Here is a 72,089-nt window from a genome sequence, read left to right on the forward strand (position 1 = left end):
CAGCAATATCTGCTGGGGACATTCCTTCTTGCATGTCCACGTGCTGTGACCCCAGGAGTGTGAAGGGCAGTTCAGATACAGCTGCACATTTTCCTCTCAGCATTCACATTTTCCCAGTATGATTGTTTGTACTATAGAGAATATACGCCGTAGTGATAGCTTAAAAGTGTTAATTAGCTAGGTTCTCTGAAAGTTCTTTAATCAGATTTAGTTTGCAGTCAGAAAGCAAATGGGCTTCCTTCTTTGTGATAAATTGTTCCACACTAATATTGCTGGAATGAAACACTGCCTGTCTTTTAAGACAGAATTGTTTCTTACTTTAAGAAAGTACTTCTTAAGAAAAAAGGATCTCAGAAGCTGCAAGAAGTATCTAAAGCATTGCTTGCCTTTTTATTTTTCTGAATTTATTCCCTGCTCAGTACAAGCAACCACATCTGAAAACCCACAGTTTAAACCAGAAGTTCCTCCAGAGTTCTTTTGCAGTATTTATCCTAACTCCTGGTTCAGCAAGCTCTGCTCACTCTCATCTTTTTTATCCTGAAGACAATATCAGTCTCAAAAGGTGTCTTTATAGGATAGCAGCAACAAAGCATGCAACCTAGATGAAACAAATCTCTTTAATCAACATTCATTAAAGAAATCTAATTGGTTTATTCAGTCTTGTACCAAAGGGACACTGCAAACAGAAGCATGGACTTTGGGAAAATGAAAGAGGCTTAGCCAGCATCTGCAGCCATGTCCTTACCTAATTATTCCTGTGGAGACTGGAATAACTTTTAACGTTGCTTACAGAGCCCAGGGGCTTTGTTAAGTTCAGTAATAGAAAGGGCATGAACATTATATACATTCTCAATTAAACTACATCCATGCTTGTCCAGAATGAAATTCATGGCACTGAGCACATCACAGCGACAAAGGTTTTGAAAAAGCCAGGCACTCTTGCTCTCAAATGGACTAATAGTTTTTCTAAGTACACCTACAGCAGGGGAAAATCTTTCACAGACAATTGTACACGCAACCAACTGCCCAAACAGAAAGAAAGATGCAAAAAAATTGGGCAGCACTGTACAGAAAAGCCTCTGTACAACAAAGGTGATGAAGAACACGTTTATATTTTCTGAGGAAATATAAACTTCATATTGGATGTTTATAAACTGGAGCAATGTCTTGTAAGACACAGTATGCAATCTTTCTATCCTGCTCATGATCAGATTTGGGTCCTATGCATGTAAAAATCTCAGGACACTTCAAAAAAGTCCAGTGGGAAACAAGAAGAGTATTTTGGGCCCTATATAGTATCACTTATGAGAAAAGATTGTTATTAGCTTGTCTGCAAGGAAGGGATTTAGACAAATTTTACATCTTCAAATACATAAAATGTTGCCACAGATTCTGTGTTCTCTGTGGATAGGACAAGTAATAGACTCAAAGAACTCAGGATCTCAAGATCTACATAATTTGATGTTCTCCTGCATGTGGCAATAAACACATGTCAAAGATAACTGTACAGACTTATGTACATCACTGCTCCTGTTTACAAAGTCAGATTTAAATTCACTGAAAAACTCATCTACTTACAGATTTTCTTTCTCAGTCTAATTGGCTGTTAAAGTTCTGCCACTAATGATAAAGCATACAAATCTGGTGCTACTACCAGGAGATGTAAGAGTTCCTTTAATTTTCTGTCATCTTTTATCGAGTCACAGTGTGACTGAGGTAGGAAGGGATCTCTGCAAATTGTCTAGCCCAAATACTCTGCTCTGAGCAAAGCCAGATGGAGCAGCTGCTCAGAAATGATTTTTGGTTTAGTGATGAGGTTTCTTGTATCCCAAAAATAGCCTATATATCACAGCAGTGTTCCTACATTCTTAAAAGATTATTTACGTATATAGTCCAATGTTGTTATTATCTGTAGAATTAGCAATGTCAAGTGAATGCAGCTGTTAGAATTCAGAACCATGGCCATTTGTGTCCTTCTATCTGGTCAGAGTCTTTTCTTAACTTAGAAACAAGTCATTAATAAGTCATTCTATTCAAATGCCTCAATGTAAGGGTGTGAGTAAAGCAAAGGTCAGTGTGGATGAAGTTGGTTCAGTGGTAATGAATGAATCCTGCTGAGTCTGCATAGACAGAAAAAAACCTTGCCACAATTGACTGGATAAAATTAAGCACAGCTTCAAAAACCTTTATGGAGATATTTTCTTTTTATACTCCACTGAGACTGCATAAGAGAAGTGTTCTTACTACAAGATTGTATCAGAAAAATATAGAATATCTGTAGTATTGTAGTCACTTATGAGGGGAGCAGAACAGGACAGATACTTTCCTCTGGATAATTTTGTAAGTGAATACCTCTTTTGGCTTGTATTTGAGCTTTTCAGATTGTTCTTGTCCTATTTTATACACCTAAATTAATATAAAACTTTTGTTCTAGAAAAGCCTGGTTTTCTTCACTAACTGAAAAGGAAGGTGTGGTGGGTTGAAATTACCCTCCAGCTAATTTGGAGAACTACCACCCAAAATAAATTGCCAAACTAGCTCAGTTTGGGATGGAAGCAAATGAAGCTATATTTACAAGCAAACTAAAATCTAGAAATATGGAATGCAATGAATATGTACAAAATGCACAATATATATGTAATATATATATATGTATATATATATATGTATATGTGTGTGTGTGTATATATATATATATATATATATATACACAATTTATAAACAACACAGAAACTCCTCAGATCCCCCTGGATGGATCCAGGGGGTTCATTCCCCTCTTCCCCCACTCCGTTCCCTCCTTCCTGCTGCCTCACACAGTAGTCAAAATAGAGATACCCTGGCAAGGCCACGAGGAGAGAGAGAGAGGAGTTGCAAGCAGAAGTGACCAAAGAAAAGAGAGCAAGAACTGTTTATGCCACTACTCTATATCCCCATTAGCAAGCCAATTAATTATATAGACCTTATCATTATTCTTCTTTTGTATCGAATGGTAATTTTTTTTTTTTTTTTTTACTTTCAGTCTTTGCAGTAAAGAACTAGGCTAGAGTTCCCCCTTCAAACTGTAAAAGAAGCATAAAAAGTTAGGCCAGGTACAGTTATCTACTTCAAAGATAGTTAAATCCCTTTCCCCTCCCCCTTTTTTACTTATTTACTAGAATATCATCCATCTCACACATCTGGAAATAGAGCATTTCTTACAGCTGTGGCTGCTATTTTTGATACATAGGGAATGTTGATACATAGACCAAATGGCCAATCACTTATGACCAGTATTGCTTTAGGAAATATGATTTAACAGTTGCCTTCACCTCACTATTAACAATCTCATTTAATTTCTATCTTTAAAAAGCCTCATTATTTGTTAGGTATGAACACGGATCACTGGCCTTCGTTCTGGTCTGAAAGGACTAAGAAAAAAAGAAGAAAAATCTCCCAAACAAAAAGCATGCAAGTAGAAAATGCCACCTCTGTAAGTTCATTCTGAGGAACCTAACTTCTGTATTTTATGCATACATCTAAATCTTCAGCCTGCCTTTGCACAAGTGTAGCAAGAATTTGGGTCTCTGGTTTTATAATCTGTTTAATAAAAAAAAGAAGAAAGTCTAGCAGGTGGCTTCTGATGCACACAGCCCTGTAGCTCCCCAGAGGATCCTGCCAGGCATCTTAAGTGAATCAGATACTAACTGATTATTTCTGCAGACTAGATCCTACATTTCTGCAAGTACTGATTATGAGTTTGAGCAGAGTATCTCTTCTGCCCCCCTCTCCTGCCCATGTCTTTTGTGTGGTTTGTCAGTCCCTATAAAAGTTTGTGCAATATTATTGCTGTTACTTTGCCTGCACTCGTTCCTCTAAGTCAAATCTGGTATGTTACACATCTCCATTTAAGAAATTTTGCTGGCTTTCCATTAGCTTCAGCAAAGTAGTATCAGCATGGGTACTTAAAACCAGCAGAGACAGCATTTGCAGTACCAATCATCACAATGTGTCTCCATCTGCCAGAGTCAATAAGTTTAGTGGTGATATTTTGGCCTATGACTATTTCAAATCAGTGACAATGTTTTTGTTAACAGGAATGATAGGTTGGACTTGATGATCTCAAAGGTCTTTTCCAACCGGGATTCTGTAATTGTTCATGTGATTTTCGTGTAAACCCCTATGCATACAAGCCCTTACTTAACCTGAGGAAAATTTAGAAACCCATAAAAGCCCCCATTAGGAGGGCTTTTACACCATTGCTATTTGGTGGTGTGAGACCTGGCAAATACCTGTATAGATTCCTCCTATCAGTCTTTTTGTCTTCATCCTTCTCGAGTTTCCATTTCAGCAGCTGCTGGTCTGTGACGTCTGGAGCCTACCTCCCACCAGCTTGGTATTACCGTGCACTTCTGAGAGCTGTGCCAAGAGAAATGGAACGACTTCTTCACAATGCAGAGCATAAACATGTGTCAATGCCCCACATGATGGATATACCAGGAAATGGATACACCAGGAAATGAAAATGCTCTGACATTGTTTCCTTTTGAAATAATAGCTCTTTTCACAGCTTCAGCTTGATTTTCCATTTCTTACGCAAAACACTAGCAGTGTAAGAAATTCCATGCTTTTTACTAAAAAAATCATGTATGTCCCTTGAAAATATAAACATGTATTTGAAAAGTGGTAGTCCCAATAAGGCAAATTGACGACACACACGGAGACAGCTACTACGCAGAGAAATGACTGAGCAATACAAGAGGTAAAGACGTCTCACACACTTTCCATTTCTTGCCTATTAATCACTTCACATTGTTTACAGCTTCTTGTAAAAATTCTTCTTGAGAAATACCAGTTCTCCATCTTGAACTATGTAGATATTGCATCTTAAAGGCTTTCCAAGCCACTTTTCCATGTTAAAACTTTTCTAGAATATTGCAGGAAAGGGCACAAAAATCTCCATGGTAAAATCTTTTCCACGCAGATCTCAAAGTTGATTTAAAATTTGTATTTAATCAAAACTGGACAGAAAACTAAACTTCCTGTTTATAAAAAGGTCATATGCACAAAAAGGTCATTAATTTCTTTTTTAAGCTATAGAAATTAATGCAGTAGTTTTCCACAGATTTTTTTATTATTTAAAGTACTGCTAAAACTACAGTGGCTCCATTCTGCTTTGGGAATTTGGTGGCTCCTAAATAGGTGATATGAAGTAACTGCTGATATGAAATAGGTTGTGATTACCAACTGCATTGTTAAATCACATTATTTTATGATCTGTTGAAAGAAACAATACAGAGAAGACAGTAGGTACATAGTTATGGAGCTAAAAAAACCACAGTTTTGAGAAATAGCAGCCACCACATTATGAGCTTGTCCTGGACAGTAATAAAGAGGCACAAACAGCAATCCCTCGCACTCCTACAACTGTCCCACAATGCTGCACACTGGAGTTTTTTAAAGAACTCTTTTAAAACATTATTTCATTCTCTGGGACATACAGGAGCATTGCAAATCACCAATTCATAGAAGAAAGAAGAAAACATAAAAAACCCAAACCAAAACAAAACACCACCATTGTGAATATTCCAGAAATAAGCAAATAATACTGTTTAGTCTGTAGGCATCATTTAAAAAAATTCTTAAGCACATCATTCAGGTGTTAAACCTGCAGCTAGGCTGCAGACAGGTGCATTGACATGAGAAAAAGGTTTTTTCATGTACAGGCAACACTCAGACTATGATGGTGATCTGCAGCTCTCAGTGTTTGGAATAACCCTCTATGGGCTTAGCACATTTTTCTCCTCTCCTCTGCAGGGACCTGTGCATGGGATGGCTGCATGTAGGATTTCTCACCTTGGTTATTTTTTTGGCTGTCATAATGGGTCAAGTAGAATCATGCCACAGGTGCTGACTCCTGCATTTAGTAACTCAATTGTACTACTTCTCTCATCAGAAGGCCATCAATACATACTAGGGGAGAACAGTTCTTCCTGTCTTTAGAAGAGAGAAATTATTCCGGCTAGAACTTTCCCTTCCAGGACTTAAGTAAAAACTTAGTCAAGTCTACTACATAGGTAAGAATGATTGCTAATAACAAAAAATCAACTTCTTATTTTTATTCACAAAAAAAAATATGATAGATGGGCATGGAACAGAAAAATGACACAAAACCCACAAAAACACCTCATAGAGTTGAAAAGATTTTACGCAGAAGACTCTTCAAACACCGCAGAAAATACTTTCCATCCTTTTACAAATATTCCAGAAACATTATTTGTTCTACTATTAAACTCAGATAATATGTTGCATACCTGGTCATTTGCTAAAGTAACTGTTCATACTGAAACATTTTTCTGTACTCAAAACTGGAAATATATTGGAAAGTCTGGGCCTTCCAGTGTACAGGTTTCAACCTGGCAAATCTAACATACTAGCAGGAAAGCATTCTTTTGACCACCTCTCCAGCACAGTGCCCCATGGTTGGAGGAATAATCAGAATTTTCAGGTGTAAATAAGGGAATATAGAAACATTCAAATAAGATCATTCTTGTGACTGTATGTCATAGTTTCTCTTAAGAGAAGGTTAATTGATTGTTAGAGGAAAGTCCAAACATGAAATATCAGGAACTGATGTTTTCATATTGCTTTCATGACTTGTGCCTGTTTGTTTTGAAATGGATGATCTTATGATAAAGACATTGCTGTAGTGCTCAGAAGACCTGTGTTTCATTTCCGTTCAGCCACAGCTTCCCTCTCTCTCATGTTTAAGAGGATGAGGCTATTATCTTCTCACACCACAGGGACAGCTGATGTTAGTCATGAAGAACAATAGGTTTCTTGATTGTCCAGTGATGGAAGATACAGTTCCTACCCAGGTCTGGTCATTGTTCCTATCTATAACCACAAATGGTTACATTTCTTTCCATTTAATAAATAATACTGATTTATGGTCTATTTCAGTCATCAGTCTTCAATGGAGATATAAGTAAGATAATATGACCAAGCAATTTATTGACTATTTTAATATTGTTGAATAAACCAAGAAAACTATAAAGTCTTCAACTGAAAGTAAGGAATTAAATCCTATGGAAGAATTTGGTGCTATATAAGTAATACTACTCTCAGTTCCTTCCTTCTCAAACTAGCTTTTCATTGATATATTAATGGGAAAAAATAAAAAAGAATGCAGAGTGACACTTTATTTATGTCTTTCTGCATGCAGTTGAAAAGAGTTTCCAAGAAGATAAAACCAAGTGGTCTAGCCATTTTACTGTTTATGAATGCTTCACTCTCTGAAAATTGAGTAAACCTTAACCTGAGTGTTTAATAATGATCTATTTTTCTCCCTGCTCCCGATTTCTTTTACAAGCATTGGAATTTCTTTAAATGAAGGGCTATTCTCAAGAGCAGTGATTGTCAATATCTTTGTAACTGAGTCTCACTAGAGAAAACTAGTGATCTTCCATGTCACTGGTTTCAGCTCTAGACATTGTCCTCACTTCTTCAGCATCAAGGCTGAGCTATTGTGTATCATCAAACCCAGTGAAATACATCCATGGCATTTTGTCCTTTACTTCTGACTGCAAAATCATATGGCAGAGATGCTGCAGCTGAATTGTCAGTAATCAGGACAGATTATTTTGCTTGGGTTCCATGCTTCAGGTCTAAAATTCTTGAGTTTCTCCAGGAAGGAATGTCTTAACATTTGTAGCCTCTTCTCCTAAGTATCTGTCAAAGCAAGCCGAGATTTTTTTTTTTTAAATATATTTTGGATCAGTGTCTCTTTAGGATATGAAGACTCATCGCTACAATTTCTATTTGATGTTGTTGCTACATTCAAGAAGGCATCAGCAGCAACTCCAGGAAGAGAACTGGATTGAATGGTCAATCAGAAGACTATCTGAGAGAAATCTGCCTTGCATGAGACTGAAAACTTTGAGTTTAATTTTCTTCACATATATAAAACGGTATTGATCAAATATTATCTGTTGCAGCAGCTGACAGTGCCTGTGGCTTTCCATCCTTTCCCTTGTTTTCTTTTGCTTCAGTGTAATTTAAAGAGAGGAAATCAACTCAAAAAGGGAATTTCAAGATTGTAACTCCTAAAATTTACTGAATGGGTACATAATCTCAATGATTAAAAACCAATTTCTAAGTTACAAGTTACCTTACTAGAGCTGTGGCTAAGATTTGTTGTGCAGTGTGATCTGCAATGCATGCTTCCAACATGATGTATACAGCAGTGATCAAAAGAGTCCAGAAATATCAGCAGGTGCCTTAAATTCACTTGCTTCTACTGGGACAGCACCAAACATGTTCACATCTATCTCTACAAGTATCGAGATAAACAGGTAATGATCAATGATTGTTGACAAGATAAAAAGTTGTAAAAAAACTGTCCAACTCATTTGCATGATTCCAACTGTGGCCCATAGCAAATGTCCAGGGAGAGCATTAAGAAAAAAATGAGCAAAGAATAACACTTACTATTTGAGAAATATGTAGATTTTTAGTGCCTGTCTATGTGCACATGCATATATAACCTGTCTACACATGAGCTGGACAGAGAGACTTAGAGAAGGCCATAACCATGGGTACTATCCAGAACTGCAACATGACAGTTGGTATTCTCAGTAGAGGAAATTTCACCTTTGCCGTACTGCATGAATTCATTACAGGCACATGCAGATGAACAGTAAGAGTAAAGCAGAGTATCTTGGTTTCTAAAATGTGGGTTTATGATAAAATATATACAATTCACTCCTTTCCAAAGTCTGTGAAAAATAAAGCCTGTCAATGAAATTAAACAGAAACATACTTAAAACTGGTAAAAGGAAATTCTTACTGTATATCAGCCTCCAGAACTCTCAATAGGTTGAGAAGTGAGATTAAAGAAAGCCTGTGGCATTTATATAAATAACATTTGTGCAAAATAAGTCATGCAGACATGACTACCCATTAACTACCCAGAGCTATGAATGACATTCCCCTTCTAGGCATACTAATAGCTAAGTTTTAATCATAAAGATTTTACACCTTCCTCTGGTGCATTTGATACTGGCAGCTTTCCAGAAGCAATATATTTGATTAGAAAGATCTTTGGTTTAGTAAGTCTCAGGTTTCTTTTGCTTCAGTGTCCCCCTTTGTCTTCTACAAGGGTGGTCTCCTCCACATTGGGAACGACACTGGGCCAAGTTATTACAGTTACTTATTTTTCAAACAGCTTTAAGAGAGCAGATGTTCCCATGTGAGCATTAGATCTCTTCCTCTACGGACGTTTGCAGCACAAGCTGAACCCTGAATCTCATCCAGATATCACAGCAAAACTCCCACTGAGCTGACCAAGATGAGGATTTGACCTATTGACTGTGATAGTCTGCTCAGCATCTGTCACCATTGTGTAGACAGCAAGCAATAGACAGATGTTAGCATTTATGTTGTCATAGGACAAAGGATAACAGTTTTAAACTAAGAGGGTAGATTCAGACTAGATACAAAGAAGAAACTTTTTACAATCAGGGTGGTGAAACAGCCTGGGAACAGGCTGCCCAGAGAGGTGATAGAAGCCCTATCTCTGGAAACGCTCAAGGTCAGGATGATCATGGCTCTGAGCAACGTGATCTAGTTGAACGTGTCCCATCTCACTGTGAGGGGGTTAGACTAGATGACCTTTAGAGGTCATTTCAACTCAAAAAATCATATGATTCTATGATACTAATATTTGGACTGCCTGATGTGCAAAATCACAAGTGTAATCCTTGGGTGGATTTTTTTTTCCTTTCTGGGAGAAAACATGGTAAATGTGTTGTAGAGGAGAAATCCTTTAATACTTTAGTTCAGTTTAACTTTTAAGAATTCCAGAATTTATCTGAAAATCTATGTTTTAAAATCGATCAAGAACTTGCATCAGAATTTAATCTCAGGGGCAGTTCAAGATTTCCTGTTCTTTTGGCTGGTCTGGAAACAGTAAAATACATAGAGCTTATCAAAAGGATTTGAAAGTGGAGGAAGTTAACCATTGAATTCGAGTAGATGGAATCCTGATGCTCAAGGAAATAAAAAAAAAATTCTGCCTAGTATCATGCAGGAGTCAGTGGCAGAACGAGCACCTACTCTACTCTGCCTTCCTTTGTGAGAAAACAGCCTCTCTGCAGGGATTTCAGGCTTTCTTCCTCCATACTCCTATACCTGGAGTGCAAAAGCTGCAAAAATTTTTAAACATGTATCTTTCCCAAATTACTCAAATATTTCTGATTATCTTCAAAAGCCCATAGTTAGAACAATGGTCAGAGTACATAACTGCTTTATGTGAACCTGCTCATTCACAGCATAGTATTTGTGGGTTTAGTCTTTCCCTCTCTGTTTTTCTTACAGACCCTATACTAGTACAGAAGTGCTGCTATTATGGTTTCACATTGTTTCCGTTTATTACGTGTCCCTATGCCTGTTATGTGGGGTTTTGTTTAGTTCCCATTAAGAGATTTACTTTTTTTTTTTCCCCTTCAAATCATCACTAAGTGTTCATGCTCGAAACTCTCTTGCAGATCCAAATGGAACTCTTGAGAATGTGGGTAACAGGATTTTGATCACTTCATTCCCTGAAATATGTCAATCATTGATGTCCTTGCAGCATAAATAGAAGAAATCCACCTCTCTAACAAATACAAATATTCAGTCTTGTAAGGGACTCATCAAAAGATTGTGCTGAAGACCATATGACTTCCCTGTGTAATGTCCTGAGTACTCACACTGGAACCAAAAGACAAGGAAACCTGGTAGGTGGATGTTGGTGCAGCCAAGAAAAGTGAATAGTTGGAATATTTATAATGTAAAGAAAAGTTAATAGCTGGGATATTTATAAGAGAATATGACCTGAGTCCACATCTCAAAATCAGTATTTTGACAAGCTGAGCATTATTACTTTTCCTAATCCAAATTCCCCTTCCAGAGAGCAGTTCATACTCATAGCAAAGATCTCCCATGCTAATAATTTGTTCTTGTGTTTTTCTTCTCTTTGGTTATTGACAATTCACTGGTTCCTGCAGTTCTCAAGGAGGAAGACAGTCCTCATTCACACCAACAGAACCCAAGGACTCAGATGGGACTTGGAGCAGAAGCAGTTATTTGTTCAAACATATTAGCCAAGATACAATATAAAGAACACAAGATAAAGAATGTGTGTATGAGTCCAGCACATAAAGAGAAGCATTTCTCAGGGACCATGCCATAAATAAAACTTGGGAGAGTTCACCAGACAAAGACTTCATGGAGAATGACATCTTGTAGGGAAACTGGAAAAATTGCTGTTTACAACCCTGGAGGACAGCTGGTGATTTGTAACCAAGTAACAGATTTTCTGGTTTGCCTGAAGTGAACTGGTTTATAGTAAGATAAGAGGCTTATTTAACTGAGGGCTTTGGGGAATGAAGTATATTTTTTAAGGAAACATTTTAAGTATAAAAAAGGTAAAGAGAAATTTTTTTTATAAAACCTTTTTACAGTTTATTTCCTATCATTAATTTCTTAAAATATATTTTTAATATATATATATATATAAATGAGGATCTAACTAAATGAGTAAGGACGTTAGATGATAAAGTTTCGTCCATGTAAACAAATAAATAATTATTTACAATCTTTGGCAAAACAAAATGAAGTTTCATTGATCTCACTCTCACACACACTTGGCAAGGAAAAAAAAAGAAAATAAAAAACCATCATAAATAATTTACATAGAATAGGAAAATTATGATACAGTCCAAATATTAACATCTTCACCCCCATACTGATGTCTCTCTGACAAAACAAAAAACCCTACACAGCCATTACAACCATTACATTTAATGAAGTCACCCTCCCTTTTGCTTGAGACTTGGGGATACAATTTGAAACTCCAAAAGTAAGAAACTGAAGCATTTAAAACCTCATAAAGAGGACTTGAAAAAACAAACAACAAATCAAATCAGCAACAAAACAAAACTGAAAGATTTGATAATACAAACACTATAAAATGTGCAATAAAGCCAGCAACTGTGGATTCCTTTCTCAGGAATGTAACAAAATCTATTTCAAGGGAGAAAAAGTTGATTTAACATTTAGCTCACTGTGCCCCGTAAGAATGAAGAGGTACCGTATTATTTCATTAGTTAACCCATCTGTGAATAAAATTACACCAGCATGTGTTCTGTTTGTGAATGAAGCTCATACAACTTAAACAAAAAAAAAATGTTAAACATGTTTATACTATTGTATATTCGAGTAAATGTATCTGTTTAGAATAAACACTGGTATCCCTTCAGCATTATTTAAGGAGTTCTATATACAGCAGACATAGGTAACAATATAAAATAGTAAAATTAGGGTAACAGGATACATCTTAAGGTTCCATTTATAAATGTTATTATTATTCATTTAACTTTAAAGCATACATTAATATAATCCATGAACCTATAATTAAGTGTCTACCATGCTTTGACAATATCTACATATTGTGATATGCTTTAAAAATAGCTTTAAAATATCACTATTTGTGAATGTATTACTGATGCATTATATGACATGCTTTAAAATAAGTTATCAGAGAAGTTATCAGATAATCATAATAAATACTAAAAATATTTATAAATGGAACCTTAAATTCATATGTTACCAAATTAGGTAATAGTGGCATTGCCACCTTTTCAAAACCCACATCAGGATTCAACATGCCAAAGTGCTTTTTGCAGCAGAAGTGGGAAAGTGGTTCAGGTTCATTTTGCTCCACATGACCACGGTGTATTCTTTATGGCAAAGAAATGCAAAATATGATGGAAATGGAACAACGCAAAATAGTTTTTGGAAGTTAGAGAATAGTGATAGATGAATCATCTTCCCTTTCACATAGGAGTTTCTAGTTCAGTTCTGTTTGGCCTGAATTAAGCCTCTATTAGACAATGCTTTAGATTGCAAATTCAACGTTTCTACCAACTGTGATTTTAACAGGTAGTGTTATTAAGAGTATTCTCATCAGCTAAAGAATGTATTTTTGGATAAAGAAACGTTAATAATTTATCTTTATTTTATTATCCAAAGGCATTTTCATTGTTATTATAGATCCTGTTGGTGTGGCTCTTCATTACTTTGCTAAAATTAGACCCAGAGGCTTTGAGTTACTGAAGTCCAGTCCTGATCAGATCAAGGAATTGTCAACCATGCACCTAAAAATTTATTCAAACACATTTTTCCTTGCTCAAAGACGAAGACAGATAATCATCACTTCCCTCTACTTCCGTCTTTTCCTGTCTCTCTCTAAAAATACATTAATTACATTTTTACATGTAAATGTCATTCCCTAAAAAAGGCAAACAAACATATTTTGCTAAGTTTTCATTCTACAAAAGTGTTCTAATGTATCGGTCTGCTTTTGCTTCAGTGGTGGGTTGGATGCTCAAGTTTAGGCTTCATTAGTCCTGGCTGTAAGAAGGCACTTTGGTGGAGGGATGGCTGAGATACTCCTGGCAGCAGGGAGGTACCTGGTGAGTGGAGCACGAGGACAAAGGACAGGAGGTACACAAAAATAGAAACTGGGAGTACCAGGATGTGCTGAGGTGTCTAGGTTGCGCAGCATTTACAGTACTTTGCTGGTAATGCAGCAACCATGGCTCAAGCATCTGAAAGAAATAGGAAAAAAAAAATCTCATTTGTGCTTGTTTGTCTTGGTTAGGAAGTCCATCACACAAAAACCATAGCTCCATCATGATACAGTACAGGGATGTAACACAATGTTTTGTATTCTGCATTTTTCTACAAATGTAGAACCATAGAATGCATTGAGTTAAAAGAGACCTTCAAAGGTCATCCGGTCCTACCCCCCTGCAGTGAGCAGGGACAAGTAAGCTCAGAGCCCAATCAAATCTGACCTTGAATGTCTCCAGGGAGGGGGGCTCTACCACCTCCCTAGGCAATCTGTTTCACTGCTCCATCACACTCACAGTAAAGAACTTCCTAGTGTCCAATCTAAATCTAGCCTTCTCTAGTTTAAAACCATTGCCCCTTGTCCTGTTGCTACAGGCCTTTGTAAACAGTCCTTCCCTTTCTCCTTCAGGTACTGCAAGGCTGCTTATTATAAGGCCTACCCAGAGTCTTCTCTACTCCAGGCTAACTCCAATTCTCTCAGTCTGTTTTTATAGGAAGTGCTCTAGGCCTCTGATCATTTCTGTGGCCCCTGTCTCCAGCAGGTCCATGTCCACCTTATTTTGAGAGGCCCAGAGCTAGACACAGCACTTCAGGTGAGGTCTCATGAGAGCAGAGTGGCAGAATCACCTCTCTTGATCTGCAGGCCATGCTTCTTTTGATGCAGCCCAGGATGTGATTTGCCTTCTGGGCTGCAAGCGCACATTGCTGGCTCATGTCTGGCCAACATACCACCATTCCCCCAGCCTATATAAAAATAGGTATCTGCCTATACAGAGACACACATGTGTATGTGTACCTATGTATCTAAATGTGTATGAAAAAACATACATAAGAAAACCTGGGAAAGCATTTCCTGTATTTCAAAATATTTAGGTCAAGGTATTATAGCCAGATATGCTTGGTAAAAATAATCTGCCCTCTCCTTCATGCCTCTTTCAAGAGAGGCAATCCAGAACTATCATTCTGCCCACAGGACACAAACAGCCTACAAAGGAAGCGGATATATAGGATTCTAAGCACGTATGTCACCCACGGATTTCAATCTCTTTTTTTCCAGGTGGGTAGCATTAACCATATGGGGTTTGTTATTCAAATTGAGATTACTACAGGGGCAAAGGGCATTTATGGCATTTCAGCAAATCAAAGTTTGCTCCACAGTATGATATTACAGATTGCTTTCAGTAACTAGAGGATAGTTATCATTTCCATATTTCATGCTTACTCCACAGGTTATCAAAGGCTTCTGCATTTTCCAGACATCTTTTTTAACTTACCTCTGCATTCATATTTGAGGTCAGAGAAATAGACCATCTCTTGAGAGAAGACAAAAAGACCTAATCGTCCACCAGCAAAGGTTGTATCATAGATTGGTCCAGAATCCACCATGACTTGTTTCCCCTCATACACTAAAACTCTGAAAAAAACAATTTAAATTAGATAGAGGATAACACAGTGTCCAGTGCCAGGTATTGGTAACAGTTCCCAAGAAATGAAACAGAATTAATTTTAACAAGGCACATGAAAACCCAACTTCACTGTAAGAACCATCTCTCATCTGTATCTCACACCCACACCCACCTGGCTGACAGCCATAATACATTAAATCAGAAGCAGTGGAGCTGTTCCATAAGTAATTTTATGCACACCATCTGCAAAAGATTTCCCAATTCTTTATTTAGAACAGTCATGTCTCGTGGAATGACTATGTCATGTACTAGCATTTTCTGATAAGATCCCGTTCCTGTGAACTCAGATGTTAGCACAAGACCTCGCCACATCACTTAGCAAAGTCATCCTTACAGCTGTGTGAATGGCTGATTTCTTTATCTTTAGGTGCAAGGGCCAGAGACTGCAAGAACCATCCCTTTAGAGTCAAACAAAACCTTAATTGAAGACATTCTGAATCTCAGCTTCAGACATTTTAAAAGCTTAATGAAAACTGGAACGACTTGGACACAAGCATCTAGACTAATAAATTGGAAAAGAAAAACTTGGGGAGTTTTTTGTTTTCTTCCTGGTTTTGTTTGTTTGGGTTTTTTTTTTTTTTTTGGTTGGGTTTTTTTTGTTGGTTGTTTTTGCATGGTTTTTTTATCCTTGGTTTGTAGGGGGATTTTTGTAGTGCTTTAGGCATCCACTCTGGAGCAAAAAAAACATGCCACTTCTTTTTCATTCTTTATCAGATAAGATGCAGTTCCTTAAACTTAGAGTCTCCACTTCTCATGGGAGATCTTGAGACAGCCATGGTTTGGGCTGAATGAGAAATGAATTTATACTTCATTAACTAGAGAGGTCCCTGGAGGAAGGGATTGTGTTCCTGCTTCAATTGGCAATACAGTAGTTATACAAAGCAGGATAGCTTTATGCAAGAGTGAACACACTTGAATAACTTCCTGTAACTCAGGGGTTAGAGCTAGATTTCTGCTTAGGTAGAAATGCATTTCCAGCACTTGCTCCACCTTTGAAGTATTTTGTTTTCTGAGAAGTGCCTAAAGACAAGTGTAAACCTGCTCCCTGAGCATAGTACTTAATGGATGACTAAAAGAACAGAACAAAGAATGACAGGTCCATGTAACCCTATTTAATCCAATTCAAAATTTCAAGAACCCAAAACATATGAGAAGAGTTTAATAAACTATTCTTTCCACCAAAAAAATAATGCTACTCTTATCATATTAACACTAAATGGCTAATTCCCTACAAATGAAACAGTTTCATTTTGTTTGTTCATTTTATAGTAGTGAAAAAAGCCAAGTAAATCAAATTATTTTCTATAAAAACGCCCTAAAGGATGAAGAAATTTCATGTCCTGTACCATAGAATTTGTCATGGTAGATTAATCTAAGCAAATAGCAGTAGAAACACACTTTGATGCTAAGTAGAGCCTGCAAAGGAAGATACAGGTAACAACAATATAAACGAAAAACAAGTTTCCTTTTGATCTGTATTAGCCACTGCAATACTTTGATACACAAAGAAACTCTTCTCTTTCCAAGAAATAGATCACTTGGTAACTTAATCTATCCAAGTCTGTCTACCCTTTGTCCTTCACAGCCAAACAAAACTTCCCTGCTCATAAACACAAACAAGACCTTAAGAGGTAAACTCACACTCTATCCCATGAAAAACGTCCTTTACAGTTACGGTAAACCTAATGTTAGTAGAAGATAAAATTGACATGGACAGTTAATGCTCATTCTTTGAAACACTAGATAAACATCTGGGCTCTAAGGAAAGTCATATGCCATGGCTCCTTGTATGCATTACAGATGTGCTCATGGCTACTCCTGCAGTATCTTGTACAAGCCATTATGAGAGACAGGATGCTGAAGCAGACAGGCCGTTGGTCCATTTCCCTGTGGCAACTCTGATGTTTCTAATTAACTTCATTCACTCAAATTCCAGAGGCTGGGAAGGAATCTCATGTTCTGCTCTTGTTTTGAGTTTTGCTTAGTTATTTTTTGTCACTTCACCAAAGAGCTATTGAGAAAAAACTTACTTTTTTTTCTTTAGTTAAAGAATATTTAGCTGAAGTAAATAATGAACCATCCAGACTGAAATAAATACTTCTGAAAAGGGAAATAACTTATTTTAAAGATAACAAAATGTCACCAAAATATTGGAACACAATGTCACACAAGTATCAGAAATAACAAACTGATAACATAGCTCTTACATAAACAGAGACAAGGGTTTGCTAAAAAAAAAAATTATGGAGGTGCAGAAACATTTCTTACTTTATTAATCCCGTTTTTGGCCTATGAATCAAATGCCACCTGTAAGCAGTATAATCTTTCCAGCCAATGTTCTTGGGATCGTGCCACAAAGTACGCACCTAGAGTAGGGATACAAATACCTTATTAGAAACAGACTGTGCTCCATTAACTGTATATAAAGTTATATACAAATATATATTGTATATAATTTATTTGCCTATAGCATGAAACTGAAAGATAGTGTTTAACACTTGATGGTATGATCAGCAGACCTCTTTTATAGGGTGAGACTAACAAAAATTTCTGTCTTAAGTTATTCATCACTCATCTGCAGTTTCACAGCTAGAGTCACTGAAGACCATTACAGTATCAAACCTGACTTTCTTCAGGAAGTCCTGTCCCTGCTTGCACAAATACACACCCACGGCTGCCAGAGTTGATGCTAGTTTTCCCATTAGTATGAATACTTCCAGCAAAGGAAAGGGACTGCTGCTTGCACAGATGTTACTGCATGTGACCTCTTTCTTGAAATCTTTCACAGTCAATCAAAGCCTTTCTCCTGCATGGAGCTCTGAAGTGTGAAATTCCTATCCACAAGTGAAGCCTCACTAACTTCATTTCCAAAAGGCACAAATTTCTTCCGCGGCTGGACACTACTTGGAGCAGCAGCAGTTTTCGTCTGTTTTCCTTTCTTTTCTCTTTGGCTGTCACTGGCTACTGAACTCTAAATCACATATTTCGAACAAACTGGAATGCCAAAGAAGCAAGTGCCAGTGCAGACATACAAAGAATTAATGGAAAACTGAAAATCTTTCACTCCTTTTCCTTTGGATCACAACACATCTTCCCTTTCATGCATATAATTTCTTCCTCTGATAAACTTTTTGAATGTGCAACATTTTCTTTGAATCACAATGCAAATGTGATTATTGACACTAGTAATATAGAAACTGAAGAAAAGATGAAAGATGTCTGCAAAAATTGAGCTGTGAAAGGAAATTATTTTTGTGACACCTCTCTTTAAAATATTAGTCATGAATCATTGTCTTGAAGTTTTAAATTCCTCACCTGTCCAGGGGTGTTTCCTGTGTGCCAGAGAGCATTTCTCAAGTGTTCACCAGTACCAGTTGTTGAATTCACTACTTTGAGTGACACACCAGAATAGCCATAAGCCCTAGTAGGTTTGTCCTCCCAGTAGGTCTGAGTGACCTGCTTCCACATCAGAACATAAAATCGACTGCTGGACTGGTAGCCAAATACAAAGCCAGCATAGTCATCATCGCGGTCTGTGTTAACATAGAATGTCCCACTGAAGTCAACGGAGCTGAACTCATCGTAACCTGGGAGAGGATAGAACAGATGAACAACAGAGTTGCAATGCTGGCTCCAGCCACACACACTCAAGAGTCCCAGTTCTGTCCTGAGTTTTGTCAGGAGTTAACTATTTTTCCATTTCCTTATCTGTAGGAGAGGAGGTAATTACCTCCACCTGCCACATGCCACAACTTGCCTAACTATAACATGGGGGCTTCTAGAGAGAAATAGAGGGGCACTGAAAACAGCAAGCACTATACTTCAAATGGGTGCTCATCACTAGATCACTATAGTTACTTTTCCAAAGACAATGGCTGACATCTGATACTCACCTACAGCTATTCCAGGATCAGAGTTGGCAGTCTGCACCAGTTCCTTGCCTTGGTGTCGAATAACCCAGTTGGGATCAATTTGAGCTGTTCCCTTAGGGTCCAGGGGGACCATTTGGAACTTTCTGAAATCGGTTTCACTGATGGCATTGTTTTCAGGGCATACATCATAAATATCTGGGACGTTGTCATTGTCAAAGTCATCTTTGCAAATATCACCTCTGCCATCACCTAAAAACAAGAACAACCAAATGCAATTGTTAGCAATTTATCCAGCTTTCCTAAAAGCTGTCCCACTGATAGAAGAAATTTATACTATCAGTATGTTATTCTCCTGTTTCTCAATGAATGCTCCAAATGATTCCAAAGAAAGCTTCATTCTCTGAAAGTCCATTTGAAAAGTTACTGGTGGTGACTAGAAGTAATCAGATCAAACCAGGGCCAATGTTGTTGTTGATAAAATTGTCCTGTCAGTGTAAACCTGTCAGTGGTTTATGACAGTGATCAGTCTGGCCCTAGCCTATACACAGCTTTAGAATAGAGGTGGGAAAAGCTGAAAGTTTGCTACATCGATGTAAATTCATTAATGCTTGTATTACATTTTCAGTTCAGTTTGTCCCAGATGTGGAAACAACACCACATTTTAATATGTGCAGTGTAAGTGAATTAAAACAATAGTGTTAACATCTTAATCTTCCTGCACATTTTTAAATCCTTATATATTATTGAAGATATTAAACTTTTTTTCAGACTCTTATCTCTGATTCAAGATTCCTTCAGAAACAATCCATCTAAAGTTACTTCATATTTCAGAATTGTCATCTCTACAATGAAAGAAAGTGGGGATAGTATTGCAGTAAAGTATGCAGTCTTTCTTATTATAAAAAATGTAGCACTTCAGAAAAAATGATAATAAAAGTAAAGAAACATTGTATACAATAGAACTAGCCTTGGAGGAATGGAAACAAGAAGTTTTATTATATGAATTGCAAGACATTTTTAGAGAACCTCAAAATACATCCATACAGTTCAGCCACAATTGTGCTTCTGCTCAGCACTTTAACTACTGTCTTTCTTAATTTATCCATAATATTGGTTGAAACCAGGAGATGTGACTTGTCTTGCATAACAGGTGGTGAAAGGAGACATTCAAAATATTAATTGCATTCCCAATGCCACTGTTATTCAGTGGCACACAATAGTACATACATTTGAAAATAAAGTAGAAAAACTTTGCTAGACAAGTATAGAAACAAATTTGAAAATGGCTCCAACTTTTATAACAGAAAGCACTGAGTATTACATTGGGCACTAAAGTAAAACTAGAACAGTCAGCTAATTTGTTTCTACCCTCATGCAACTGAGCATCTGCTTTTCTTTAAGTGTTGGTGATTACTCTAAGAACATGGGAATTAACATAACGGGAAATAGCTACAATCCAACTCATTTAGTATTGACTAGATGCTTCAGAGATAAATGGGAAGCTAATTACTATGCCTAAATGGCATAGTATTATCCAAGTATGAAGCTTTCAGAAAGAATGCAGAATGAGTTTTAGGCAACAGCCAAAAAAAGTAGTTAGAGAAAGTGAAGTATCTAATATCTCAAAGACTTTCTGTAGTTCAAATATGTGATAAAATGATCCCATTTTTTCACCCTGGCAATCAGCTATGGAGAACTCCAAAGCCTGACCAGCTGCATGCTCCTGTACCTGTTTTCTTAGCACTACTGGAGAGAAGAGAATGAATTTCCAATTTTATTCCCTTTGCCAAAATCAAAGAGGTAATTGTTTAATTACAGGAGAGTCTAATTATTCACCGAAAGTCCTGCTGACATTCATTTGGCACTGAGCTGCTGCTGACAACACCGATTCCCTGTTGAGGAAAGTTAAAAAGTGTTTGTTTGCTCAGTCATGTCCAACAGCTCTTTCCAGGGCCCCATCTTTATATGCTGTAGCTCAACTTCAAAAGCATGGGACCATGTTTTGGATTTATTGATTCTTTCCCAAGATTTCTATTGGACCTGCTGCTAATGACAGTGGTGATCTGGCTGAACTCCTTAAATTTACATTTTTTGTGAATCCTTACCCCTTACATAAATGCAGTCTCCCTTGCAAGACTATAAAAATCTGTCCCAGTTTGGGGCACCTTTATCCTGGAACATTTCTGAAATTTAGAAGACAGAGTTTGGCAAGTACAAAGATATTCTGCGTATATAATTAGACTGAAGGGTTAAGTAATTTAAGAACTACTACTGACTACCAACCAGAAACTTCCCATTTCCAGTAGCTGTCTTACCAGGAAACCAGTCAAGGCTCAGGATTTTATCTTTCTGACTGTACATAAAACTATATTGAGCAGGTATTAAATTTTGCTTTCAATTCCACCAGCATAATAACCATGGAATGATTCCAGAAAGCTCTATAATTCAGAACAGAAACTGATCACATGCATTTATTGTAAGGAGTACTACCAGCAGACATATGATGGTTTTCAAAAGATGGTAATGCTTTCTCAAGTTATGTTTATGACTGTGAAACTATCACTATTTCATTACTGAAATACTGCCAAGCTCAGAGGACTGTTTGAGAGTGATCAGCAATATTTTATCACAGAACTGGAGAAAAGAACAATTATGTATCCACTTTTTAACTGACACACATAAATCAAGACACACTTACAGATATCTATAAGGCAAATTTGAGAAAAACTGTTCAGAAATTTTTTTAATAAAACTAGTTGAACATGAATTTTAGTTTTAAACACTCTGGATTTAGATTTAAAAAGTCTGTTTTTCAAAATAGAACAGAGTAGAACCCCATATTTTTTCCATTTCAGTTTTCAGAAGGTAACTTGTTTTGAAAGAAAAGCAGCTTATTTTTCATTTTTAAAGACATTTGAAATTCAAGGTGTTTGAAATTTATCAGAAATGAATACTCCAAGATCAGCATTGGATGCCATCAATTAATTGAAATTCGTATGACATTGTTCTTACCATCAGAGTCTTCCTGCTCAGGGTTGTATCTGAGGCGACAATTGTCTCTGTCATCTGGGACACCATCATTGTCATCATCAGGATCACAGGCATCTCCTTTGCCATCTTTATCATGGTCAGCCTGGTTAGCATTGGGGATGTAAGGGCAATTATCTTGGTTGTTCTGGTGGCCATCTTCATCAATGTCCTCATTGTTGTCACACTGGTCACCAACAAGGTCATTATCTGCATCAGTCTACCAAAAAATATTTAAAGAGTAAATTTATTATTGTTACTAAAGTACAGATAAATTGGTAATTAATTCTTTCAACACTTCTCTTCAAGGACTTCTCCAGAGACAAATGATACCATGATAACAACCATGCTTAACACAGACACATATCTTCAAAGTTGTACAGCCACTTATTCTGCTATAAGTGCATAAGGTTTGATCCCCAAGATGCCTCCAGGGTAGGTCTTCGGCCACAACCTTCATTGCTCCCATTCTAGAGATCACAGGGAAGCATCAGTCTGGGCAGCATATTATCCGATTGCTTCTGTGTATTTGATGTTACTTATCTGCACATGGACCAATGAACTCAGGTAAATGCAAAGCAGTCCTGAGGCTGTACTCTCTTTCTATGGTGGAAGGAAAAACAGTTCAAAGGCTGGAAAACACAGTAAAGGCATCACTCTACTTCCCTGACAACCTGAGATGTGAAAATGAGCAATACAGATCCACTTCTTCAGCCTGGCAGTAATCAAGGTCTGAAGGTCATTCCTATATTCTTTCATCTGCTCTCATTCTGATGCCATCATTAAAGAAACAGTCTAACATTTACCTGGTCTGGATTATGCATCAATGGACAATTATCACACTGATCACCAACTCCATCACCATCTGTATCACTCTGGTCTGTGTTATAGACGTAAGGACAATTATCTCGTTCATTAAATATGTCTATGAGAAAAAAACAAAACCAAAACCAACAAAAGATTAAAGAAATCCAAATGATACAGTATCAAGAGCAGGGAGCTATCGACTGTAAGAGTCACCAATAAAGAAACAAGGCTCTTAAGGGGTTCTTAGGCTTTCTCAATTCTACATGAAATACTGACAAGTCTAACATTAGAAAGAAATTACAGTATAGAGTCCACTTTTCTCAATAAGATGTTTGTATGTATTTTCCTAAAGGATTTTGCTAGAAAAATTCTTCATATCTTAAGAATTTAGCCCTTTTTCATAGGATAACAGATAATAATTTGACTTTGATTTTCTTGCCACACTCTAAGAAATGGCATAGAATGCACAGCTATATATCATGGTGGAACTTTATGTGGGAGCAGCTGCATTAATGGTCAGCTGCCTCAGCACTGATTTTACCAGAAAAAGTTCATCATTTATTGCACAGCATGCTGAATTTTCAAGAGAAATTGTTCCTCCTCGGGAAACTTTACTATACATCCAACAAACTCCTTCAAAATTACACTTTGTAGAAAAAAAAAAGAACAAAATCAAGACATGCTGGCATACCTGTCTGTAAACAATACAAGAACCCTTTCCTACATTACATGGTCCAATAATACATAATTACATTTTTCCTCAACTGCAGATATACCACAAGTAATACTAAGAACTTGATGATCAAAAGGATGAGAGAACTTCAAAACGTTTGGAACAGATGGAGGAATTAATTGCTTTTAAGATTACACTGGTGAAAAACTTGATGTGTTTTATTCCTCAGTAATACCCACTGTAGTCATTTAGGGACTTTATAGACAACTATACTATACAGAACAAATAAATCTTCTATTCCTTCTCCTGCATTTTTTAGCTGCTACATCCTATTTTATTCCCTGTATGTATAAAAGCAGGTATTGAGCATAGAGCAAGTTGTAGGTGTGGAACAGCACTTTATTCCAAAAACTGAGAGCATACCATCTCCATCAATATCCACAGCACATGAATCACCCTCCCCATTGTTATCTGTGTCAATCTGAGCAGGGTTGTGCACATAGGGGCAATTATCACAGCGGTCACCAACTTCATCCTTGTCATAATCAAACTGTCGAGGGTTGAACAGAAGTGGGCAATTGTCCTAGTAAGAAGAAACAACGTTTCAGAATGTAAATTGCAACTCATGAAAGCTTAATATGAAGTGGTAACTCTTCCTGCTCATCTTGGACAGAGGCAAAAAAACCAAACTATGAATCTGTTATTTTTTCAACGGACAAGCTGTATCTACAACACTGAAAATCTTGGTGGTAATGGGGCAGCACCTGGACAGCCTGGTTCATTGTCGCTTTGGTTTTGTACAAGCCATGTCAAATGTGTTCAGTATCTCACTAGGATTACAACAGGCATTTAAAATTTTATCTGTACTCAGATATTATTAAAAAAGTGTATCACTAGTACATGTGTGTGTTAAAAAAGATCAGAATATGTTGTAAATTCAGGCCAACCTCCAATGGGTATTAAGTTTTTTGGAAAAAATCCTTCTGACTTTTTTGAAACAAACTAGTATCTCTAGTCTCACTTTCTAAACCACATATTTTTATTTTTCAGTTTAAACAAAGAATGACTTCTAAGTAGGTTGTGTCCTATTGCATATGATTGAAAAAAGTTTCAAAAAGCAGAGAATTTTGAAAAATTCATTTCAGTTTAGTCCCTAATTTGAATGTCTGCCAGAATAAGAATTCTCATTTCATACATCCCCAAATTAAACACAGACTTCTGCAGAAGCACAAAGAAGTATTCAGTGTGCAGAGTGAAGAAGATTAAAACCAAACCAAAGCAAGAGGAGTAAGCATCAGCATCATTGAATCTGAAGGGAGATCATGTGGGAAAAAAAAAATCTTTAAACTACTTTTCCCCTGCTAAAGCAAAAACCATTTACTACGAAATAATTTTTTTAGCACAATATTTTACATTCCTTGGAAATACAGTTTACACACAAAGGGACAAGCTATAGAGGTAATTCATATTTTTATACTGTCCAGAAAACAATTTCTGGCTACAATTTTTCAAATGTATGTATTAAGTCATATTGTTTTATCAAATAATTCTTTGTTTTTTTAAATACTCTAAAGAGGGTCTCTATGAACACAGTTCTAACCTTAGGCTCCCTCTGAAGGAAGAAGAGGAACAGTAAATTCCTAAAAGCAACTAGGGTGAGTGCATCCTAAACATGTTCAGGAAAGGCAGGGTAAAGCCCTGTCTGGAGGTGCCTCTGTCCTTTTGCTCAGTGCACAGGGAGAACAGGTTTAGACTAACTGCTTATCTTTTAGACTCTGCAGATAAATAAATTTCAGTCTCGCTGGCATATCTAAAGGAGGAAGGTATGGACAAGGCTAGGTACTTTCCTCCTATCATTTTCCCTTGATGTTAGCTGTGTTTATAGTTATTATTGCTCATCATATTTTGTTTCCAGCACACCTTAGATACAGTATTTACCAGCTTTTTCAAATATAATGGCCACAGCATTCTCCCACTGCAAAATAAAAATCTAGTAACACTTTCCATTGAATTGCTTTCCTGTACACAAGTGAACCCAGAACTAATATGGAGAACATAACTCAGCCCTAGGTTCCCCTGATTCTTTGCTGTGCACAGTGCTTCTCTCTTTTGACCCAGCACATCTTTATTCTGCATCAGATTATCATTCCTGGAAGGCAGTGCTGACTAACTTAGCTGAAAGTTTCTGAAAAATAGAGCTCTTATCTATTGTAATGGTTTCCCTTAAAACCAGATATTTAGGTTAAATGTGCTGAAGACAGAGAAATGCCTCTTACTTTATCATCTTCGACACCATCGTTGTCATCATCCTCATCACAGGCATCTCCTTTGCCATCTTTATCAAAGTCTTCTTGGCCAGAGTTAGGCAGAAGCGGACAGTTATCCTGGCCAAAAGAAATCATTAATACATTATGTTTATGACAGAATAACTTGTCTGGGCAGACTGTAAAACCAGAAGAATCAATCACAAAAATTTTTTAAAGTGACTGTCTGGTTGCTGACAAAGATAGTAGTTCTTGTGATGCCTTCATATGGTAAAGTAAGTGAAATACATCTGCAACTCATTCTACTTCCCAGCTCTCCTTCTGCTACAGGGATGTTTCCAGTAAATTTTAGATGAAACTATCTAGCAGAAAATACACATCCCTCACACACACAGATGCACTCTTACATCAGCTTTTTATGGACAACTCATGAAGTATGTTCAAGGATTACATATAAAACTACAAGGATTGGTTGCCAGAATAATAAAAATATAAGCCAGGAGATGGTCTCCAGAAACAGTTGTTCTGACAGAAGTTACTGGAATGAAGTAGTACATGGCAATGAAGTGGAACACTGTAAGAAAGGGTTTTGAAAAATATGCCTTTGCACTCTCATGCTTCTATGACTTTGAAAATAAAAGGCAGGTGTTTTTTTTTTTGTACAATTCTTTGTAAATAATTGTTATTTTAAACAAGGAATTCTTAGGTTACCTTGAAAAAATAAGAAGTGAAATAGCTTGCCAATTTTTTAATATTCCTTTCAAAACTACAAAAATTAGTAAAAGAAAAAAAAGAAAAAAAAGGATTGCAATTCTACCACAGGCTAAGAATAAATACATCTATAAAAAAAACCACTCTGTTATTCTTCCTATGTCTCATATTTCATATCTTAGACCAAAACTGAATCTGCTAATACAGTGTAGAAATAAATCTTTTGTAATAGATAACATAAGAGGATGAACATTATAGTAAGGTTTACTGCCCTGTTTTCAATTGTAGTAGTTCTAAGAGTATAGATAATATAATAAAAAAACCTAGAAAATCTATGCTAAGTGTGAAAAGCTCAAGGGAAATCTAAATATTTATGGTGTGTCTACCAAATATCTGTGAAGAGCCCTGAGTGACCAACTCAACACCAGTCACACACACACAAACTCCCACTTTTTTAAATAATTAAAGGAATTAGTTGAAGCTTGCTCAATCACATTGTATGCTTATATTTGTAAGTTTTTCTTTCTTCTTGTATTCTCTATAGAATTTAATCCAGTTTCAAACAAATCAAGTAGTAACATGGTGACTTCATGGCAGCAAGTTCCAATAAATTTTGCAATAAGAGGTAATGGGATAGATAGAATCATAGAATCATAGCATCAGTCAGGGTTGGAAGGGACCACAAGGATCATCTAGTTCCAAGCCCCCTGCCATGGGCAGGGACACCTCACACTAGATCAGGCTGCCAGAGCCTCATCCAGCCTGGCCTTAAACACCTCCAGGGATGGGGCCTCAACCACCTCCCTGGACAACCCATTCCAGGCTCTCACCACTCTCATGGGGAAGAACTTCTTCCTCACATCCAGCCTGAATCTCCCCACTTCCAGCTTTATTCCATTCCCCCTAGTCCTATCACTACCTGACACCCTAAAAAGTCCCTCCCCAGCTTTCTTGTAGGCCCCCTTCAGATACTGGAAGGCCGCAAGAAGGTCACCTCGGAGCCTTCTTTTCTCCAGATTGAACAGCCCCAACTCTTTCAGTCTGTCCTCCTAGGAGAGGTGCTCCAGCCCTCTGATCATCCTGGTGGCCCTTCTCTGGACATGTTCCAGCACCTCCAGATCACTCTTGTAATAGGGGCTCCAGAACTGGACGCAGTACTCCAGGTGTGGTCTCACCAGAGCAGAGTAGAGGGGGAGAATCACCTCCCTTGACCTGCTGGCCACACTTCTCTTGATGCAGCCCAGGATCTGGTTGGCTTTCTGGGCTGCAAGTGCACACTGACAGCTCATGTTGAGCTTCATGTCCACCAGCACCCCCAAGTCCCTCTCCTCAGGGCTGCTTTCCAGCCAGTCACAGATGAGAGAGATTCTACCAGTGCACTCTAAAAGTCACAGATATTAGTAGGAGGACTTGTTAGACATCACAGTTTCTGCTTGGGAACTCTTGAGGCATAAATGCACTAGACACTAGAGTTCTTTGGTTCATCTATTAATAAAGTTGTGTCTTGGTATAATAATTCTTTAAAAAAAAAGCTACTTTCAAGTGAATGAAAAAGATTTTAATTACAAGATATCGATAAGATTTTTGATTATGGTTATTTACAACTACTTGCTTTACTCATACAACTTTGATTAGAAAATAAGTTAATTTTCAACCATATCAGTTCAAAGAAAAAAGCTTCGAGTTATTTTTTTTTAACTGAATTACTCAATTAGGATATTTCATAACCTGAAAGTATGTGGTATTTTTAAGGTGGAGTTTTTTGGGGGGAACAGAGAGTTCCCTTAAATGAAGTACCTGTGTCTGTTAGATCAACACGTATGTTACAGAAACCATGAATCAATCTTTGGAAATGTTTTTTGTTTTTTTTTTTTATGAGTTCATTGTGTTGGATTTTTGATGAAAACTAATAGTTTGCATTAACTAATCATTACATCTTGAGCCAACATGTTACAGATTCTGATGACAGGAACTGAAAAAGAATATATGAAATGTAATTGCCGAATTGGCTGGATCCACAATGGCTATAGTGAGGAAGATCAATGATCAATGCTCAAATTGCCATCAGTGTCTGAAACCCTTCTGCTGATAGAGCCATATTCACAACTTCCAGTGGATTATGTTTGACTGACTTCTGATTTTCTCAGATTTTTTCAGTTTCTTGATGTGTATTTGTGCTTTTTTCTGGGGTGTCCTAGAACTCAGTCATGTTTGCATTTCTTTCCTCATTTTTAAGCAGAATTTACTGTGCTAGAACTTTGAGAATTTAGAGACAGATTGTTTTAACAATGAAGGAGAAACCAAAATTATTCAAGTCTGGTGGAAGAAATATTTCTGAAAACATCAGGTGGGACAGTATTGCTCTTGTAGCTACAATCAATTCAACAAAACACTTGAGCACTTGCTGAAGTGAAAGCATGTTGGTGATCCAGTGTTGTCAGTGGTCCAGTGGGTAGGTGTTTAAAACTTATGCCTTCTGCTCAGATAAAGTTCACATTTGCTGCTGCAAACAGTATATGCCCCCCTGTATTGTGCCTGTCATTCAACCATCAGTGAGACCACTGTTTAGAACAGGGATCCACAGAACTGCCTGTTAAGAGTGGTTGCCTTCACCCCTCAGCTATTTGGGCCACTGTTAAACTGGTGGACCTGGAACAAATTTCTGGTTTTGAAGAGCAGTGTACCTGCATCGAGATGAGACATCCCAGAGGGCTTCCCATTTTTTGAACAGTTTCTACTGAATAGAACCTCAGGCCATGGAGCTGAGGAGGATTTAAGGGCATGCTTCAGATGAGCACAGAACCAGGTCCTAGGGAATATACTATGATAGACACCCACTGCTAAACCTACACTCCACCAGTTTTAGGCTCCCTGATGCTTTTTTTTCCCCCTGGTGTATCAATTTTTCATTTTTAACTACAGCAGCACAGCTGCAGCAGCAAGACCAGAGAACAGGCCCTGCCAGGTCCAGAGCCAATGGTGGCAGGCAGGCCATTACTCTCAAGAGGGTGTGAATTGGGACTCCACATCTCTGAAGGGTAAGAGAGGCTACATTTTCCACCCTCTCCCACTGAGCTTTTGCAATAAGGAGAGGTCCGCTGTCTAATTACTCATATTCATTCCTCTCTTAGGTTTCTATTGCAAAAAAATTATTTTCAGAGTGACCTGCTTAACTCTTTAAAAAGACAGAGTAGCTCAAGAAAGTATTTAGAACTGTAGATCTTATGTGGCCGTCAGTGTCCTACAAGCCTTGCAGCGAGGATTTCATACCCACCTGTGCCCAGAGATTCCTGTTTATTTCTCACTAGCTGTGTGCACCACACCCGTGCTTCAAGCAGCTCCTGCTTGATACACTAACTCTATTTCCAAGCATCCCAATTTTCTGTGTATTCTGAGCAGGAAGAATTCCAAAGCACAGGACTCTGGATTTCATTCTGAGAATTCTATAATGGATCTAGCATTAAGGGAACACACATTGCACAACATTTCCTAGAAAATGCACAGGCGGTAACAGTCAAAGCTTAATGGAAGCAACCACCAGCTTGATGTTGAGAAGTCTTATTCACAACTATTCAGAAAAAAAAGAGATAATTTTTTTTTATGCCATAGCATTTTTACCAACTTCTTTTGCTTACCTTCACACAATGGTAAGTTGCATTAGCAGCACAGACCAAGTTATTATTAGGCCAGCCATCCAAATCTGAATCTTCACCACAGAGGCGTCCATCACCAGCATAACCTGTTCTACATTCACATTTGTACATAGGATCACTGAAATGGCCCAGATAGATGCACTCTGCAGACTTGTGGCAGGTGTGTGTCTTGTCTTTGCATGGATTCTCAGGTTCACAAACCTGTGACAGACAAAACACTCACTGAAACCCAGTGATATTTGCAGTCAGTCATTTGTAACTCAACTTTGTCAAAACCGAGCTAGTTATTTAGATGCCTAAAGACAGGAACGTTCTTTTAATTGTATTTAGTAAGTCATATTACTCCATCAGTTCACAACTCAAGACAATGTGTACAAGGAACATAATTAAAACAAACCACAAGAAAAATTGGACATTAATCAACAAGCAATTAAAGTGATTAACAATTCCAGAACTCTTTCTGCTTTTTTCCAGATGTTATTCATTGCCAGAATTTAACTGCAACAGAAAGTAGACGGTACTCACCACTTTCCTTTAATGTTCTGCCTGTCAGCATACATGGACTACCTTGTTTTCTTAAATCAGAGAACCTAATGGGTTTTATTATATCTTTTTCATCACTTTGCTTATTTTCACTGACAGTATCTGAGAATCTTACAGAGATGATTGATATTTAGACTTCACATGTTGAACTAACCACAGACTGATTCAACAGCAAAACAGAGATGTCATCCCATGACATTCATTTTAGCATTTTTGTCTTGTCTATCAGACCATAGTATTCCCTATCACTTCATTCTGTCCTTCAATACTGATAGGCATTGGCCTAATAGAGCTACCTGAGATCCTCAAATACATGTCTGATGACAACCACATCAAAAGTGTTGTACTTATGGAGAGAACAATCCCGACTAGTCAATTTCCTGTCCCCAGAGGAGGCACATGCACCTGAGAGAAAGAAGTTCAAAGCACGGGAATGCTTGGTCGAATTTTATACGCATTTGATACAACTGTGCTGATGCGTAAAGCAAATAAAACCCTTAAAAAAACAAAACAAAAAAGCCAAACCCAAACAAACTAAAAAAACAACAACCTCAAATTCAGGTTTTTTTTTGTTACTTAAACCAAAAATACCCTGGAACAGCAGTTAACTATTTCACATGCTTCCCTTCAAAGATATTTTGAGGTGCAAATTACTCAAAGTCATCAAGTTCTTTTCAACATCACTTACTTGCTTCTCTGTCTTGGCAACTTCCAGCCCCACTCCATAGGGCTGACTTCCTTTATAGCGTGGAGGACATGGCAAGCAGTGGAATCCTGGATTTGTGTTCACACAGCGATGGATCTGATTCACCTTAAAGCAAACATCTGACACAGCTATACACTGCATGAAAGAAAAAAAGAAAGAAAACAAGAAACCATTAAATGGTTGTGTAATTCCCAAATAATGAAAATTTCACAGTGATTTCCTGATGTTAATGGGAACAAAGTAAATACCTCATCAAGATCCTCACAGACAGTACCATTTCCAAGGTACCCTGCAGGGCATGGTCCACATGACCAAGACCCATCTGGGTAACTATTGCATTCTGCTCCAGGAAAGCAAGGATTTGATAAACATCCATCTGGTAAAGACACATAAAAATAAATTTAATCAGGAGCATAAGCACTTAAAAAATAGGTATTTTCTGTTCATTAGCTTAAATCACATCTCATGCAACACACCTTTATAAAACCCTTTAGAATTAGGGTTATTAAATCAGCAGTACATTAAATGCATTTAATATGAAAATACTACACATTGCTACATCCAGTCGAATAAATTACAGCATACTGAGGCCCTGTTTAAGAAACGCATCCTTGTTCACTGACCTAAACAGCATCCAAAATACTTAGATTGTGCTTTCTTGGTGTCAATTCATAATTATCCATAATAGCAATAATAGTTGCTCAAACTGAATAAAGAATGACTGAATACCAACCAATCGGGCAATCTTTCTTATTGCACATATCATGTTGCTTGGTATCCCCCACACATGGCTTTCCTCCATACTGCGGCTCTGGACTGTTACAGAGGCGAGACCTCTCACGAATTCCTCCTCCACAGGTAACAGTGCAGGCAGACCATGGAGACCAAGGACCCCACCGGCCATTCACTAGCACATGCAGAAGAGAGGAGAAAAGCATCACAGGCAATGTACAGTAACAACAACCCTTTCTTCAGATCCCTTACTGGAGATAGCTTCTCACTATGTACACAGGAAGAAAGACATTGACAAAGCCTTACCCTGAGCTAGCAGTATTTCGAAACAAACAAACAAATAAAAAATATCCAACTGCTTTATAGGCATTTTTTGGCCAGTAATTCAAAACAACAGGGCTTGCACACTGCCACAGTGTATTTTCATTTCAGTTGATCAGAAAAAGCACAGTGCCTCCAAAGCTCTCTAAATAAGCTTTCATTTTGTACTGAAAGCAGGGTGGGACCACAGGATACAAATTTCTGCTGAGCCAAACCTTAGCTCATTGGCTTTTTTAATGGCAATGGTATGCTCAATAAGACTGCAGCTATTATTTTTGTTTTGTTAATTAATTCGTTAGTGTTATCTTCAATAACAGTGCTTGACTCAGTTTAAACAACTTGTTTCAGTGATTCTTCTGCATATTTTATATTGGTACAACTCTATTGATCCTGTTGTTAATCTTGAATTTTCTTGAAATACAAACATCTGTGAGACAAACTTGTGTTTGTTCTTGGTACTGTAAAAAAAAAAAGCATAAGGGCAGTGATGTATGTCCTTAAGTAAATAACCTTTTCACTAGCTTCACATGCACAGGTAGATCAAAAAACAGATGAAGTGTGCATAGCTATTTAAGGGCTACTGGGCTAGAAGCCTAACATCAGCTTCAGGCTCATATCTTATAAGTAGAAAGACAAGACTGAACAGAGGAGAGAACAAAGGAGGATATATAAAGGAAAAAAAATCTTCCTTTTAGATAAAAAGTGCTTGTATTTTTGATATGCAGAGATAAATCACTAATTTACAAAACCAGAATATCTCAAACTCTCAATGTTCAAAGTCAAATCACAACTTAGGAGGTTTCCAAAATCTCTGATTGTGTTACTGTCTTCATTTTAAAAGAACCCTTGTGTCTTATTTCACCCATAAGCTGTAATTTATATTTTCCATCACAGAAATTCACTGTAATTTAGGCCTGAAAAAAAGACAAGAAATTGAGTTGCAATATCACCTTGGTTTCAAGACCACAGACATACCTGGACATGGAACTTTCTCACACTTCTCTGTTTCACGTCCGTTTCCCACACAGTTCTTCCCACCCATCTGTGGGACAGGGGAATTGCAGAGGCGAATACGGGTGATATTTCCTACTCCACAGGTAACTGAACAGGAAGACCAGGGAGACCAGTGACTCCAGCCACCATCCTGACGTACTGACAGAGAAAAGAGCAAAACTCATGGATTTAGTCCACCTGCAGAAGTAACACAAACTCACTTGTGAAGTAAACCTTCTAATTAAGCCTCTCGTTCCATCTGACGGATGTCCCATCTTTCCTACCACTGCCACTTACAAAACCCAGCATGTCAGTTCAGGCATTCAAGTAGTTTTCTTACAAACCTCAGTGATCAACATATGGCTAACATGGATGTTAGATACTTTACTTAGAAATAGACTTGTTCCAATGAAAGAAGCACTTCTTTAATATGTACATTTGGACATCTAGTAGCTTCAGCAATAGCATTAAGTACTATCGTAGCCTGGATTTAGCAACTACCTGCAACAGTATTAACTGCAGTTATGGAGACAGAGTATGATCTCTTAGGCACCTCAGATATAAAAGTGGTTTGATATTTTGCAGAAGCCTTCCATGATTGTTATATTAGTGCTCAAATACTGTCCTAACTAGTGAGTGTTCATAGGAAATCCAGATTAAGCTTGTTTTTGCTTAGAGGTCCAAAGAACATTTTAAAAACGAAGAAATTCTATTACTTACTGCGATGGTCGCATTTCTTAAAGCTACACATCCTCGTCTGGATGTGTGGTCCTGTACAAGCACTCCTGGTGACATCACATGACCTTCCTCGCATCTGAGTCCCAGAGCCACAGGTAACTGAGCACTTTGTCCAGTCTGACCACGGTGACCAGCCTTCATCACTGTCATCAGCTGCAGAGCGAATGGTGAGAAAAAGTGTTTAGCACTCTAAGTTGCTCTCCTCCCCTGTTCAGAAGATTTTTCACTTCTCTTTCTGTAGAATGTTTACTTGGTCCTTTATATTTCTCTTTTTCTATTTTTGCTTTCCCAAGGTGCACTGAAGTTAGGGAATTACAGTTAAATGTAATGAGAGGTTAGTCCAATAATCCTGGATCTTCATGAAGATGTGTGCGATGTTTGTACAAAGCACTGACTTTTTGAGGAAAAAGGACATCTTATCTCCAGAATGGATAATGGACTGAGCAAAAAACTGGAGTCCTAACTGCCTTCGACTTCAGAATATGGGTTAGTATGATGAGATGTAGTCCTACCTCTGAACACAACATAACAGTAAACATGTTTTCATAGACTTATAGACTACCAGGTTGGAAGGGACTTCAAGGATCATCTAGTCCAACCTTTCAGGGTAAGAATATAGTTTAAATGAGATGGCCCAACACCCTGTCAAGCTAGGCCTTGAAACTGTCCAATGTGGGGGAATCTACCACCTCCCTTGGGAGTTTATTCCAATGTCTAATAGTTCAAATGGTGATTTTTTTTTTCTGGCATCCAGTCGGAATCTCCCTAGAGCACATTGTAGGAATATGCTCTTAATAGCCAAAAAAACCTCAAGTATATTCCAATGCATTTTTATTTAGAACACTTAAGAAAACATTTTATTGTATAGCAGACATGCCTAGTAGATAGTGAAATATACTTAATCACACCGAAGTCACTTAATCACTGAAATTATTAAAACTGTTGTCATTCCAAAGTCTAGTTTACAGCCTGCAATGTTGTCTTGAATGTGGAACAGACTGTTGAAGTTCATGAGTAAAGCATACAGTCACAGAACGAAAGAAGCTGGAAGGGACCTCTGGAGATCATCTCGTCCAACCCCCTTGCCAGAGCAGGTTCAGCTAGAGCTGGTTACAGAGGATAGCATACAGGTGGGTTTTGAGCGACTCCAGAGAACAGGCAGTCTGTTCCAACTCTCTACCACTGTTAAAGTAAAGAAGCTCTTCCTTGTGTTTATATGGAACTTCCTATGTTCAAGTTTGTGCCCACTACCTCTTGTCCTGTCACTGGACACCACTGAAAATAGACTGGCTCCATCCTCCTGACACCCATCCTTCAAATATTTATAAGCACTGATAAGATCTCCCTCTTCTCTAGGCTAGAAACCCTCAAGTTTCTCTGTGCCTTTCTTCATAAGAAAGATGATCTTTGTAGCCCTTTGGTGTACCTTCTCAAGCAGTTGCCTGTAATTTTTTAACTGAGAAGCCCAGAACTGGACATTCCAGGTAAGGCTTTAACACAGCAGGATAGAGGAGGGGGGGAACCTCCCTTGACCTGCTTGACACACTCTTCTTGATGCATCTCAGAACACCATTTGCCCTCTTAGCCAAAAAGGCACGTTGCTGACTCATGGTCATCCTGCTGTCCACCAGGACTCCCAGGACCTTTTTCACAGGGCTGCTTTCCATCAGATCAGCCTCTAACCTGTACTGATACAAGGGATTATTCCTCCATAGGTGCAGTACCCTACACTTGCCCTCCTTAAATTTCATAAGGTTACTTTCTACTCAACTCTGCAGCCTCTCCAGGTCATACTGGATGGCAGCACAACCTTCTGGTGTCTCAGCAAACTCTCCTAGTTTCGTCATCAGCAAATTTGCTGAGGATACACTCTATCCCTTCATCCAAGTCATTGATGAATATACTGATCAGGACTGAATCCAACACTTACCCCTGGGGAACACCACTTGTGATGGACCTCCAACTAGACTCTGTGCCACTGAGCACAACCTCTGAGCTTTATCTTTCAGCCATTTTCAATCCACCCCACTATCCATTCATCTAACCCACACTTCCTAAGCTTGCCTATGAAGATGCTGAGGGAGATGGTGTCAAATGCCTTGCTGCAGTCAGGGTAGACAGCATCCACTACTCTTCCCTCATCTATCCATCTGGTCATGCTCTAGTAGAAGGTTATCATATTAGTCAGACATGACTTCCCCTTGGCGAATTCATGTTGACTACTTTTGATAGCCTTCATTTCCTCCACATACTTTGAGATGACGCAGAAAACGAGCTGTTCCATCATTTTCCACAGATGAGGTGAGGTTTCCTGGGTCTTCCTTCTTGCCCTTATTGAAGACTGGAGTGACACTGGCTTTCCTCCAGTCTTCAGAAACCTCATATGTTTTCCAGGACCTTTCAAAGATGATGGAGATTGGCCCAGCAATGACTTCTGCCAGCTCCCCCAGCACTCACAGGTGCATTGCATCAGGATCCATGGACTTGGCATAACCAGTTTATTTAACTGATCTCTGACTTGCTCCTCCTCAACCAAGGGAAAATCTTCCTTCTTCCAGACTTTCTCTGTTACCTCTGGGGACTGAGGCCTGACCTTAGCAGTAAAGACTGAAGCAAAGATGGCATTCAGTAATTCTGCCTTCTCCATATCCTTTATCACCAGGTCACCCATCTCATTCAGTAGCAGGCCCACATTTTGCCTGGTATTCTTTTTCCTGCTAATGTGCCAGCTGAACACAAGCCAGCATTGTGCCCAGGTGGTCAAGAAGGTCAATGGCATCCTGGCCTATATCAGGAATAGCATGGCCAGCAGGAGCAGGGAAGTCCTTCTGCCCTGTACTCAGCACTGGTTAGGCCACACCTTGAGTACTGTGTCTAGTTCTAGGCTCCTCAGTTTAAGAAAGATGTTGAGATGCTCGAATGTGTCCAGAGAAGGGCAACAAAGCTGGTGAGGGAGCTGGAGCACAAGCCCTGTGAGGAGTGGTTGAGGGAGCTGGGGTTGTTTCGCCTGATGAGGAGGAGGATCAGCAGAGACTTTATTGCCATCTACAATTGCCTGAATAGAGGCTGTAGCCAGGTGGCGGTTGGTCTCTTCTCCCAGGCAACCACAAGAGGAGACAGTCTCAGGCTGGATGTTAGGAAGAAATCTTCACTGAAAGAGTGATTGGCCATTGGAATGGGCTGCCCAGGAAGGTGGTGGAGTCACCACCCCTGGAAGAGTTTAAAATAAGACTGGATGAGGCACTTAGTGCCATGGTCTAGTTGATTAGATTGTGTTGAGTGATAGGTTGGACTTGATGATCTCAAAGGTCTTTTCCAACCTGGTTAGTTCTGTGATTTGGTGATTCTGTAATGTACTTGAAGAGGGCCCTTGTTATTTTTTGCATCCTTTGACAGATTTAATTCCAAGAGGGCCTTGTGGCATCCCTACATTTCACCAAAAGCAGATATATGACAGAGACAAAATAAAACAGAATGACAGAAGGACAATAACAGAGAGGAAAAATAACTTACACTCAATAAATCTTGCACCAACTTTTGATCTGGAACTTAAGCATTCTGTTCAAATAGACAGGACATCCTAACCTATATCAGTCTGTTTTAACCAAGCAGTATGGAAAAGAAGCAACAGTGCAGAGTACTACTGCAAATTAACAAAAATCAGAATGTCCAGGCTTGGAAAAGACAACTGGGCAAGAGTACGAATCTAACCTTTAATGTTCAGCTTAGATAGGCACATTAACAGCTTATTTCTAAGCAGTCACTGAAGAGACACCATCTTCTCCAGAAGGTAACATTAAACAGCCAAGTTACTTCATATGATCTCTGTATACATATATAACTGATATGTGATCTTACTTACCTTGCCCTCTTACTTGTTTTGACCTTTCTAACACACTAGTAGTGATTTTAAGTATTGCCAAAGAGTATCTTTCTCTTTGGCTAAATACTCACAGTGAGAGCAGACTGGACAGCATTCACCTTCAACAAAAGATGGATGGGCACAGGAGATTGCTGGGCAGGTGATTTGATGGCACACAATTTTGGAATCCTGCAGGCAAAGAAAGCAACATATTTATGGTTGTTCACAGAGGCAAGTTTCACGTGTGGAAATTCTTTGAGTTTGGGGGCTACTTTTTATCAATATCAGTACATCTGGACCAAGCTCTGAGTACATGTGACCTGACCTGGAAAGCTGGGCTTGCTTAAACTGACTATCAATTTCTGTAAAGAACAATGTTTCCAAAACCTTACCTGGCAGGTACACTTGGTGCAGCTATCTACAATCCAGCTTTCATTGTCGGCAAAGACACGGCCATCCTGCCAGCATACTGATTGGTTCTTCAGTGTTTTGTTAGGTCCAATCAATTCCCACATAATTTGGTTCTCTTCAGACTAGAAGGAATGTAAAGAAAAAAAAATTCAAAGAAAACAAAAAACGCAATTTGTAGGCAAACCATTCTGAAGAAACAAAACTGAGACGTTACTGGGTTTAATTCTTCTATTATAAAAGTAGTATATTTTTACATATTTATGTATTTAAAGAAGATTATCTTAGGTACCACAATAATGCATAGCAATCATTCAGACAGTAGTCCAAACACAATACTAACGGAGATCTGATCTTGTAATTTTTGCTTTCCTCTAATATACCTCATCTTTCGATGGGATTTTAGTCCTGAGACATATGGCATAGTAATAAACTCTCCTCAGAAGGAATGAACTGATTCCAAGTAAGAAGAAGTGCAAACTTCAGCAAAATGTCACCATCATACTTCAACTATGAAAATTCCATATGTTTACTTAAAGTTTAGATACCCTGTGCAGTCACATGCTGATGTACTCTTAAATGGTATAAGCATGGTAAGTAACAACAATTTAAGAGTACACGGCAAGGTTGAGTTTCTTAGCTCTTAATTTCCAATCCTGAAGAAACCTCTTTTAAACCCAGTCTATGAAAACCAAGTCTTCATTGAAATGTTATACTCTCAAACCACTTTGAAAATGTAAGTCATCCTTACATTATGTAGATTTACTAAAAGGTACATACAGAAATCTCCCTTAACTGTTTCTGGTATGAAACAAAGAAAGAGCACTGTGCAGCACACCTCTTTTAGTTCTTCAGACTTACAGGTACCTACCACTTTTTGGAGGTTATCAGCTAAGTTGTTCACCACGATGCGCAGGCCTGTAAGCTCCGTGAACATCGTTCCCAGCTCTTCACAGGAGCGGTCACAGAACTCAGCCTTCTTCTCTGGTTTCTCACCCACATACTCAGTTGTGACAGCAGGGCTCAAGTGAAGGATTTCTGTGCTCTCGTTGATGGTGTTCACTTCAGCTGGTAGCAAGAGAGGTAAAAAGATGAGCATCATGTACAAAGTTCTTCCAAAGATTATAGATTCCTGCTGAAATCACAGACTGTCACCCATCGGTAGGATTTAAATGCATCTATTTTGGCACAGCTTCATGCTAGATTATACCCATGAATAAAAGAGAGAGGTTAGATGTCAGCTGGTTCCAATTGTAGGCTTTCCCTTTTCAAAGTTAAGAGCAAAGCTGTCTCACAGGGCTCTCCTTCCAAAACATTGTTGGCACTGCAACACACTAATTTATGAAGAAAGTGTAACAAAAGGATGGACTATCAAAAAGGCAAACCCTTTTTATCTGGTCAGAGCCAGGAAAGGCTTCAGATTTTTTTCAGAACCTATCACATTTTCTCATTGCGAAGAAATAGGCAGAAAGTCATTGTCCTTGCTCTGCTCATAAATTCAATGGTTAGCTGGACCATTATACAATTTATTCCAGACTCTGGGCTGCTATATGTTGCATAACCTGGTGTTAAACTCAGAGGAGCTGCTATAGCGATACTTTAATTCTGAATTTAAATGGAGGTTAAGCTAAGATCAGGCTGAATATTTGATTTGCCAGTCTAAACACTTGTCCCTCAAGCAGATCATAATTAAAAGAGACCTTTTCATGCATTATACAAGGAAAATTGGACATTTTCTGGTACCAATTTAAAAGACCTATAGTAATTCTTGAAAAATGATATAGCAGAAAGTATCAGCAGTAATTAATAAAAAAAGAACTCAGATAACTAAATAAAAGTCTGTGTTTTGTTAAGCATTTAAACCTCCACCATGTAAATATCTTATGGTTCCATGGAAGCTTTCTTTAAGGACTCCATGGTACACACAAATCTCATATCAGCTAGACAGAAATCTATTCCCTGTCTCTCAAAGATTTGTTTACCTAATTTAGTAATGTTGTAATAACTCAAGGTTACCAAACAGAAAGGAGAAGAAATGATATAGCAACTTAAAAAGAAGAAATTGTGTGCCATAAAATATATGCTTCAAAACATTCCAATGCCATTCAGTGTTGACAAGTCAGAGAATGTGGCACTGCTTCAAAAATTTTGAGTGCTCACTTTGATGCTTGACTACATAAGTGTTATTCTTAAACAGACATGCAATGAAAATGAGAGCAAAAGCTAAAACCAAAAGAACAAATAATCAGCCCATCAGATGACATTAAATAATTACTTTTCAACCACTCAACCATACTTAAAATTATTGGCTTGATGTGATTTTAAATTAGCTACAAAGATTCTGCTATTAGACAAAGTCTCCAAAAAAATGTTCATAGTATTCCAGAGTTGAAGCAATTGTGCAGCTTCCTTTACAGGATAGGAGAAAACTGATATATCACATAACAGATCAGAACTGTCTGTGTCATAACTGTTTATGTCAGCTTTTTGATTCCTTGGAAAGTATGTAATTTTCCTACCACACTGAAACACTAGGTTTCTCAGATTCCCCCATAGCACTTCTCAGGTCATTAATTTCATATTTTTCAGGCCAACATGGAGTGTGCCTTGACCGGAACATTCTGAGGACATTAATAAAGCTGCAATCTCAGCAGGAAACATAAACCAAAACTATGCTAGAAGAACTAAATCCACACTTCCTACTGGTACTTGGCAATGACTGAAAGAAGATGCCTAGGATCACTGGGAAATCAGCTCTCTGCTGCTGGCTTCCTGCTAATTTCCTAAGGACCACATGATGATATTTAAAGTGAGAAAGCAGAAGAGCAGAATGCGCATCCTTCCACATATGCAAAAGTCATTCTGTTGATCTAGCTGAAGTTATTTTCTTGATCTGCCTATTTAGGTGTGGTTTTGTCATCTCTTCTACCCAGTGCATATAAGTCCTGCCTAAAGCATTGGCAGGCACCACACTACAGAAGAAACCTTCCTGACATCAACCCAACGTCAATCCCACACTACCATTTCACCATATCTCACATTCTGATGCTGGGATGAAAAATACAGTAGGAAACATAGTCCTCTCTCTGGAAAAGCAGCTGAGGGCACTTCACTGGTAACATCTACCTTACTGTTACGGGACACTTACACATGGCATTTTAGTGTCTGTACCTCAGCTCAACAAGTTACCAAAAAGACAATAAAGCCACCAAAATGGGAGGATATGTGTTTTCTGGTCAATGACGCATCACCCAACGCTTTTCAGCTGTGGTAATTGAGTTGTATAAGCAATGCCAGCAAATCAGCCACGGACATAAAAAGCCTCTCAAGTCATTTTGGTGGCCTCAAGCCAGAGTGTTCTATTAGCCCTCTTCTGCTACTGCACAAGTAATTTTCATCTTGTAGTATTCTCTTGGTGTTGTAAAACAGAAGTAAAAATATTGTGGATTGAACTATTTGCCAAATACATCCCAGGAAGCATAAAACAAACAAACAAAAAACCAAATCTGTATAATTTATTGTACCTGAAAATTTTGTAGTTGATAGATGAGACAAAAAAAAAAAACAGTAAGAAAATATTATGTGCTGGTTATAGCTGCAACATCTGAGGCACCTATCAGCACGCAGAACTCAATTATTCCTTTCAGCTCCCTCTTAATAGCAGAAGTACAGTAACATCTCATTTATACTTGGTGATATTTCAAAAAAAAATGTGGTCACCCTATTTACTTTTGTGGTATGAACCAATAATAATATAAAACAATTGTAAATGCAGTCTGATTTTGATGGTTTAATCTTTCTACACCTAGGATCCCCTTCTCTTGGCTGAGACTGTTCTGCCTCTGACAGATGAATGTGCCCTCAAGGTTCTACCTCAAGTTCTGAGAATTTTGTTTTCACTGGTAAATGAAGTAGGATAGCTGAACTTCATCCTTCCTGAAACTACACTTCTCTTCAATACATTCTGTTTTCCTGCTGTATTTCTGCTCATCAAGCATTTTCTTTCACTAACAATGCTGAAAATTAGTAATCAGTAGTTTCTGAGTACAGAAAACAGCTTGGCTGGGAAAAATGACAACCAACAAATGAGGGTATTTCTTCTGGCCTGTGCCATCTAAGACCACTTCCATTCCAGCCTACATGACTCATTTCTAACACATTCACACAATTAGTCTGAGCTCCTGCACTTCTGGAATGTACAAAATAACTAACACCATTCACCAAGATTCAAAAACAGACTAGTGAGCTCAGTTTAATTTTTTGTGCATATATATCTATACAGAGTTGTGTATACACATATACATACGTATACATATACAGATTTACATATCTTATAGACCATTTTAATTAAAAAATCTCAGTATGCTGTCAAGAAGTCAAGACCTGCTACTGCTTAACTTCTGGGTTTTGCATGATGAGGGAAAAAAGCTGAGCACAGTCTGCTTAACTGATTTGCTGTATGTCATATGTTTTATCTAAGTAACAGAAATAACAGCTCTTCAGACAGCAGACTGAAGTCCCAACTGCCTTCTGCACCCACCACATTCCTCTGATAGACTCAGTTACTGTCTCTCATTCCTGACTGAGCTCTTGCCAGTTACAATAAAATAGCCAGCACCAAATGTGAGCTCAAGTACAAAATCTTAGTGCATACTTGACACATTTTCAAACCTCTTTCATGATGAGTCCAATATACTCCCACACACTGAGGGTTTCCCTCCTGGTGAGGTCAGTATGAACTGGACTAACATTAACCTGTCACGTACATGCCTTCCATACCTCTCTGCTTTATTTCTTATTTTTCCTTAGGTTGTCTTAATTAACAGTACTTTGGGATTCAAACCCAAAACCTCTTTCAGTCAACAAGTGTATTGCTGAGGAATCCAGTGTCTTTAAGACTTGCAGATTTGTTTATGGGTACGCTGAAAATCAGGAGCAGAATTCAGAAGCAACATTACTAGTCCTATGCTCAAAGAATCACAGAAAACTCATGAAAAAAATGTAGGTGTTTTCAGACATATGGATTTTTCCTTCTATTTCTATTAATTTCTTGCTTGATAGCTTGTCCCCTAATTTAAAAACAGAGGCTCAGAGTTACATTCCTAGCCAATACGAACTAAAATAGTATGCTAGAGAGTAGAAGCCGTATTTCAACATAGCTACAAAATACAGACTTTCTTTTTCATTTCAAAGGGATCTGTTGCATGGTCTTGGAATAATATGTCACTTGACATTTCTCATTTTCAGAGTTAATTGAACAGCATGCATGGGATAGAAAATCCTTACTTGACTGGCTTTTCTGGCATCCTTTTTTACGCAGAAAATCTTCTATTGAAGTATCAAAGATTAACTGAATATTTTGCAAAAGACCCTGTAATAATAACAAGAAAAATAATAAAAAAACCCAGTTAGATCAATTTGGGAGTAACTAATAACTGATCTATCTTACTGCTCTGCTACTGACTGAATTCAGCCAGAAGTAAATAAGTAAAATGCAATCTAAAAGGCATTAAACTTGACACATATTAAAACAACCCAAATGTTTAGTCTTTTTATACACATTTTAATTTTATAAGCAACAAAATAAGGAATGTTCTGAAATAAGCAGCAATAAAAGTTACTAATCAGTTATGAGCTCCTATTTCCATTTTTATAGGAGGTATTTTAGACTGTAGTTATAGGAGACATTCACCACAAGGTCCAAGCCATCCTATGAAATTTCTGCCCCATCACACTTCCATTTTTAGCCCGTCATCCCCATATACCACACTTCACTGCCTCCACAATTGAACTGACACTATCCTGAAGCAACACTAAAAAAACAGACTGTTATCTATTTCATGCAAAAAAAAAAAAATCAAAGAAGAAAAACCTTATTTTGAAAACAGGTTATGTCAGTGGCCCACTTAAAAGTACAGTTCCAGAACCAATTTTAAGATCACAACTGATGGAGAAACTTAGTCATGGAGGTAAGAATGGAGAGGCTGTGGGCAAGAACTTCTGGATTCCCTGCCAAAACCGAACCACATTCCAGCATGTCATACTCCAGCTAACAACCAGATGGCACTAGATAGATGAGAAAGAAAGGGCTTCCGGAAAATTTTGAAGCCTTGAGTTCAAGCTTGATTTCAACTGTGAGGTAAAAGAGGCCATACTTAAAGCATTTGGGCCACTTCACATCACTTTGTGACACAGGAGGTAATTTTCATTCTATAGGAAAAGCAGAAAGTTTGCAATTGCATCATTTTAAAACAAAAGAGAAACAATGTTTTAAAAAACCCTCATTTACAGGACTGATCACAACATTTTGTTGTTGTTCTTTTTTTTTCAATTTTGTCTTTTTTTAAATTGAATGAAAAGTTATTTGGAATAGCAAACTGAGGTATTCTGTTAGGGGATGGACTAACACCACATGCTTCAGCTCAATCATTTTTCAAATAAAATTTAAAACTATTGACAGGCTCTTATGAATTGAATAGATATATTCCAAAGAACTCTACAAATCACCACTAAAACTGCAACATGTAGAAATCTTACATCTGGAAAACAAAGTAGATGGTGGCATAGGAAGACCCATAAACTGTTTTTGTACCGTTTTTGTGGACCTAGAATTTACTTTACCAGTCCTTTGCTTTCAGGAACCTAAAATTCCCACAGCACATATCCAGGAATTAACAAGAATGCACTTTGGAGAAATTCTACTTGGGAATACCAGTGACCCCATCAAATCCAAAAGGCATTGGGAGACCAAGACTGCACCTACTGCATCTTCTCAAACTACTTGCACTTACTTTCTTACCTCACCAAAGACCAGAGCTCCTCCAAGTAACCTACCCTGAAGTGATTCTCCCGAATGGACCCTTTTGCCACATACATTCTGCTGTTCTCTGCTTTCAGCTGCTCATAGAAAGGCTCCTCAAGGATGAAACTGTCAATAAGGTCACAGCCAACATAGAGGTTGTAGTTTTCGCCTGTTATTTGCACGGTGAGGTTCTTCCACTGTGAGTCAGCCAAGTCCACATCCTCCAGGGAAATGACATTCTGGAAGCCATCCGCCCAATAGATAAGGTCCAGGGTGTTAGCCCGGCCATTGGAAATGATCTCAAACTGCCTCTCACTGATTCCAGGACCCTCTAAAGCAAGGATAGTGCCTCTAGATTGCCTGTCCTGTCTCAGGGTGGCTGAAAGGATAAAGCCCTCATTCTGTCGTATGAGTTTCACAATCTTTTTTAATTTCTCTGGTTTACATGGAGGTATGTGGTCAAATCGAATGAAACGATATGCTGGGACAGTGGGGTCTGGACCTCGAAACAATTTTGCTCCAACTGTTTTTCGGTTTATGTTACTGATTTGAAGTAAATCAAAGGTAGTCTCCTCTTCCTTGTCACCATCTGAAAAAGTTAACACTGTGTGACAATGTGTCAACAAGAAGTCTTTAAAAGAAACAACCCTTCATGCATATACATAGAAAGTGCAATTATATGAGTCATAAAGATGACCAGAGTAAACCCAGTGCATCCCCACTTCCACAAACAGAATATTTTCTACAAGCATGCAGGTGTATCTTATTTTGCACCTGTAACTTTCACTTACATGACAACTCTCTTTTTCTATGTCTGTATGTACAAATATGTTTGCTAAACACATGGCTATATATTTTCTAGTACTATACAATACATACTTCTGTATATGTACATGCTGTATGTCATACATATGCCTGTGCATGGATGCATATAATTATATATTCACTAAATAGTTTTTTTTTTAATGGATAAGGACACTGAACCAATTTCTGTATTTTGACTACCAGATAAATAAAAATGAAATTATAAGAAGCCATATAACCACATGACAGCAGGAAGGAAGAGGTCTGCTGTTTTAAGAATCAGGTCAAAAAGTCAGATGTAAATGAGGGCTGGCACTGTGCCAATCTACATTCTACCTGTATTTGTTCTGTAGAAGTCTATTCCTCTACCTCTGTGTTTTTTTAATGTTCACCCCACTCCGTGATTCTGTTTATGCTATTTTCACTACTGCAAAGGAAAGTATAATAGCAACTATTTGTGAGGTTATATACACTTTTATCACTAATTTCTAAATAACTTTCTACTTATTGGGGAATCTTCATTTAGCAGTAGTAAAATGTAACTACTAAAAATACCCCCAGCAAGTACTGTTCCAGGCACTTCTAAACAAAAAAAAAAAAAATCAGGTATGATTACTTTGCCTACTGTAGCTCAGGTAAGACAACGTTTTACACCAGCTTTTAGCTTTGGGAGTTAGTCTATCTAGTTTAGAAGTGTCAGTACTTACCCTGAGCATTTGAGGAAACCCACAGGGTTATTAAGACAGTAAGCCACAATAGTCCACTCCTCTGCAGCATAACTTCTATAAATAAACAAAAAAGCACTCAGTATTAGGGAATTAATATTTATCAGTTACAAGTATTTTAATTTACCCCATGAAATGCCATAAACTGAACTCTCATAAGCAACCATACATATAAAATCAGATTTTCTGTCTTGTCTGATTCTTGTAATACTTATTCTGGGGTTATTCTGGATGCTAGAAGTAAAACATGACATGAGGGGATGAGGAATTCTTGATGATAAAGCTCCTTTTAATGTAAAATTATTTTATAATAATAGATATACAGGAAATAGACACTATTATTTTCTCCATGGTACTTCAGTAGCTGGCATAGGGACCACATGACAGTACACAAGACATAGTATATTAGTAGCTGCATCTTTACTTTGGAGCACAATGTTCAGATGAAATTCCTTACAGGATAATGGGATCTCACTAGATGCTGATTCTGGCTTACTCCTCTCTCCTCTTTCCCATCTATCTATCTATCTATCTATCTATCTATCTATCTATCTATCTATCTATCTATCTATCTATCTCCGTTCTTACAATCCTCTGTACCCAGACATAGCTGGATAAAGTGACTTTTAACGAGTTGCTATATTCACCCTGAAGCACTATGCAGCTACATCAACATATAATTGCATTTCCATCTGTGTATGCACTCACAATGAATGGAGCAGACGGCATTCGACAGAATGTGTAGACCTGGATACAGCCAGATCACTTCAGCATTGATAACTTCACGCATTTTTGTGAGGACCTTCAACTATCTTTTAATTTTTCTTCCACCCATAACCCCGAAGTATCACCGCTGCAGACAATTACCGGCAAACGCCGGGAAGCCTCTTTCTCCTCACAAACCCAGCGCCTCTCCCCCGTGGGACCCTGCCCGGACGACTCCGGCACGACCCCCACTGACACGACGAGCGCGGCGGCGGGCACGGGTGCTGGCAGCAGCCGGCGCAGCGGCCAGGTGCCGTACGCCGCCTCTGGCGAGCCTTCCCCGGGGTAGGTCCCTTCATCTTTCACCCAGAGTACCCGCGGGTGATGGCAGCATTGGGAGCCCACCCGGCGCTACCCACGGCGACCTCTGGCGAAGCAGCCCTTGTCGGGCGGCAGCCGTCCCACGGAGGGGACTTCACGGTGGGGCACGGCGCCTTCCTGCCTTGCGCCTCACCTGGCATAGGGGAAGCCGCCGACTCGCTGAGGCTCTGCAAGGGAGAGGTTGGCAGATCCCGGTACCCTGCTGCTGTCACAAGTCCCTCCGCGGCCCCGCGCCCCGCACCGCTGCTTTTATGGGCTGCGGGCCGGGCTCCGCTGTCAATCAGCGGCGCTGGGGCGCGCCCCCGGCTCGCCCCTCCGCGTCAGTGACATAAACCTCCCTTGCCGCCCCCTCCCCAGCAGGCGGCTAGCTCTCGCGTACCTGCGAGGCCATCCCGGACCCCGATCCTCCCCCTGCACCGCCCTCCGACCGCCCTCCGCTGGGGATGCAGGGGCGGTGCGGGAGGTGGGCTGGGCGGCCGAGGCGTCACCGCGGGGAGTGGCGGCCGAGTTCGCCGTCGTGTCGTCGTACTTCTGGTTTGAGAAACGCGGCCACCCCAGCCCGGCTGAGCCCCCGGGAGGCGGCGCCAGGCCCCGGCGTCTGGGATGTCGGTGCAGGCGGGACTCGCTGCCTTGGGCTTTCAAGCCCGGTCGCCGCAGGAAGGGACCACGTTCCCGGCTCCTTCGACCTGGCACTGCCCTGCCCGTTCTGGGGCTTCGCGAAGCGTCTCCCGGTGAGAGCTCCGTGCGTCTGCCGCCAGTGCGGCAAAACTCAACCTAACCGGGGTTCTAGTCCTTTCACTTATATTCTCTTTTAAATCGAACAACACCACAAAGGTGAGACTTGCCCAGGTCACCCTTCACTCGTCATTGTACGGTGCTTACTGGGGGTCAGTCAGCAGCTTTTCAAGTGAGCGTGGCAGCTCAGTCCTTTGTAGGAAGGACCATTCCCTTTGATCTCGAGGGATGGAGGAGTTTTGCTTGACCATGCTCCTCAGGGAGTAGGCTGTGTCTTGGTTAACAAAAGTGGCACACAGAAAATGTTGCTCATGCAGCTCCCAGTCTCTGGGAGAACTGGAAAGTATCTCCACAAGATGGACTCCAGTCTCAACACTTGCTAAGTAGCATCCAGTATGGCTGCTGGCGCTGTCCCTCATGTGCAACAAGAGAATGGAACCCCACATTGGGTACACAGAACCTGCCATATCAGAAGTCCAGGATACTTGCTGCTTAGGTTGCAGAATATCTATGGAAAGACTCTCTAACTGATGTGAAGATGCATGAATTTGGCCAAATTGCCTGTGGAATCCAAGAAATGGAAGCCTGTTGAATGTGTAGGTGGATATAAATCACAAGTGTTAAGGGAGAAGGAAAAAAAGTACCATAGGAAGTCATCAACTTTGCTCATTTCAGTTTTAAATTCCAGTCAAAAAAGGTGCTGATGTTTCAGAACTGAAAAGACTTCAAAAGGCTCAATCTGTCGCTAGAGGAGAAAATGCCAATGCAAGCATTGCTGCCTTTTGCCATGGAAGCTCCTTCCAACTTGGCTGGCCTTGGTCTTGCAGGGTAGCAGGAGCCAAGGAGCCTTCCCCTTTCTCACAGGGTCCAGGGGACTGAGCCAAGCTAGGAGGGAGAGGTTGTTTTTTGTTTGTTTTTTTTTGTTTGGTTTGGTTTGTTGGTTGTTTTTTTTTTTTTTTGTCCCCCTTAGACATTTGGTTTTTCAGTTTTGCAAAACCTCAAGAATTTAAAAAAATAGCTAATGAAGTTCACAAAACCACAAATTCTACTGAGTTTACTCATTCCCCCACTATATTAAGACTTAGTCTTTATATGTGTAGCTGTACAGTGTGTTTTCCACAAGACTTTAAACAGCTGCTGTGGAGAATAGTGGTCAGCAAGGTGTCTAAGAGACCTAGAGAGATAGTACAGTTTACTATTTGTACATTCATATATGAACACCTTTCACAGTGGAAATCTTTAAGTCATTAAAAGGACAACGCAAAGTAAAGACAAATTCTGTCATGATTACTTTTAGCCAACTACTTCATAACAAAACTCTTCTTTCCATCTCTGAGTGCTGCAGGATTGAAGGATGGACAGAATATTGTTTCAAGCTGAGTGATTTATATGTAGAATTGTGACCTTTGAGAAGGCAGATTTGTTCTTTCCGTGACTATGAAAATGCTCGAAGCTCACTTTCCCCTGGCCACCTTGGCTTGGCAGAGGTGTGTACATCCTCTTCTTTCAAAGATCACTGACATAAAGGCTCACAGGAACAAATGCACACTCTACTTCCCCTAGCTAGCCAATGTGCACATGCAAACACTGAAATTACATTAATATTTCTCAGTCTACCTGCTTTTGTAGTACAAGGTGAAAGTGAGCAGCGGTAATTAGATAATAAAGTCAGATTTATTAACATTTAGGATCACTAGTGAAGTAATGGCTGTTCTCTTGCTAATAGTTTCCTGCAGTTTTACCATTTTTTGTGATTTGTTTCAGACTGGCACATCAGGCAATTCCTAACTTCTCATTTCTTTATGAATCTTCCTTTGCCTTTTCCAGTCTATTGTTTGCATTTTTGCTTTTTTCCCCTTCTGCAGCAGCACTAAGGGACTTTTGTGTGGGATCATGTAAACATTGTGTGAGGTAGCATGCACTACTGATACTCACTGGGGAATACTGTCTCAGAAAGAACAATGATTTCATGCATCTCTACCAGAGAATCCTTATTTTTGCCTAGGAGTTTATCACTGACATTCTGACTTAGCTGGGGGCAATACTTGAACTCTCCTCCATTTGAAGAAATCCCACTGTACAAGTAGAATATGCTATACATCCTAGAAAGTTCTTTTGTACTGATTTTTCTGATAATAGTGAAGCTAATGTGGCACAATGCAAGAAGACAAATGCTCTGAGTTTTGCTGGCTGAAATTCTGATCAGCTTCTTTTTTTTTTCTTTCCCCACAAAAACATTCCCACTAATTGAAATGGATCTGGCTGCACAAATCTGATGGAATCCTTCAGGTCTTATCCAGCAGTCCTAGACATAATTCACTGTATCACAGGTTCCAAAACTGCAACAAATTACTTCAGATTAGCATGTGAGTCAACCATTCATTTTTTTCAATGAGTTTGTAGCGACAAGGAGAGAGACCTGGGTGGTTCCTCAGACTGTATGTTTTAAGTACTCTGGCTAAATGGAGATTTTGAATCCTGGAATAGATTACACAAGGGACAATGAATTAGTCTATGATGTGGGAGTAAGTTATTTTTGACAAGCCTTTAATTTAAGTTCTCCTGCATAAGTAGTCATAAAAACTGGGCATCATAACCAGGTACTTAGTCTTCTGTTTGATTCAGAGAGAGAAGCGTTGTATTTCCAACTTTCCTTAATAATTTCTAGACATAAAATACTAACACACTCTGTCAGGACACATGGCCATGGGCTGTACGAGTAGCAGCTGGTATACTTTTACAATTGTCTTGTCAAAAAGGGAGGTCTTGCTACCACCTATTTACAAACTTCATCTTTACTCAGCAAAGTGCTTATACACAAAAGTTTGTTCAGTGACACCAGCAGGAGAGCTTTGGGTTTAAAGGTAACCACGTTTTAGTGTTTTGCTACATTGATTCTGATATTTAACTGCTGTCACGTAGAGCTGTAAATTGAGCCCTAGGTTTCTAACTCATGGTCAGGAATTTTAATCTGGAAACTGCTCTCCTTATCCTTACAGTAGTACATATGCTAAAACAAATGTCCATCTACAAACAGTTAAATGTGTCCTTAACCATTGTATGGAATTTTTTTATTCTTTCCCCACATGTGAGCTGCTGAACATGTTAAGGCTGCCAAGTACTTTCAGCCTCCAAAAAGGAACGTTCCCCTACCAAGTGCAATGCAAATGAGCACTGAAAATGCTCAGTAAATCCCACGTTGTTGCTCTGGGTTCCAAAAAACTCCTTTTACTAGATTCAGAACAGATGTATTACCCATAGACCTGCTTTTATTGCAACTTTGTCACATACTTTCACATTCTATCACAAAGGTATTGATCTTTTCACTTATAACAGGAAAAGAATACATCACTACAGCAGACTTTTAAACTATCTTTATTATTTAGTCTGTGCTATATTTTTTGTTTTATTTGTAATACTATGCTTTCTCTAGATTAAGTGGAATTTGTTCTATTGTATTTACATTCGTTTCAAGACAGCCCAAATCTAAAAGCTTTTAGATGATTTCCATTCAATTCTTATTTGCAAGTAAAACATACTCTATGTGGATAGTAGTTTTAGCTGAAAAGTGAATACAACTAAAATGATAATTTCAGTGGTCCAGATGGATTGTAAAAGTTGTTTGAGAGGCCAGATGTCATTCATTTCAGGAGAAAGTAGAACCAAAAATATCTTTGAAGGCTTGGGCCTAGCCTCTTTTCACTTATTTTAGGTGAAATAAAATATCTGAGGGCTTAACATGTAAAAGCAAATGTTTGAATTATCTCAGTCTGAAAAGAATTTTTTGGTGTGATGAGACCCACAGTTATGTTTTACCAGAATTATGCCAGATCCTTGCCCTTACCCACATAACTGTCCCAGGAAATGTGGGTTAATTCCCCCTGCTCTATATGTTGGCTACTGGGGAAGGGCCATCCTGAGGGAAATTTAGATGAAAACACAGGACAGGAGCCCCTCTCCCGGATAGACGTGTAGCCTGCTACCTAACAGCGCTGCCTCCGCTGTGCTTTCCCCCTTATCCCAGGAAGGACCTGGGCATTTGAACCCTTCTTCTTGCTCTCCGTTTTCCTGTACATATGGCAGGGTGGCTGGCTGACAGCAAAGTCTGGTCTTACCAGGTACAGTGCATTCCTGAAAAACAAGATTCCCAGAGTCTGAAGAGATCAAGAAGCACAACAGGGAAGAGAAACCAAATGGATGAAAGCCCCAACAGGGCAACAAAAAACATACTCAAGAATTGAAATTGAATGGGAAAGATATGAAAGATCATAGAGAACAGTCTAGGGGTTTGGTATCTCTCCATATGTTCAAAACTCCCACAGATGGAGTCATGGGTCCCACAGGATGAAGTGAAGAGATGAAAGCAAGCAATTCATGAAAGTACTACAGATGGCTGTGGGTCTCTAACAGGCAGAAAGATCATGATTCAGCTGTGGCCTGATAATGATTATGATGATTAAAGCTGAACAAATAATTACTTTTTTTTTTCACTCTAATACGCGTTTTTTCTCTTTTACCCACCATAAGAATATCCACACACAGACCACAGCTTCCGCTAGCACATTAATTACTTGAGTGTGCTCATATAGCTATTACTTGCATTGTTGATGAATATGTAAAATCCAAATCTTCTTGTGTAGCTTTGAAGAGTTAGAGGAGTCAGATTTCATCTCCCCAGTCAGTACATTATCACTTCTGAACAAATACTTGGGTATCTGAAGGGGGCCTACAAGAAAGCTGGGGAGGGACTTTTTAGGATATCAGGTAGTGACAGGACTGGGGGGAGTGGAATAAAGCTGGAAGTGGGGAGATTCAGGCTGGACATAAGGAGGAAGTTCTTCACCATGAGAGTGGTGAGAGCCTGGAATGGGTTGTCCAGGGAGGTGGTTGAGGCCCCATCCCTGGAGGTGTTTAAGGCCAGGCTGGATGAGGCTCTGGCCAGCCTGATCTAGTGTGAGGTGTCCCTGCCCATGGCAGGGGGTTGGAACTAGGTGATCCTTGTGGTCCCTTCCAATCCTGACTGATTCTATGATTCTATGATTAGAAGTGGGGCCTTTCCTATTACTCATTCTTATAAGCATCCATTTTGCTCTGAAATAGCTATAAAAGCCACCATCCACGTTGAATTAAGAAATTTAAAAAACTTTTCTGAAGTGCTTCTTCGAAGGTGAAAGAAATCACTTTTGTGGTCGTGTTCCATGTTCCACTGTGGATGTTTCTGGTGCTCTTCAAAAGTGAACAGGGAGAAATTCACTAGTTGTGTAATGAAATGCTGCGAAAATTAAAGCAATGGGAAAAATACCTAATATATCACACACCAGAAACAAAACCATCTATCAACACACATTTGTGGCAAACTTGCCAGTCATTGCAAGCTAATAGCTTATTGATTTATAATTCGTTCTTCATTTCACTCTATTCAAGGACCAGTTGGCTTCATATCAGTTAAACAAGTATGAGGAATCTGCAAATTGATCTCCTTTCTACAAAACATGCTCATCCTATTTATGTCCTTTTTCTCTGGCAATAAAAATTAAAAGGCAATCAGCAGTAATATAACTCAACCTATGCATAGTGTACTGATATTATTATTATTGCTTGTTTACTTACAGCAAATAACTTCTTTTCAGAATCACAGAGATCACAGAAACATTCAGGTTGGAAAAAGACCTTCAGGATCACCAAGTCCAACCAATAACTCTACAAGGTTCACCCCTAAGCTGTATCCCCAAGCACCACATCCAAGCAACCTTTAAGCACATCCAGGGTTGGTGTCTCAACCACCTTTCTGGGCAGCACATTCCAATGCCTGACCATCTCTTTACATGAAAAAATTTTTTCCTAATGTCCAGACTAAACCTACCCAGTCACAGCTTGAGGCTGTTCCCTCTTGTTCTATCACTAATTACCTGAGAAACGAGCCCAGCACCAGCCTTTCCACAACGTCCTTTCAGGCCGTCTCCCTAGTCATATTGTTTTCTTAACATTATTTCATTTTCCTTTTCATGAGTGCCCACAATGATGCTGCACAGGAATGAGCTGATATTCATCAAATGAAGAGGGACATTTCTATTTATTATTGTCTTGCATTTATTTAGTCATTCAATTCATGTTTTGAGAATATTCATTTCTAGAAAACCATGTAAGAACAAAGATGGTCCTACTTCAAGAAAAGTGCTGCTGACCAGAAACTGTCTCATTTTTCTGTCAGCCAACCGCGTAATGCATCTTAAATGTGTGTGGGTCACAACACTAAGGAAAATAAAACTAAAGTTGGTGGTTGTGGCATTTTTGCAACTGGCTGAATGTTTTTGCAGAGCTGGGGATGAGCCTGTGTCAAAAGTCCAGCTCTTGTGGCTCTCTTGGTTTCCTGCAGTTTAGCTGGTAATTCTCCATTTGCTGCTGGGTTTAATGTTGCCAGAAATTAGGTATTTTTGCCAACAGAATTAGGTATTTTGCATTTTCCTTCTCTGCAAGATTTATCTTAGCAAAGAGGTACCATAAGCTTCCTATCATAAATCTATCTTACTTTTATCCAGTTTTCTTCCTATTTTCATTTATTCTTTGTTTCAGTGTTTACATTCTTTGTGCATTACTGAGATCTGATTTGCTCTTTCTTCTTCTTTATGAAATGTATTTATATTAATTTCTCCTGTTTTCTGTGAGTCTGTCCCAGATGAGACAGATTTTCTCAAATTACTTTCTACTGAGTTTGGAACCTCTCATGCCAGTTCCTTCAGTCTTCACACAGAGATGATTTGGTGAAATAAAGTTTGAGCATGTCTGAGTCTGGGACTCTGGGCTTTTCTTCCACCTCAAATGTTAGCATTTGTTTTTCGTACCTTTTATTCCTAACTCTTCATCCACCCACAGTGAAGATCTTTCACTTAAAACTATTACTACAACTACAGCAGTTCCTATGCTCTATTTACAGCTGCTTTGTATCGATAATGGATCTGGGTTGAAAAGATTCTGGGGAAAATACCTGACAAGCTCTTAACATTTATAACAGCAGAAGAGTTTAAATTTTGCCCAGTAAAGCATTTCATTATTTTCTTGGTCCTGCATTCAGGGAAAATTACACTTCTGCCTTGAGATAATAATAATAACAACAATGATGAAAATAATAATAATAATAATAATAATAATAATAATAATAATAATAATAATAATAATAATAATAATAATAAAAATCCCTGAATTTGTATGTTATCACCTGAAAGAAAATTAGGAGAAAACTGCTTTTGTTAAAAATCTTCCTAGTGTTTTGCAAGATCTACCCTTTCTACCATGTCCGTAATATTTCTTATTTCCCTCATGGAACTAATTATTTCATAGATTACTCCTGCCTGAGGATGCTTTTTATATTTTGAGGTGGAAGATGCCCTGAAAATCTAAATCACTTTAATTACGTGCTGCTATGTCTGTTACATTTATCAAGAGGAGGTGTTAATGGCTCTGTGTATGCACAGATACTCTTGCCTCTGACTGAAATGGAATTTGCCATGTAAGTAAGGCTATGGGCTTGAATACAAAATGTCTTTATAGAAAATAAGTAGTGAACATATTTCTGTACTAGTTTTCCCACTAGTACAGAAATTTCCTAAATTTCTTCCTAAGTGCTCCCTTAGTACCCAGACAAAAAAGTAAACCATATTTTTTGTCCAAGGTAAAAAAGGATAATTTTGATACTTTCATCAAATTGTGGAAATGCTTTCTTATATTATCTGTTCAGCTTCCTGCCTTTGGGCCACAGAATTACTCTGCCCATTTGATGTACTTGAACACAGCAGAAGAAGGTACCCAACTACCACCCTGTGCATCCCAGCAGAACTGAAGTCCTTTTGACATAAAGCTGTCCATATATCTATATTTATTCTCTCAGACATCCAAAATCATACTAAAATGCCACTGGCTCCCACATTCAAAAGCAGTTTGATACACCTTCAGAGTGACTGTCTCCTAGCAAGTAAGTCTTTTTTTCAATTTCTTTATAGAACTTAGGAGAGAAAATTGTATTTCTGCTGTTGGATTTTGGATACCAGGTGAAAAAAGGTGTTTTCTGTATGGCTAGCATAATATTACTGTGATAAGATGAGAGCAGATAATCTATGATCCTGTTCAGGTTTGATCTTCAAGAAACATTATTGAACAACTGTAATGCATTTCTCTTCAGACAGAAAGTAGGCAGTGAGGCATATTCCCAGCATCAATCTCTTTGACTAAGATGTAGCTATAATTTTCAATAAGTTATACTTTTCTGAGTCCCCTTAAGGGCCACATTCTTAGCACATAGTGAGGAGCTGTTTTCTTTTAATACAGTAAGTAAAGTTTGTGGGTTTATTTCAGGGGAAGTTTATTAGATATTTAAAAGTTGTTTATTTTTCCAATCATCACTGATACTTAAGTCCTGATTTGTATCCTTTATTAATTCCTTGGCATTCTCTTGTTTTTATATTTTTCTCAGGTACATTTTGAATATATGTAAATAATGGAATATTTTGAGCGTGAGTAGTGGTGTCCTGTGATGGTTTGAAACTGTCTTTTTAATTTTTCTTCTCAAAGTTCAAGTAGAGAAAGCGAAAGAGTGTAAATAAGTCACTATTGGGTGTAAGAAAGCAAAATAATGATTGTTCTAAACACTTCCATTGGATAGATAGAAACGTTTAAAAAACACTACTCAAAACAAAGTTGGGCAGTCAGGGCAACTTGCTTGGCTGTCTGGCTGCTGCTGCTTCTTCCCTTCTGGCTGGAGATAACACACAACCTTGGTGAGCTAAGTTAACAGCTTCTCTGCTTCTATCTCTCTGCCTTCTGCCAGGTGGGTCTGGGGGGGAGGCCCCTTGGGAGGTCCCCTCAGGGGAAGCAAAGGGAGCTTGGTTGTGCTTTTCTGTTGATTGTCTATATTTGTAAATGTTGTGAATTGTGTATGTTTGTACATATTCATTACATTTCATCATAGATTGTCGATTTGCTTGTAAATACAGCTTTCATTTGCTTTCCAGATTGAGCTAGCCTGGTTATTGTTGAGGGGGGGGGCTGGATTTCAGACCTCACAATGATACATGTCCATTTTGTGCACCAAAATTAAATTGAGTTTCCTTGGGTTTTAATTTTTAGTAACTAAAACAAACCTAACTGCCTGACCTTTATATAAAATTAGTCTTGGATTGTAAACATTGACACCTCCTCTAGAAGAGTAGATTTCACTCTGTAAATGGAAATAGTGTAATCTCTTTAGCCAAACTCAGGTTCCTTGTGGGGATATGTAGACTTTGGAGTAGGAGATATTCCTCCAAATACTGCTTCCAGTCTCTTAAACTTGAAGGGAGCATCTGAAGGGAGCTGGCAAGTGGCACACAATCAGAGGATGAGTTTATGCCCTAAGTGCATATGCTTGCTTTATGATGCTGAAGTATAAGCTTTCCTTGTCCCCCTTGCATTCTCTTCAGAGATGTGCTTCAGTCCAGTGTGAACAGGACGTAAATTTGGGTTATGTGTCTCTCTGCTGTATGTCACTGAAAAAACTGCTGTGAGAGGATGAGCAGATGGACAGCTTTAGCACTTTACAGATATACAGTAACAGGGGTCATAGCACAAACAAGCTTGAAAGACATCTGGCTTATGATGTCAGTAGTGTAGCCATAGGTATACAATTTGTTTGTTGACCATTGCTACTATCTCAGTTAAGAAAGTATCCTACATCTTTCTTTTAAACAATTGACTTCTGCTCCTGGCAGGATATGGTCTGATCTTATCACATAAATCTGCAGTTATTAGTTCTGCCACGAAAATCAGTAGTTTCCAATTGCCTTAAACGCATGGCCTCCAAAAGTCAGATCTATGAAAGAAAGATTGTGCTGCTGCAGAAGAAAATTACCTCAGATTATTGTTGGGAAAAAAGACAACGAAATCTCTTTTGTGGGGTTTGGCTTGGTTAGAAATGCTGGTTTTCTTAGAAATGCAGTCCCAGTCATCAGATTTCTGCATCATAGAATTCTGTGCAAGGTTGAATACACAGCCAAGAGGAAATGTGTTTAAGAGCTTTCATAACAGAAGGCCAGCTCAAGATCTTCTTTCATCTTTACTGGATTGCTTTATAGACAACCTATTTCACAACATTTAGTCATCTGCCTCCATGATAGAAAGCAGATTTGGTGTATGCCTGCTCATTGTAAAAGTGGTAAGTATGTCAAGCACAGGATCATGGAATGGTGTAATCTTATGGACGTTTTCTGTTTAAGTCCATTCTGCAACTTCATGACAACTTATGAAGATGTCAAAGAGCATCCTTTCCCAGGTAAATAACAACAACAATAATAATAATAATACCAAAATACAAAAAAACCCCTGTTATTTGGGTGGGTTTTTTTTTTCCTTATTCCCATGAGGAAAAGGAGAAGTTTCGTAAGGAGAATTTAAACACTAGTGGGATTATGCTTCACAAGGAAGGGAAAATGTCAAGTAGGAGAATAAGATTTTGGAAAATTCCACTTGTGATGGGTCAAGAGCTGCCCTAACTATATTTTTTTTCCTCACTTATCTCAGAAGCTGGTTACACAAGTCTTAGCTAGTCTTAGACTGACACTTTCTATGGTCCTACGGATTTCACAAGTGCCTCTTGGGACCCATATACTCAGACATTTAAAAGTTAGGTTCTGTAATGAGGTTGCTAAAACTTACAGAAAGTATTCTGTAATAAGCCAGGTTCTCTCTTGAACATTGTTTTTTCTTCTCTTGCTACTATACTCCTGTCTCTTTCTGTTATTTAACCCACTCCCCTTATGTCTTCTATATGTGACACCAATCAAAAGAGATCCTTGCTGCCTTCATCTGTCTTGTCTAGTCCCCAGATCTGCTTCCTTCTGCTTCCTTCTGCTTCTACTTCCCCACACTCCTGATTCCACTGATCTCCTCTTCAAAGTGACTCCAAATCTGAATTTTGGCATTTCTAAGTCAGGCTAATTCATTTTTTATTTAAATTTTGATTTTTTTCCCCAAAAATGAGGACACAATGCTTCCTCTAAACTAATTTTATGGGTTAGGGATATTAGATATAAGATTAACTTATTCCAACCTCAAAAACAACCTTCCCAAGTACTGTTCTTGAAAATTCCCAGAAAAGAAACTCTGAGATAGCCTCAAAACCAGAAAATTTTATTTTGGAATATTAGCATGGGAGAAACTTGTAAGCTAATAAAAAGATAATCAGGGAGCCTTAACATAGGGATGTTGTTATCTGTACTGCCTGTAACATTCCTGTCATGTATATAGCAATTGTTACCAAATGCCTTGAGATAAAACACAATTATCAGATTAGCTACACTACCAAATATTAAGCAAACAGAAGAGATTTATGTTGGTAGGAAATAGAGTTTGACCCTCACCATTTAGGAATGTTCTTAGGAAGGGAGGATCAAGGAATTTTTCCTAGTCAGACCATAATCTGTCGAGTGATTTTTCTAATAAGAAATTTCTCTCTAAATCTGACTTGTCCAGAGAACTGAAGTATAGTTGAACAAAGAAAAAATCCTTTATTTTCATACTGATTAAAAAAATTAATTTAGACTTACTTTATGGATGGATACAAACTGAAATGACATCAGGACAGTTTCCTGAAGTTTAACGCATGAAAAAAAGGAAAAAAAAAAAACAACCTCATTTCATAGTTCAAGCAGAAAGAAAACAAAGATAAAATGTGCTCCTTATATAAACCTCTAGGAGTAGAAAGGATTCTTGAAGGACAACTTAGATCTTCCAGAGAAGTGGCATGCCTAATAAAAAAAAAAAGGTACTCACAAAGTGCAGCTGATCCTTTATATTTTTCCGGAAAATTCTGCATGTCTGACATATTTTCGTGTCAGTTCTATGGATAGAATAAATGTATAATGCTTCTTGGACCACAAACATATGATTTTTTGGTTAGTTCTTTCACCCATGAGACCTGAGGAATCTCAGATGACAGCTGCTAAATTGTATCCTAGAGACAGGCATGAAAAGAACTCCTCAACTTAAATGGATGGCCGTAAGTCACTCCTCATTACAGCTGCATTTGGAAGAGAGTGTGAAGAGGTCACTGAACTATACATCAAAATGGGAAGTGCTGCTAGGAAAACTTGCATTTCTGGAGCTGACATTGCTGCATGCAATGTCCCAGCATTATAGTAGATGGAACAAATTCTAATATCCATACTCAGTTTTTAATTGTTCTTTACTCAAAAATGTCACAGAACTAAACGGGAACAGTTGCACTATAAAGCCCGAGTTGACAGTGATTTACTGTTTGAAGGGTGGGTATTCCCTACACTCCAGAATTCAGATACAACACTAACTGTTCAGAAAATTTATGGTCTTCTGAGGTAGCAAGGCCGTGTTAGTGTCCCAGATTCAAGAAGATTTAAGGGATCGATTCCAAAGTGCCCTCCTCCTATACCAAATGCATGCAAAATCACTTGATCATTTTGTGTGTACAATTAGGGCTCAAACGTTGGCTCAATTTTTCCTAAAACAGACCAAAACCTTTTGGGTATGTCTCAAGCACAGAACACCCATGGCCACCACATGTGGTGGGAAGGGGTTTGCAGACATAATTTGTCAAGGTTTAAGTTAGAAGCTCAATGTCAGCCAGGAAAATAAGATGAAAGACGTATCATGTGAATGTTGAGGCTTAGTGTCTGTTGAGGAGCAGAGTTGCTCCAGACATGCACTGACTCAGTGCCTGGGAGGCTCAAAGACACAAGCAGCTCCCAGTCACAGTAAACTAAACTTTATGTTTGGGGCCTCTGGAGAGCCTGTGCCATTCCTGCCTCATGGAGGCCGTCTGGGAAGTTTCACATGGGCATGTACAGCTGTGCAGAAAGAGTGTACATCAAGCGTCCTGGGCAATGGGTCCTCCGGACTGGGCACTGACTGAAATGTGTTGCACCTATTTTCTGTCGCACAAGCTGGATTTATCTTCCAAGGAAATGAGAAAATGTGTGTGCAGAAGATTGTAAGGAAGGGCCTAGAATTTGCATGGTTCTCACCCTGATAGTGTGTTGTGACACGAATTGTATGTGCATGAGGAGCTGAAAGCTTGGATTGTATAAAGATCTCATAGTGTAGCTATAACTCTAACACATAACATCAGTATTTTTGGATGCAAAAGACTGCTTCAAGGTGCTTAAAAAATTATACATAGACTCAAGTTTTATTTTAGGAATACTTTCTAAGGAAATTAACACTGGTGTAGTAGCTAGAATTATACTGGCATACTTTCTGAGAGTATAAACAAAGCACAGTAAGTCACTAGGTCATGTGGACAAGGGATCCTTCATACAGATCCTGTAGAATGAGGTCTTCATAATGCATCAAGATGCTTCTCAGATGCTTTCTTGGGTCAGAGTAAATGTATAAGGGATATCGGCCTAAGAAGGGAGCAGGGGGGCTCAGGAGCAGGAAAAGAGAAGGTGTACAGTGCAAGAGGGTGCTCCAGAGGCAGAAGAAAGAGGGCAGGTAGATTGATTACATTTCCTTTTTTGTCAGAAGGTAAAGTTCATAGTACACAGATTAGTAGCTTTTATGTACTCCTAAGTTCTGTATTAACAAAGTTCAGATAAATTTCATGTAACTATAGTAAAGACCTTGAAAATGTAATACTGTATCTGCTCCAAGGATTTTTAAAATCTCCTGGAGGAAGTTTGATATTCTAAAGAATTTCCAGAAAGGGTCTCATTTTTCTGTGTTCTAAGTAGTCCCACAGACACTGAAGAACTTGGCACCTTCCAGTCCATCTAATTTAAAAATAACAATCAATGGAAAGCTAGAAGTATGAAACTGTGACGATACAGCAGTCTCCTGGGGATTATGTAATACATAATTTTATTGAGAAAAAAATGTATTTGTATTTATCATAACTCTATGTTTATATATTGTGGTTAGCCAACTGTGAAAAATATCTACATCAGCTATTTCCTTTCTCTGTCACAGTTTGTAAAAAGCCTTCTGGAATATTTTAGACAAGAAATATGAAATCACCTTTTTTTGCATATTCCATTAGAAATATTTCTTCAGTCCAGGAAAGTGGTAGAGAGTAAGTTGAGTGGGGAATAGGCTTAGCTAGTCAAATGTTGGTTGGCTTGTGTCAGATATCTTGGACAAAATCTTGACAACTTTGCAGAAAAAAAACCCAAAAACAACATATATGAAAAAGTAAACTAGTAGAGGAATTAAAGATGTAAATCATTCTTCGTCGTATATAGAAGTTCTGTTACCAGTTGTGAAGCCATCCTTGGCCAATGAAGCAGAAAGAATACAGTGCAAGCAGACTTTGTTCAGACTAGCTTTTTGGATTTGGCACAAAGAACAGTCTTTACTGACACGCAGTGATTGATACCGTACATGACAGCAATAAAACTCCCTTCACTTTCTCCCCTCTCTCTGCATGAATAATGACTGTAATGACCATCTTTGTTCTTTTCTTCACTCCTTGAATTGCTACTTGCAGTTGCCAGGTTCCTTTGCACCTGATTTGTCAAAAGAAAATCTTCACCTCTACCACTCATACCTAGCAAAGGAAATCATCTGAGGTTGGTTATATTTTTCTGATTGCTCCTGATTCCTTTTCTTCTCTCAGTTCTCCACATCATCATGGTGGATCGAATAAAAATTCATCATGAAAGAAGTGTGCCTGCCATAAAATAAAATAATGCTTTTGGACCTGCACATCTGCAACATAAAATTTAATTCTCATTAAACCTGTCAGAGTCTGTAAATTGAATTGTTTGACTCCTAAAGGACTCCCTTGCTGGGAAAATGACAGTATGCAGAAATGATACTTGGAACTTCCCAGCTCTCCTCAGATGAGATCCCGCTCACAGTAATGTGAGAGGAACAGTTTCCAGGTGTCACTGTCTCCAAAGGAAACAAGAGCTTCTGCTTCACATGACCTACACAATGTGTTTCACTTCAGTGCACACTACTATGCCAGAAGTGCAGGATCAAATCAATACTGTATCCCACAGCCTTAGGGATGACAAAATACAAGACTACAAAGAAAATCTGTAGTGGGTGAAGTACAGTTCAGTGATTCACTTCATATTACATTGAGTCTCAACATTTGAAATCAGTTAAGGGGTGACCAATTACATCTAAATCCTGGACACCATTTCCAAAAAAAAAAAAAAAAAGGCTTATTAGAAAGAAAAAAAAAAAAAAAAAACAAACCACAAAACAACCAAGCTGCTGCACTCTCTGAAGCTGCAAATGCAAGGTACATGACTGCCATCTACTAGATAACCTGAAGAGTGTGTGAAAAAAAAGCACAATTTATGTTCAGGATAAGCTCAGCTGAAACTTTCCACACTTACATGTCAAATAGAGCATTTGCATTTTCAAGTGCTATATTTGGTTGTAAAATTGCAATAAATACATGCAAGCATTTTATATTCAAATCACTGAATTTACAAACTGCTAGGAGAAGGTGAAACTTCATATTTCAAACCTTCAGTACAACTCAGTTTGGCTTTTCTCTGCTGATTGTATCAAGGCTGTGTTGGTTTACTGCAACTGAGGAATCAACATGGTATGTGTTTCAGAAAAAAGTACAGATTTGTTTCTTACAAAGCATGCATAGTTTCAATTAAGGAACCATTGTATCTCCGTATTCCACTTAAAGTGATCTTAATATTTACTTAGTACATCCCTTTGAGTCCATTTCAAGAGTCAGCCGACAAACATGGTCTTCATAGGATGGATTTTCTCCATTACCTCCTCAGATTCAAGGATAGTTTGGTCACTTAACAAAAGGTTTCCTGGCTTTTGAAAAGGCTGAAAGTTTAGATGTGTCCAAATCACTTTTTGCTCTTTTTTTGAATCAGACACTGAAATGAGATTGAACCCATGATGTTGGCAATCACTTGTAATAGTGAATATTGAGACCTCCTATAGGACATGAACAGGAACATTTACTGACATATAAACCATCATACTCTGGTTGCAGGGCCTAGAGTAACTGTAGTGACCTTCTCTGATATAAGATGCAGTTACTTCTGTATTTCCATCTTTGAAGGATATGCAGAGCACCTCCTTAAGTACTCTCCTGTCTATACAGAAGTGAAAAAGTCATTGCGATATTTTCTCCCAGTTTCCTTCCTTCATTTGTTCTTGGTTCTTTTATCTATGGTTACCACATTGCCCTGCATGTAATTTATACCCAAATCCTACCTTTTCCTTTTCCAAAGGAAAACACTATGGATTGGGGCTGATACTTGAGAAATTAAGCTGAGAGTTGGGAGAATTTTCAGAAGCTTGCAAAGGAGAGAAGAATGAGCAGGAGGAGAAGGGTCAAATTAATGAGAAGGTGAGAAAGGTACAGGGACAAAAGGGGAAATGTTTTTACAAACAGAACAAAATACATCATTCTTTACTAGCAACAGAAATGTCCTTGTTGCTAAACAGTTCCCCCTTGCTTCTTTAGAAAAGCTTCCAATGCCTTCCTGAAGAATCTGCTCTTGTTGCTGCAATCCTGAGATTCAGATGGTAGTAACTTAGGACTTTCTTTCTCAGGAATTGCCTGGTACTGAAATTCCTTATTAGAGATGATGGTGACTGAAAAGGAAGGTGAGATACAGAAACTATGTAACTGTAAGATTTGCAGCATAAAGCCCATGAGGGTCTCAGTGCAGAATGAATTCAGTACAAAGAATACATAATGTTTCCCTAAAGTAATGATCTTCACCAGAAATTCAAAAAGATGGGCAGAAAAGGAGCAGGAGAAAGAAAAATGTAGAGAGGAGAGAAAAAGTAAGCCACTGGAAGCAGGAAAAAAATAGTACAACAAATGCTATAAAGAGATTTCATTTGCTATTACTGTTACTGAAGAAACAGAATTCTCTAGCCTCTGGAAAAACAATGTAATTTTTGGATGGTGGTGATGTTCTACCTGAGTCAACCTGGTATATACTATAATGCCATATTTTGAGAAATGCCATGTGAGAAAGTGAAGACTTCAGTTATGTAGACTTGGAAGGAAGTCATAAACCCCATTCTTTCCACACAGATTTTTGCTGCATGGAAAAGGCTCCCTGTCTTTTATTGGCTCAGTCAGATAAGCATTCAGCTGAAATCATGTTATTTCAGAGTCCTGACTCTCAACAGAAGCCAGTCTCCCTATGGGCCATTTGCCGTACTGTCTACCATATAATCTAAATAAGCCACAAGCACCAAGCAGTGATAAAATAGAGAAAGAGGATGCAGTGGAAGACAGTGAAATACCTTAACTGTATGCTATTTAAGGAATTATTAGCAAAGAGTTCTCAGCATGATGCTAGGTAGATGTCTGTGCTACAGAAAATACATTCTACCAGGTGAAGTGCCTAGCCTGGTATTTTTGTAATTACATGATACCAGCATCTTTTATAAAATACAGTGGAAAAGACAGAGGAAAAGCACAGATCCATTTTTCAACTTGGATGTAGAGAGCTGGACTTTCAATGTTGTCTAGTTCTAGATAAAACAGACTAAATTCTTTACTGTTGTAATAGAACATACCTCTAAGACAGAAAGAATCTTTCAAGCAAAAGAAACAATCATTGTATACCAGCTTAAATTTTCCCACAGATATATGTAACTCACTAGGGTTTTTTTTCTCTTCTGTATTAAGGGGGCTTTGGAGAGATACTTTTACTTCTTCTTTTCCTACTCTTTCTTTTCCTAGCAATTCATGAGAGAATAGAAAATAGCTACTTCAGTGGGAAGTGAGAGGAATGTACTTTTTGAGAACATTTGTATGTTTTGTATGAATCCATAAATGGTGGGACACAACAGAGTAAATAGACAGCCATAAAAGGGATGCAGGACTCTCCACCACAACTATGCTAGATTATACTGAGTGACATGCAGAAGGTAAGTGCATGTCTTTCCAAAGAGGTGTTACAGTGGAGAGCTGGAATCCCCCTCCCACATTAACAGGCTAGCTCAGTCAGTAGAGCATGAGACTCTTAATCTCAGGATTGTGGGTTTGAGCCTCACGTTGGTTGCCAAAATATAAATTGTTACAGTGGAAAGCTGGCAGCCCCCTCCCACACTGACAATAACCAGGCTAACTCAGTCTGGAAGCAAATGAAAACTGTATTTACAGGCAAAACTACAATCTATGATGAAATGCAATGAATATGTACAAATATACACTATTCACAACATTTACTAATATGTACAATCAAAAACACAACAAAGTCCCTTGCCCATCCCCTACCCCCCCCCCCACCCCCCGAGGGACCCTGCTTCTTTCACCCCCACCCCCTTTCCTGGAGCAGGCAAAAGGGAAGAAAGCCAAGAAGCAGAGAGAGGTTTGTTAAACTTAGCTCCTCAAGGTCAGTATACAGGTGTATGTGTTATCTCCAGCCAGAAGAGTGCTCAGCAGAGAAACACCAGACAGAAAGACAGAGAGGGACTTGCCTGTACCTTGTTTTGAGTACTGACTCTTAAACATTTCTGTCTCTCCAATGGAAGTGTTTAGAACAATCATTATTTTGCTTTCTTACACCCAGTTGTGATTTATTTACATTCTTTCACCTTTCTGCTCAAACTCTGTGAGAAAAAATCAAAGATATAGCCTTAAAACCACCACAAGGGGTTAAGCTTTTATAAAATATTTATAAAAAAATGTTAGCCTAGCCAGAAAATGAAGCAAAGTGGAAGGGAGAAAGGTTTTTCTTTATGTATGCATGAATATATAATGAAAGATAAAATAAATACAAATTAAGTGAGACCTCTTGTGGAATTTGTTCTTGTTTAACAACAACAACAAAAAAGTCCTTATGCTTAAGGCAAAAAGGTGATTAAATGTGGCTTTTCGTGGTGATAGCCACATGACCAAATACCCATATAGGTCACGGCCACTACACACTGCTGTAATGGTCAAGTCAGCAGTACAGTGCCTGTGGCTTCCTTTGTGCGTCAATCAAGAAATAGGGGGAAAATGAATGGTGTCAGAAAGTGAGTAAAGCAAAGAAATAAAAAGCAAGTATTTCCAGTTTGGGGAACTAAATTTTTGAGAAACAAAACAAGTATTTCTTGCACAATTGTAATATGTCTTGGGGAAAAAATCTGCTTGAAACCACAGGGCTTTTTTTCCCCTCAGAATCCTTTTACTAAAAATGAAAAAAAAAAAAAAAAAGAACATTCTTAAGTCTGGAAGAAAACCAGTTAACCTTTTTAAACATAACTCATGATCTCCCCACACCTCGTTCCTCCAGAGCAGAGCACCTGCTTTTGCTTTGTGTGTCTATAGCTGCATGCTAAAGCTACTGAGTTTTCCTACAGAAGGAACATGCCTTTCCTGCAAACTTCCCTGCAATCAGCATGATGTTTGGAAGAGAAACCTAATATCTGAAAATCTCCAGATGGCAAATCAATTTCCTAAACCACTAGGTCTACATATCAGAAGTGCTTTAAAATTCAAATTGATTTTTGTGTTTGGTTCAGTTTTTTTCACTGTACTGTAAGTTCCATTGAGGAGCCTTCTCACTGCCTCACTGTGAGTTTGCATAAAGAACACAACACTTGAAGTGGAGTAGCAGAGGTGAGATCAGTGGAGTGAGCAGTGAACTGCCACAGAGCTGCCTCTCAGTGATAGGAAAGGCAAAATTACAAAACAGAAGTATTTCAAAACAGTGACTGAAAACTATCCATTTCCTTCTCAAAGCATCAAAACTTTAGATGCAGCCTGCATCCACAGCAATCTTCTCCCAGCCCTTCTTTTAAATAAACTGCAAAATGGGAGTATACTGCCATCACCAATGGCACCTTTCTGCCACCTGTGAGGGAAACTTGATTAATTTTTCTATTCCTATACTTCTAATAAGTCTATAAAATCTGCCTGCATCCAAGCTAAAGGTATGTTTTTGTATACTGTTCCAAGAACAGCTATGGTGCTTGAGCATCACATGTTTTCTTGTTCCCTCTACCCTACAGATACACCTGAAACCTCATATATTTCCAGTCCATCTGCCTCCCAGAGTGGAAGATATGGCAACAAGCACAGAGCCCAGGAAATAGATTTTGATCTTTTGTTTCTTGCTGTTTATGAAGATCTGCTCATAATTTTTGCTGGTACTTTTTATTTTGCAGTATTCAGTTGCAGAAAGGAGAAACACAATCTGTTTTTCACTCTGATGAACTGTGTGCACTTGTGCACATGCAATTTCATTATTTAAAGCTAGAACAACGTTCTGGAGCACAACTTTCTCCATTGTAGTTCAGCTTTCTAATAGATCATGTGGGTTTTCTTCTCCTCACTTCCTAAGGCACTCTAGTATGACTGTCATGCTCTACCCTATGTTAGCAATATTTGGGGTCCAGATGCCCCAGTATGAATAATATTTTATGTTCTTGACTCCAAAGTTCACATTTAAATGACATGAGAGACTACAGTAACTTTGAGTAATTAGTTTCTGTTAGTTTAATTACACTATATCTCTTCTCTTTATTATCTTTTTTTTCCCCTCCCTCCCTCCTTATATTCCACTTCAGGAAAGCACATAAGCCAATAAATAACAATCTGACAAGATTTATTGTTTTCAACAGTGTGATAGCTGTACATGTGATAGAAATTTAACATATGCTCAAGCACTTAGCTAAAGCAGCTTTAATGACAAAATCATAATTACTGTCAAAACTCTAGTTAGTATTTTGTAGGGGAAAATACGAATACCTGTGTAATTTCTAAACACATTTTTTTGTCTGTCTATCAAGAAGAAACAGAGTTTCATTGGGGAAAATTCTCACCTCCAGCCTCCCAGTTTGCTACTGTACAACCAGCTCAGCAGGTTCATGCATCCACCTTTGGCCACTGCTTTCCAGTATCAGAATATGTTGTTCCATTAGATGTGCACTTACTGAGTCAGGTACAGCATGCCAATGGCAATTGATACCGTCATCAAGAAAAGGTCTGAAAAAAAAATGCAGATTGATGAAAATTGCCAAAAGCATATAGTGGCAGATATCTATCAGCAGGCACAGAATGCATGTCTATAGATCACTACTGTTCAATTAAAAAAATAAAGTTCATGGAATCATAGAATCATAGAATGCATTAGGTTGGAAGGGACTTTCAAAGGTCATTTTGTGCAACCCCTATTTTGTAAGAAAATCCATTGTTCTATGTGTCTTTTTCTTTGTGGCACTATTCAGTGTGTTGGTGCTCCTTTCCCTCTACATCTGAAGTAAATACACAGGCACGGAGAAACTGGCTCAGCTAAGGTTTTTAAAAGAACTGCCAAACAGCCATACATTGTAGTACAGCTAGGAATGCAAGCAATGTTTATAATATGAATGCAAAATACTTTCCAAAGTTGATAGTGCTATTCTGTTACAAGTTAAAAGGTATAAGCTGCATCATGGGTTATTTGCTGCTTTTAAGCAATGCTGTTAAAAAAGAGAATTGCTAAAAAGAAGATTAAAGGCATCTAATTGAACTTTTTTGTTCTTTATTTTCATTAATGTATAGGCTCAAGGTCAAGTGTGTACATTTGCACTGTAGTGTGTATTACATTTATATTACCTGATCTTTAGTATCACAGAATCACAGAATCAACCAGGTTGGAAGAGACCTCCAAGATCAAGTCCAACCAATCACCCAACCCTATCTAGTCAACTAGACCATGGCACTAAGTGCCTCATCCAGTCTTTCTTAAACACTCCAGGGACAGTGACTCTACCACCTCCCTGGGCAGTCCATTCCAATGGGCAATCACTCTTTCTGTAAAGAACTTCTTTCTAAGATCAAGCCTATACTTCCCCCTGCATAGCTTGAGACTGTGTCCTCTTGTTCTGTTGCTAGTTGCCTGGGAGAAGAGACCAACCCCCACCTGGCAACAACCACCCTTCAGGTATTTGTAGACAGCAATAAGGTACTTATATTCTGCAAATTAGTTGCAATAGCATCATTACACATTTACCTTGTGCTTTTATGTACAGATTGCAAAAAAAAATGTTCTGCTGTATTCTTCTGTTTCAGCTGGTGACATAATTATCTCATTCCATAGTCTCCTTATATACCTAGCAATTGAAATAGCAGATTAAGATTTCTCATACTGTAAGATCTTCTAAATCTTATTTAAGAGGAGTATTTTTAGGAAAAGACAGATAAAACAAACTCTCATTTGATCTTTTTCCCAGATGCATATTTTCCCAGCTAGACTCCAAATTTTATGGCTATTGTGTCATCCCCTCAGTTTGCTTTATAGGTAATTAAGTCATTACAACAACACGTTATGTTACCATATACCAAGACAAAAAATGCCTGCCTTCTATCAGGAAACTGTAAAAGGCCAGATGTTTTTAAGAGTTTGAGCAGAGTCACAGAGCTATCACTAATCACTAGGCTTGTTTGTGTAGGAGAAATTGAACCTATGAATTCAATGTGAAACTTCCTATATAGTTAATCTAACTCCATAAATTAAGATACAATTTATCTTTGGAACATAAAGGGACACTTTTCTAAAAAAAATATATAAAGAAAATAGAATAATAAAAACTAGGCAGAAATCAGAAGTATCTGCCTTTCAAATCACTCACATCAGATCTGTGTACTGCAAGATGACTGAGACATATATTCAATGAATAATCAATCCTGGGCACACAATCAATTCTATTTCAGCCCAAGTACCCAGGATATAGGATACATATTGCATGCCAGCTTTATGCTCTTAAGACAACAGTATGCCAGCTCTGGAAGACAGGATATTTGGTTTGGCACAAAGCTCAAATGATTTAGGCAGGCTGATTCAGTGTTAAACTAGGAAGGACAAAATTAACAGACTGAATTTTTTATTATTATTATTATTATTATTATTATTATTATTATTATTATTATTATTATTAATAATAATAATAATAATAATTTTAAAAAAATGAACTCATAGTTATTTGGAATCCATATTATTTAGAAACCCTTGAGGCAGCTTGTCACTGTCCAAAAAGCTTATGAATTCTAAAGGGATCAAGGAGTGAAACAGGTGACCACTGGAGCACTTGCTGCTTCCCTCCTGGGAGGCAGAACTCAGCAAGCTTTTTGGAAACTTTTTAGAAATGAGCTCTCACTCATTTCCACTATAGTTTAGGACTCCAACCATGAACTACCATGTGTGTTCCTATGTAATTCATATATCATTTAAATTATGCATTATGATTTGGGGAAAGAACATCAAGGATATTGTGGTATGAATTCTGAGTATTGTAACGAAATATCACAAAGAGAATTGGTTTCTACAATGTTGTTAACAGATATGGTGTTTACACTAGGGAAACAATTTACTCTAGGTCCTCAAGTACTTCGGATTAAGTTCTGCAGAATTTAGAAAACAAGTGAACAAGGTACATTGTGATAAGTAAATATCTAAATATCAGGAGAAGACAGGGGAAGGAATGATCAGAAAGCAGCTACTTCTCAAAAAGGTGCAAGATAGTTCCCAAGCAAAATAGGTGCTCAGAATCCATGTCCCAAATCTGTTTTTTTGGTGATTAGCA

The 72,089-nt window shown here is 38.4% G+C and overlaps 1 protein-coding gene across 1 annotated transcript; it reads right to left on the bottom strand.

The window, feature by feature from the left end:
• Positions 1-8,225: 8,225 nt before the first annotated feature.
• THBS2 (thrombospondin 2) lies at positions 8,226-46,812 on the bottom strand. Its single transcript, XM_054396732.1, has 21 exons — positions 46,743-46,812; positions 45,264-45,820; positions 43,716-43,800; positions 39,301-39,497; positions 38,414-38,554; positions 38,114-38,210; positions 34,142-34,312; positions 33,404-33,580; positions 32,109-32,282; positions 31,624-31,751; positions 31,358-31,510; positions 30,109-30,327; positions 25,775-25,882; positions 23,922-24,081; positions 22,825-22,943; positions 22,004-22,238; positions 19,013-19,240; positions 18,435-18,706; positions 17,388-17,485; positions 14,928-15,067; positions 8,226-8,308 (listed from the first exon to the last, which is right to left on the bottom strand). Exons 1-21 carry the CDS (start codon positions 46,810-46,812, stop codon positions 8,226-8,228), a joined length of 3,612 nt encoding a protein of 1,203 aa, XP_054252707.1.
• Between the last annotated feature and the right edge of the window lie 25,277 nt (positions 46,813-72,089).

This window comes from Indicator indicator, chromosome 2 (assembly GCF_027791375.1).
Source record: "Indicator indicator isolate 239-I01 chromosome 2, UM_Iind_1.1, whole genome shotgun sequence".
In the NCBI taxonomy this organism is placed as follows: Eukaryota; Metazoa; Chordata; class Aves; order Piciformes; family Indicatoridae; genus Indicator; species Indicator indicator.

Excerpts from the sequence above, each read along its gene's own strand:
- THBS2 (XM_054396732.1), bottom strand. The coding sequence starts at position 46,812 with ATGCTGCAGAGGAGTGGACTATTGTGGCTTACTGTCTTAATAACCCTG. Across the intron at positions 32,283-33,403 it reads TGAGAAAGTTCCATGTCCAG|TGAATGGCCGGTGGGGTCCT; the intron begins GTATGTCTGTGG and ends TGCATGTGCTAG. Across the intron at positions 31,511-31,623 it reads TCTGTGAGGATCTTGATGAG|TGTATAGCTGTGTCAGATGT; the intron begins GTATTTACTTTG and ends TCTTTCATGCAG.